The sequence below is a fragment of the Anolis carolinensis genome, chromosome 3, assembly GCF_035594765.1.
Source record: "Anolis carolinensis isolate JA03-04 chromosome 3, rAnoCar3.1.pri, whole genome shotgun sequence".
In the NCBI taxonomy this organism is placed as follows: domain Eukaryota; kingdom Metazoa; phylum Chordata; class Lepidosauria; order Squamata; family Dactyloidae; genus Anolis; species Anolis carolinensis.
Genome location: NC_085843.1, coordinates 187979382 through 188051470, shown reverse-complemented (window position 1 = coordinate 188051470; position 72089 = coordinate 187979382). Strand labels below are relative to the sequence as shown.

The following is a 72089-nucleotide window of genomic DNA, read 5'->3' as shown; positions in this document are numbered from 1 at the left end:
ATTGATCTACTCACATTTGCATGTTTTTGAACTGCTAGGTTGGCAGAAGCTGGAGCTAACAGCGGGCGCTCACTCCCCTCTCCGGGTTTGAACCTGGGACCTTTCGGTCTGCAAGTTCAGCAGCTCAGCGCTTTAACACACTGAGCCACCAGAGGCTCCATATATTTGATCTTAGGGGATAGTATACAGCTTTATGTATGTTGTCACAATGCATTTATTCACGTACCTAATTAAATAAGGGTTATTTTTTTCAGCCATCTCCATCATAGTACTGTGAAGAGAAAACATTAATTAATGTGTTTTGGAGGCATTTTAAAAAAATCTAAAATAACTCATCAAAACATCAGAGAGTGCGTGCTTTGAGTAAAAAAGGGATGCTTTCTGAATGTTTCGGTTCTCCCCCATCTTTGCTAGTGCTGTATTAGCTTCTCTAGAAGCCAGTTTGTCTCCAGGTCCAGTTCAAGTTTGTAGCTTTGGCCTTTAAAGGCATAAATAGGACCAGGGAGTATAAAGCTTCTTAAGACTTTATTGAAGTAAAGCCCACAATAGAAATCAAATAAATATATAGTTTCCACAACCTCTTTTAGCTATCCTATACTGAGAGGTTCTGCTGATTAGGGCAAGAGAAAGTGCCTTCGTAGAGTTTCGGTGGTATAAACGTACTTGGTCTCTCAGGGCCCTTCCACACAGACCTGTATCCCAGAATATCAAGGCCGGAAAATCCCACAATATCTGCTTTGAACTGGGTTAGCTGAGTCCACATTGCCATATATTCCAGTTCAAAGCAGATCATGTGGGATTGTATTCAGTTGTGTGGAAAGGGCCTCAGTGGCTTTATTTTAAGAACATTTGTTAAAGCAGGTTTCTTTTAGTTAACCGCCAAGACCTCTTAAAATCAACCCTTTTTTAATCTGCATGTTTACTGTTCTATACCCATCCTTTACTGAAATTAAAATGGTTTCATTTCAGAAGAGTCTTACTGCTCTCCTACAATGATTCCTGGATATGATTTATGAAACATACCACATTCCAGTTTGTGAAAAGTTGTTGTATGCAAATTCATTTGTGGAACATCCTTGTGTCTGCATATCAGAACCAAATAGAATATGGAGATGCGGATTTTGGAAATCATAATGTGAATCACCAAAGTTTCTTCATTCGCTCTAATTTTATACATCTCTCTTTGGTATGCTTTTAGCAGGTTCTAAAACGTTTGGAACAGCAAGGTTTTAGACATGTTGTCTTCACAGATTGCCTGAAAGATGAAAATGTCATGAAGGTACTAACTGCATTTTTATATGAAAATTGTCTCTTGCAACATAGTTTAAATCCAGGTTTCCTGCATATATTTTCTAGGTAGCTGAAACAGTGGGATCTGGTGCACAGTTTTTGTCATAGCTTGTGCTCCCAGATTATGTGCTTTGAACTGGGTTATATGAGTCTCCACTGTGAGATAATCTGGGATAAACAGATAACCTGGGATTAGATCCTGGGATATAGGGGCAATGTAGATCTAGCCTTAAAGACAAGAGTATAATTTCAGCTGTTGTTCCATTGAAACTACTCTTATATCTCCTTGCAGATTGTTCCCATTGTCACAGAACTCATAAGCAACAACCAACGTTATCAGAGGTCTGAGGTTAGTTCTGTTGTATAGTTATTGCTTTTGGTTATGAGGCAGAAGAGACCTATGATGTTAACCATATTTATATTTAGTATGGGGATGATCTCTTTCTATTTGATTCCAGAATGTGGAGAGTTGCATCATGGTCATTGGTGTGCCAAATGTTGGGAAATCGTCAGTCATCAATTCAGTGAGAAGACGGCACCTCAAAAAAGGTTTTTATGCTACTTGATTTATTGGGCCCCTCCACACAGCCATATAACCCAGAATATCAAGGCAGAAAATCTCACAATATCTGCTTTGAACCGGGTTATCTGAGTCCACACTGTCATATATTCCAGTTCAAAGCAGAAAATGTGGGATCTAATTCAGCTGTGTGGAAGGGGCCATAGTCTTTATCACAATCAAAGTTTATAGTAGTATTTGCCTGCACAAAAATAAACCAGATGATATTGAACATGGCAGTTAGGGTATTCTGTCAGTTAACCCACCCATCACTTTATTCATATTCTGCCTGTTTCTAGACAGGGACTCAAATGACATAAAATGACAGAGAATAGAATAAAACGCATACCTTTAAAAAAAACCCATAAAAAATCAAGAATAAACAGAATTAAATAACAATGAAAAGGCAGGACGTTTGGTGCAAAGTCCGTGATGTGTTTCTAAATTCCATACATATAGACATAGTCTCACCCAGGGCTGTAGCCGGTGTGTGTGTGTGTGTTAGGAGTTCAAACCCCCCCCCCCCCCCCCGGAAATCTTTCAGGTAAAAAAAAAAACCTGGTTTACTCATGAATTTTAACTGGTTAACCAAATCCCCAGGAGTGTCCACTGAAGTTTACCTGCCTTGAATGTCCACTGAAGTTTATCGATGGAGCCTGATTTCTAAATGATTTCGTGTTGTGGAACTACTCTTCATGATTTGCTAAAAAAAAGTTTCAACCCCTCCCTCTGGCTATGGCCCTGGTCTCACCGCCATGATTTGCACTGGCCATCAATTCCACACACTTTTGAATTACAGCTGTGTGTAGAGAGGATTATAGCAAGCCTATCTGAGAGGTAAATAAGGTGCGAACCATTGTCAAATCTTCCTTCTACAGGGACAGATGCAACTGGTGCACCAACAAAAGTTATACAAAGCCATATCCATATCCATCTCATTATGTTAATGGAAAACTGGGCATGCATTGCTTTGTACTAGTTATCTTTTAAAGCATGTTTTGTTTAATATTGTTGGAAAAGGCAGGAAGCTTATTTAAAGTTCATTGTCGTTTGCGGAAAACTTATGGGGCTGATTTTTGACCTGAGAGGATAATGTCCAGTAAATGTGTTAAGATTAGCTGGATGGTTATATATTACTGTTTTTTTCCTTTCTCCCCCTCTTTCCACCACAAAGGAAAGGCTTCACTGGTTGGTGGTGCACCAGGTGTTACCCGAGCTGTTCTCACCAAAATCCAGGTAATGTGATGGGCCATGCCCAAAATGTGAGACTATGTTTCTGGAATCCACAATACATTGGTTTTTTTTAACTTCTATTAGTATTCATTCAAAGTTTTTTGTTTTGTTTTCTGCTCTTTTGCCTGTGTCCACACTATATGGAAACATCCTGGACAGTGGAAACATAGGTGGGAATTCTGTGCTCTGTGTGGCATGAAATGGCACACATTGTGGGAGGTGAAGTACTTCAGGTAATATGTGGTGTATATGACACCACAAAGAGAAAGAGGGGGTCTCTCTGCTCACAAAGGCTAGGTCCTAAATTATAATAGAGGTAGTATCAAATGGATCTTGCTTGGAAGATAGTTGCAGTTTGGATGCAGTCATGAGAGAGGGAATCATTGTAGCCACCAAGCCAATCCTCATGAAGAGCAATATGTAAAGGGCCTTCAATGAAGACTTTTGTTGCTAGGCATCTTCATTTAGGAATAGGTAGTCATTTAAGTCCAATTCCAGTCAGTTAATGGTCTTTAGAGGTACAGTATTTTCCTTGGCCATAGCTGTGCCTGTCTTCTTCGAAGTAAAGAGTAGTAAGCACAGTTCAGTGCTGTGAATTCCTGTGCAGACGCAAGAAAAACCATGGACAATAGTGGCTGTCATTTCTGAAAATCAAAGAAATGCTGGGTTGCTGTGAGTTTTCCGGGCTGTATGGCCATGTTCCAGAAGCATTCTCTCCTGACGTTTTGCCCACATCTATGGCAGGCATCCTCAGAGGTTGTGAGGTCGTTTGGAAACTAGGCAAGTGGGGTTTATATATATGTGGAATGTCCAGGATGGGAGAAAAAACTCTTGTCTGTTTGAGGCAAGTGTGAATGTTGCAATTGATCACCTTGATTAGCATTGAACAGCCTTGCAGCTTCAAAGCCTGACTGCTTCCTGCCTGGGGGAATCCAAAGGATTCTTGTGTCTGTTTTTAACCAGGGGTTTACAAGATTTATGAAATGCAATACTTCAGACTATGCTTTCTTAGTTCACACATCTGTGTCCTATTCTTTCTTCAGGATGTTTGTAGTAAATTCCGTATGGTAATTTCATATCTCCACAATAGTCTCAGAGTTTTGCCTCAAAACGGTGTGAGAGAAGGCGGATTGCAGGATGTTTTAGGCCAGAATGTAACCCCTCTGTTCTTTGAATGGATTCAAGGGATGACGTTTTCCATTTTTGATTAATTTTGTAATGGGGTGGGAAATGGACAGATAAGTCTTTAAGGAGTTGTATGTATTTCCACCCTACTCTGTGCACTAGGAGAAAACTACTGTCGTTTTTAGCTGATATTGTATTGGGAAAACCTCTTCCCATAATCTTGTGTGTCAGTTCTAGACATTGTGAGAACTGATTATGAACTCTTTTTGTTTCAGGTATGTGAGCGACCCCTTATATTCCTACTGGATACTCCTGGGGTACTGTCTCCTCAAATTGAGTGTATTGAGACTGGGCTAAAACTGGCACTATGTGGTGAGAAGACTCTGTGCACATACGCTGATGAGGGTGTAATCTTCTTGGGCTGTCCCAAATTACTATTTGGCTCAGTTTTGGTACTATAGATGATTTGCACTGTTTATGATTGTTTTATGGCAAGAGTTCATTGGGGACCTTTTTGACACAGATAAGCCCATCCTGTAGCCACTCTACCAAGTATTAATAATACAATAATTAATCTTCTATTTGTATCCTGCCACCATCTCCCCTAAGGGACTCGGGCGGCTCATGGAAACACTCCAAATGCCATATATAAACAACAATACACAAGTATAAATACAAAGACAAAAGTAAAATCAACAGTGCATATAAAATCCCACTAATAAAATTGTAAGAGTATAAAACTATAAACATTCCTAAAACACAGGAGAACCTGCAGAAGGCCGGCTATCTGGAACTTTGTCAGGAAGGAGGAAATAACTTGATATTTTGCCTGCTCCTAACAGTACGGCTATTTTTTCCACCCAGGAGCAATTAAGGATCATCTAGTAGGAGAGGAAATCATTGCTGATTATCTGCTTTACGCATTGAACTGTCAGAAGCAATTCAGGTGAGATAGCCCTTTGGGTCTGGGTTGGGGCTAGATGTTGTGTTCAAAGTGGGAAATCCCCATTATATTTAAACCTTCTTGCCACCCATTTTTATCCTACTGTGCAGTTATGTAGAACACTATGGACTTCCCAATCCATGTGATAATGTGGAGATGGTACTCAAAAGTATTGCACTGCACCTTGGCAAGACCCAGCGAGTCAAGGTACTGACTGGCACAGGTAAGTTCTTTTCTCTTCCCCTGTAGTCCTGTATAACACTTGGAAATGTATCTATTTCTTTTCCCTTCTCTGTTTCTGCTCTCATTCTGATTGGTTGTGTAAAATGGATACTTTGCTATTCAAGCCTTTACTTTGTCTTGTTTCTTACATCTTCGTATGGAGTGTATGTGTTGTGGAGAGAGATGTAGTGCTTGGTGTTTTTCCCTCTCTTTGAAACCTTAAAAGAGATGGGTGTTAAGAGTAGCTCAGACCCAGTTCTTGATTATTAAGAAATGCAGTCATTCTTTATTATTGTAAATAAATCTTTTGTGATTTTAAGATTGGACTCTATCTTTGCCTGCCTAAGCTCTGAATCCTTTGCAGCCACAACACACAGCACCTCATGCTCTGCTGGCTAATGAGCTGAATGCTCAACTTTTAGTATCCTGTTTATTTTTGGATGCTCTGCTATATTTTAGGGTAATTTTCCCTAACAATTTTCACTCTGTTTGTTGAACTGATCGTGCGCTTTCAAATCATTTCCAACTTACAGTGACCCTAAAGCGAATCTACCACAGGTTTGTTTGTTTCTTGTAAGATTTGTTCAGAGAGGGGTTTGCATTTAACTTCTGAGGCTGAGAAAATATGACTTTCACAAAGTTACCCCGTGGGTATCCATGACTGAGTGGAAATGGGAGGGGTCTACAGCTAGCTTTGGGATGCTGTCAGTCATATAGCGGTGTGGAACATAGTATTGTGGCCAAATCTTTTTTCTTTTTCCCTTGGCAGGAAATGTGGTTATGACATCACCCAATTACAAAGCAGCAGCATGTGAGTTTATCCATTCTTTCCGCAAGGGACTTCTAGGGAAAGTAATGCTTGACCAACTTGAGTAGATTTCTGTATAATGCTGGACTGAATGATAATTTTGGAAGGTTGTGTGTGGAGCAGAAAGCATCACCATGCAGCTGAGCAGGACTACAGGGACTTTGCTTCAATCTAATAAACGTGGACTGTATACAGCTATTGACGATTTTCATCTGCTGTTTGCAAACAGTTTCTGTAGGATCCTGAGGATCAGTAGTCAATAGCAAAGAACATTTGTAACTTCCATCACTAGTTTCTGAAGTATTACTTCAAGCCACCTTAGAAATGTGGCTAAGAAATACTTCCCATAAATAAAATAAATAAGAAACACTAATTCTTCCTTTTTTGCCTTTTTCTGTATGCCACGCTATGTGATTGGCTGTATATTGTACCATGGTGATACATTGCAAGAACAAAACAGCTTGGTGCATTCAGGAGCAGCACCTTTTTGAAGTGCAATGACATCATGAAAGTGGCAGTGGGCCCAAGGAGGGTGCATTGCCTGGCCAGTTTTAGACATACTGGGACTCAAAGCCCATGCAGGGTTGGAAGATCAGTTAGGGGATGGTCTACTCCAGGACGTTGATGGATTGGATGGATTCCTGATGGCTCATCTCTGGAATGGGGAAATGGCCAGTCTACAGATGGTGGTGGAAAACTTGAGCATGAGATTAGAGCAGGCATGGGCAAACTTTGCCCTCCAGGTGTTTGGACTTCACCTCCCACAATTCCTAATAGCCAGTAGGCTGCTAGGAATTGTGAAGTTGAAGTCCAAACACCTGGAGGGCCGAAATTTGCCCATGCCTGGATTAGAGTATAATTGAAAGCTTACGCTGTGGCAATGAGGGAAGCAAAAAAAAAATTTTTGCTGCCACTATTGCATCTGTAAAGAACTGTCTGGCGGAGCTGTTCCAAGTGCTCAGAGGACTATTACAAACCTGCCCTCAAGGGAAAAATGCTGACCATTCAACAGTCTACTGTGAAGAATTTACACTGCACTTTGCAGATAAATTCGCTCAGATTCACTCAGTCTTGGATGCTGTTTTACTGTTCCAGTGGATACAACTCTAGTTCCTGCTTGTACAGTGTTGATGGATACTTTTCAATTTCTTCAGCCTGAGGATGTGGACAGTATTTTTGGAGAGGTGAGAGCTACCATGTGTGTTATGGACTCTCGCACTTCCTATCTCATTAAACAAGGCAGAAGTGGACTAACAGAGTTGGTGAGAGATCAATGCCTATTTACACCAGGGCAGGATCCCAGCATTGACTGAAGGAGGCTGTGACAAGACCTTTTCTAAAAAAAAATCCTTCCCTGGATCCTACTATACTTGACAACTATTAACCAGTCTCCAATCTCCCATTTCTGGGCAAGGTACTGGAAATTGTGGTGACCTATCTACTCCAGAAAGTTTCTGGATGAAGCAGATTTATTTTTAGATCCATTTCGATCTGGTTTCAGGTCTGGTTATATGACAGACAGCTTTAGTCACCTTGCTAATACCCTTGCCCTAGCAACACAAGCAAAAGACTTTGAAACTGTTGAAAACCAACTTACTAATTCCCTGAAAGATCTCTCCAGCTACTACAAAGATAACCACCTGAAGCCTAACCCATCTACGTAATTGTGAAGCCAACAGGAAATTTAGAGAAAAAGTAGTATATAAATTATCATTAGTAGTATTTAACTTAATATGCCAGGCAAAAAATGCACTCAGCCTTTTCTCTGAAATATGGTAAGCTTTATCTGATGCATGGTACATGGTATACAACTCTGGTAAAATAAAGTTGCTACTGTTAATAATCCAGAGTACCAACATGAGATCTATTATTACAATCTTTTCTTTGTGCACCCCTAGTGTTGAGAGTAAATTATGCAAATGTACATTAATACTTTGAGTCTCATAGTCTACATCAAATTGTGTTGTTTGGAAATCTAGGGTTCCACAAAAGCATTGTAGGAGTTCCACAAAAAAATCTTTAAAATCCTTAACAATTTTTTAAGTCACTGCCAGAGTAAGATCTTAGTGAAATTCAACGTACCACTGCTTTAAAAACAAAATTTGAATCTGTGCCACTGAATGAATATTGGATAGGACCGATGGATACAGCCGTCAGTATTTGGAAAGGTTATCTTGAGCAATGCTTCCTTCATGTCCACTTACCAATACGAATCAGGCTTTTTAGTTTCTGCTTACCCAAAAACAAATATAGAAATAAGATGGATGCTGCCCCAGATTTAAGTATTCAGCTGTCGAACATAAAGCCTAATTTCAAAACTATTTTAAGTACAAAATTTATACCATTTCATTCATCACTTTAAGTGTGATTCCAGTATTTTCCTGTACCAAAATAAATGTTTGTAGTTATATCTAATATTTTCTTGTTCCAAAATAAATGTTTGCAGTTCTATTTAAAATGTTTTGCCTTTATTTCCAAACATACTACATTATTATACAAAACACTCAGGCAATAGGAGTAGATGAGAGAAGGAAGAACTTTTATGGATTCACAATGCTTAGGGACAAAGTTAAGAGTTTCATTGGGTAGGGGGTGTCTTCTGAAGGATTTCACGGCTGAAAAAGTTCAAGAACCACTGGTCTACATTATTGCAAACTTTTTGATTTACTTACTTGCTGTTAAAATACCTATGATTTCAAAACTGATATGTACTGTTTTTTAAATATATATATATATACATATATCACATCACAGTTACAAGAAAGCAACATTGTAAAAGTATCACAAAACAATTTTCTAAGTTCTGTCTAGGAGAGATGGTAAGTTTGTAAATAGGCGACTCATACAAAAACAGCTTAAGTGGAAGCCCCCTTCAATGAAGCATCACTGCTATGGCACACAAGAAATACACTGCATCTTGAGCTCTTATAGAATGAAGTTACATACATATTGAAGGTTTACTCAGTGCAAAAATTACAACCAAAAGGATAGAATCAAGCAAAATTCAAATGTTTAAAGGTGTATTATTAGCGTCAAGAATACATTTGCACTTTTCTAAATCCTATTTCACTCTTGATTCCATTCCCACAATAACACTGTTTTACATACCTGAAGTTTGTATGTTGTATATAATATATGTAAGGAAGTGGATTGCAATCAGTGAAAGGTTGTGCTAAAATGTGCTAGTCCTAAAGGTGTCACAATTTTTTTCTAAAATCATGTTAAATGTGGTCCCAAGTGTTGGAAGTGTATTTGAGACAGCATATCATTATTTTTGAAAATAACTGTTAAACGACTAAAAATAGGAAAATTAGCGAGAAGACTGCCTTGGTGTAAGAGTTGGCAGTGATTGCTGAGCACTGGCAGTTGTAATGGAGACCAGAGGACTTTGATCAAAGGCAGGTCAGTGTTGGGCAGCTGCCCTTGCCTTCTGCTCAGGCACAAGTGGCTCTGCTGCAGCTTGCATTGGCCCCTAAGGCTGGGCTTTAAGGCTTCAACTCTAACCATGCTTTTATAGAAATTTAAACTTTAAACTATTTAATTTGGTTTAAGAGTGCAAAATGGAATGATTTAATTACTAAGTTAAAACCTGGTTTCATTTACCAGTTTAATATGAAACGGTGCGTGCAACATAGCTAGCAAAGGTAGTTTGTGTGTATATTTACAGTGCACATCCAGAGCATGGAGAATGTAACTTTGTTTGGTTTACAGCTCCAAGAATCTGCCCAAGCAGCCTATCATATTGTTGAAATGCTATTCTTTTACAGGCTCCTGGTTATGTCACATACATGTGTAGCTGCCTTCTGTAATAAATCTTATCACTGATTTGTTTTGCTCAGTAGTATAATGCTGCTGTTTCTGGTCAGCAATGGAGAATAACTGGCCCTCCAAATGCTGTTTCACTGTATATGGTATGCACCAAATGTTCCTCATGTCTACTCTTAGGCCTCAATCAAAAATATTTTTCTGCATCTTCTAAATGGGATCCCTTCAGTAGAAACTATTGACAGGTGATCTATCGTTGAGCTTTGGCTTTTCCATATATGGCTGCATGAGATTAGCAGGAATATGCATTATACTAGTTCTGTGAACCCACTACAATATTAATATAGGGCTAATAGAATAGCTTCAGAAATAGGATAAGCAAAAAAATATATACCATGAAATACAAACAAGTCACTTTCAGTTCCTGGAAATAGGGAAAAGGTGAATCCAGTATAAGGGATCACATGCACTTCCTATTCACATTACTGTACACTACAATCAAAATAACTTATTTTGTTTACTTCCTTTTTCTTACAACTGTATCTCAAAGTCTAGGTTTTCTCACTCAAATTGGCTTTGCAACTCAAGTCTCTCTTTTGCAAGCAATACTAAATTTCTCATCAAAGAAAACTCTTGGGTTGAAGTGCCATGGGACTAGGAGCTGGAACGAAGTTGCAATCAGACATCAATTCATATAATGTTTGGCAATAGCTGATCCTTCCCTTCTCTTCACAGTGAAGCACCATACCTTTATTACCACAGCATAATATTGTGATGTAAATTTTGACAATGACAGGAATAAGCTTTAATTTAAACGCTTTCGCAGCTAGACTTGGCTAGACTTGGCAGATAAAACTGCTAATATGGCTTCCCATGTTGTTCTGAGCAAATCCTTGTCATGCACAGAGGTGGAGGCACCAGAGGTGAGCTGGGCTTTAATGTCCTTATATCTGACAGCATCCAGATAAAAACAACATTCAGAAACCTTAATAGGACACTTGACAGTTAGTAGTTCACTTAACTCACAAAACAGTTCCAGAATTCCTTGTAAGTACAGTCACGGGCTACAATCAAGTCCAACTTAGGGAAAGGGGCAACTTGGAGCAGTTCTACAAGAAAAGCAAACACCAGGGCAGTGATTTAAGAAACATACCCTTAAAGGCAAGTTGCTTTCTTAGAGAGAAAAGAAACTAGCAACACAAAGCAGACAAGTAAACAGAAAGACAGGTTGCCAGGACTGAGCATCTGATGTCCATGCCCAGTAACTGCCGTCAACCGTGCCATTGCCAGATGATGCATCTGGATTTTCTAGACCGTTTTCTCCACCTGGTCTGATTCTGCCAGAGGCCATAGCTGCTGATGCTCCTGCAGCTGCTCCCCCTGCTGCTGCAGCGGCCACCCACAATGCTGATCGAGATGAGCTGTAGCGAGATGAAGACTTTGACCGTCGTGTAGTGCCCCGAGCACTACCCCGTGCTGCTCCTCGTGCTCCACCACGTCCTCCTTTGCAATGAATATCTTCAAAGAAAATGGCAGCCAGTAAAATAAGAGTCCAGCAGACAGCAGTACTCCATTTCTTCATCACAGCAAAGTAGAACAGGTCTGCAATGAAATGGGAAGAGACATATCAGTACCATGTGAAAAAATATATCCATGTTTGCATCCATGTCTTTTGCAAAGAAATTGTGGTGATCCTGCCTTGGGATCTCTTAAAGACACAGAATCACCATGCCTTCTAATCTAGATTAATCTAATCTGATGATCAAACTGCATTTTGTACTTATTTTTTCTATACACATGATAGCACTATGGTGGGTGCTAGATAAGGAAAGTCAAACAGTATGGCAGCCCATCTCCTAAAAACATGACCATATGGGATGTAGTAGCTCTCCAGATTACTACAACTTCTTCAGTTCTAGCCAGCACAACCAATGGTGAGGGATGATGAGAGCTGAAGAGTCACATTTCTCATTTCCCTATACAAGATATAACGAGGAGGAGGATTGGAGGAGCAGAACAGATTGCTTATCTATAACTAGTTCTTCAAGTGGTCATCTGTACACAATAGGTTCTAGAGCTCTCCAGCTTAGCTGAACATCCCTGCTCCCTGAGACCATGGCAGCTTTATTGAAGTCTCAAAGGGAAAAATTTCTTAGGAGTGCTGCAGAAGCATCCACCAGTCTTGTGGAATGTGCCCTCAAAGTGTCAGGGGTTGGTCATTTAGCTAATTGCTAAATTGCCTCAATAACCCATTTGTAGAGTTTTTGAGAGGAGACTTGGAGACCTTTCTTGGGGGCTCCATAAGATGAACGGCGGTCTATTGGATTTGTGGAATGTTGTCAGGACACATGTATGGCCAGTGAATGTAGGGATTGTTCCAGTTGGGTAGACAGGATTGGATAGAAGGTTGGTAGTATAATGTCTTAGGTTCAGATGGAACTGGAATAAAACCTTCAGTAGAAAGGTCTTGTTGAAGGATAACCCTGTATTTTTGAAAGATCAAGAATGGCATGTCAGAGCAAAAGGCTGCCAGTTTACTTGAACAGCTTACAAACATCATGGTCACAAATGTCACCTGCAAACCTTAGCTGTCTCGAAAATAAGTCCAACTTGAAGACATAATAACTTTATTCAAAAATACAGTACAGGTTACTACAGGATATTATTGTCAGAGCTGTAGATTGCTCCTAGAATGTACCATTTATAGCAGGGATCCTCACATATTTTTAAACAGAGTTCCAGCTCACTGTTGGGAGGCTGACTATAGTCTGAAAAAAAACATGAACTAATATGTGCATGTTGCACATATCTTATTTGTAGTGCAAAAAACATGAAAGAACAATGCATTATTTAAAATGAAGAACAATTTTAATTAACATAAAACTTACCAGTATTTCAATGGGAAGGATGGGCCTGCTTTTTGCTGATGAGATTGTCAAATTAATTAGGATTGTTGTTGTTGTGCACCTTCAAGCCATTTCAGATTTAAGGAAACCCTAAGTTTAGGTTGGGGGCTAGGTAAATTACCTTGAAGGGCCACATCTGGTTCATGGGCCTTATTTTTGGGACACGATTTATAGGCTAGGCATTCAGATATTTGGCGTGCATACAAGTCATTGGTTAAAGGATATGCTCTTTTACCCTTTTTGCAGTTCATTATTCATAGGTCAATTAATTGAAGTACTACACCATCCCTCTACATTCTTAATTCACACGAGTGTGATAAGCTGTACCCTATCTCTCTCCTCTTTGTCGGAGTTCAGAACCTTCTTGATAGCAGCTTTTGCAAGAGGTTAGTAATATCTTCAAGGTAGGGTCAGGAGGGAGAAGTATATCAGATTACACTAACAGATGGAATACTTGAGAACTGTATAGTGTAATCCAGGTGCATAATGGTAAAGATACTGGAGTTCTATATCCAGAACTGATTACACTGCTGCATATTGTTATAAGACAAAATAACCCTTTTAAAACCATCTGTTTTAAGGCAAATGGCTATACATTTAGTTATACAGTAGAGTCTCACTTATCCAACACTCTCTTATCCAACGTTCTGGATTATCCAACGCATTTTTGTAGTCAATGTTTTCAATATATCATGACATTTTGGTGCTAAATTCGTAAATACAGTAATTACAACATAACATTACTGCACATTGAACTACCTACTTTTTCCGTCAAATTTGTTGTATAACATGATGTTTTGGTGCTTAATCTGTAAAATCATAACCTAATTTGATGTTTAATAGGCTTTTCCTTAATCCCTCCTTATTATCCAAGATATTCGCTTATCCAAGCTTCTGCCAGCCCGTTTACATTGGATAAGCGAGACTCTACTGTATATGGCAAGCCTCCATGACAAAACTGAAGGTGTCATTGTGACCAAAGTAGTCCTATTGTTAACCATTTCTGCTACCTCTCCACAAAAGTCACAATCGACACTGAGATACAAAACTGTCTGAACTCTGCAAGTGCAGCATTTTTTTAAAAAATGAAACAGTGTTAGGATTGGGACATTCGTAAAGATACCAAGATGATTATTTATAAAGCTATTGTCCTCCCAACCCTGTTATATGCATGTGAAACGTGGACTGTCTACAAAGGTCACACACAACTTCTGGAATGAACCCATCAGCTTTGCCTTCGAAAAATCCTGCAAATCTCCTGGAAAGACAGGTGGACAGCATTCTGGAAGAAGCAGAGACCACCAGCACTGAAGCGATGATCCTCCACCATCAACTTTGCTGGAGGTCAGCTGTTACCAACAGTGCTATGGAATTCTAAGAGGCACAAATAGAGGGTGAAAGGGAGAAACATGTCAAGAGAAAGGCATGCAAGCCAACCCTTGTTGGGATCACCTTTCATCTGGAAATCAATGTCTTCACTGCAAAAGAACACGTGGATCAATAACAAGTCTCTGCAGTCACCTATGGACCCACTGCCAAGACTCTACACTTGGAAAGCAATCCTACTCAGCCACGAGTGATAGCCTATTATGATGCTGATTGCTTTTAATACAGGTATACCCCAGTTAACGAAGTAGATATATTCCTGGATATTACTTCTTTCACAGAAAATCTAGTATTATAAAGCACAAATAACATGCAATATGTTTCTGCAAACACTTTATCTAAAACAATATGAACATATGAAATCAAACCATCTTATATAAGTCTTATACAAGATACACAAGAAAAAACTTTGAACCTTTTGTCTAGCCAGTCTTACTTCTCATAGTGATATCTATTTAGGTGGTCAGACTTATAGTTTTAGCTTTTAAAAATATATATTTGCAGTGGCTGGTAAAACAGGCTAATTACTTTCCCCCTTTCCTCTCTGGGGTATTTACACATGCTCATTAAAGAATTCTTCAAGCAACCCGTTAACCCATTTATAGAGGCATATTACAGCTTCAACAGACTACTACAGAAAGATAGGCTACAGCTATGATAATTTAAGATCTTCAGGGGAGGCCCTGCTCTCGGTCCCGCCAGCCTCACAGGTGCAGCTGGCGAGGAAGAGACACAGGGCTTTCTCAGTGGTGGCTCCTTGGCTGTGGAACTCCCTCCCTAGTGACATCCGGCAGGCTCCATCCCTTTTGAGTTTTAGAAAGAAAGTGAAGACCTGGCTATGCGAGCAAGCGTTCAAAGAATAAGTTTCGTTGGCTTCGACTCAGTCTGGACTAAGGTTTATGTACAAGGTTTTGTGGATGAATGGCTCAAGTATTTTGTATTATTTTAAATCTGTTTTTAATTGCTTATGTTTTATTCTTTTGTATTGTTGTATATTGGCAACGAATTCTGCCAGTTTTGTAAGCCGCCCTGAGTCCCTTCGGGTGAGAAGGGTGGGATAGAAATGATGGAAATAAATAAAATAAATAAATGATAGGCTACAGAAAAATCCCATTCTTTTACAGCAAAAACTTTTATTGCATTGCTTAATGCCAGAGCCCAACATTGAATACCTGTATTTCTCCAACCCTTCAGCATCCTTTGAATGTGGATGCTGCTATAAAACTTCCACCTAGACCAGTGGTTCTCAATCTGTGGGTCCCCAGATGTTTTGGCCTTCAACTTCCAGAAATCCTAACAACTGGTAAACTGGCTGGGATTTCTGGGAGTTGTAGGCCAAAACACCTGGGGACCCACAGGTTGAGAACCACTGACCTAGACAGAGGTCAAGGGGAAAAAAGACGGCACAGACATGAAAAGATTTTGTTAAAATGAGCTTCCTTGTTAGAAGATTTTTTAAAGTAATGCCAGTGTGTACATGTGCTTTTAAGTAGTGTCTCTACTTATAGCGACCCCATGAACTCCACAGGATTTTATTAGGTATTCCTTCCTCTGATCTACAGCACCTGCCATTCCATAGTGGTCTTCCATGCAAGTACCAACCAAGGGGATAGGAGGAGAGAACAGAGTGACAGGCAGGCAGAGGGGCCAGTGTAGGAAGGGCTTTTCTCTGCCATTTGGCTCATTTGCCAAAGAAACGTCCTTGATGAGGACAACAATCTCCTGCAGGATGTGGTTGAGTTCCAATAGGCTGTGCCTAATTAATTTTCAAGATGTAATTACCATGCAACTCAGTTCTGGATTTTTTTTTTACTCAATGGCTCTACTACAGCAGCCATAACAGTTTGGAATACTAGATTTTAAAAAAAATCAAATTATTACCAATCACAGGAAAGAAGGCTATAGTCAATATTTCCTCTCTATTTTAACAATAAAAATAGCCCCTTTCATCTGTTCAGTCCTTGCACTGTTGTTATTCCATCTATTATAAGCCAATAATAACACTAGGCAACACACATTTTGGTGCCTCAAATGTTAAAACTTGTTTCTGGGTATATCTAAACTGCCGATTCCAAAACTGGCACGGATTTATACCCCATGAGCTCTAGTTTTTGAGATACAAAATATGTGCTATGGATTCACCCACAGAAAGTCATGACAACCGTATCTAAGAAACTAGAGCTGACGTGGTCTTACCAATGCAATTGTCTGAATCAGCGCCCCAAAGAACCCTAGAAACAGTCCTAAAAACCAAGAACCAAGAAAATCATTACAGGCAGTCCCAAAGTTACGAACAAAATAGGTTTGTTCTTAAGCTGAATTTATATGTAAGTTGGAACAGCGCAGGGAAGGGCTACCACTCCTGTGGTGTTTGTCTGGCTGCCTGTGACCCTGTTCAGGAGATTTCACCTCACTTTCTGTCTCTGTGAAAATTAGATTTTGAAAGATTTGGCTCCTTGTGAAAAGCTTCAGTGAGACACCTTTTCCCTATGATAACTTTTTCAAAGATGAATTTCCCTTCCTAGTGGTAGATTTCTCTCACTTCCTGTTGTCTCCCCCTTAATCTCAATTATGAATTGTAACCGTCAGATGTTTGAAACTCAGGGATTTTATCTATGTATTACTTTTCAAAGTTGAATTGAATTAGAGTAACAATGTGTAGTATGACATTCTCTCGAAAGATTACTGACTCCACAATCGGCATCGGTTTCCCCTATTATATCTAGTTTTTGAGTTACAGAACATATGACATATACTGTTGCCACATATTTGCTAGTAGAAAGTCATGACAACCATATCAAAGGCCCCTTCCACACAGCTGTATAAAATCCACATTGAACTGGATTATATGGTAGTGTGGAGTCAGATAACCCAGTTCAAATCAGATATTGTGGATTGCACCTTGTTGATGGGAAGCTACCCACCGGCATGGAAATCATCTATTGAACAGATAGAAAGCAGACTGAAAGCCAAAACCAAGGTCACAACATCTGTTATAGAACCCCAATATCCTGATAATAATGTAATCTGTGCTCATTCAGAAGACCTACAAGCCACTCCAAATGCCTTTGCAGAAGCATATGAAAAGCCTGGCCTCTCACTGAACACCGAGAAACCAAAGTGCTCTTTCAGCAGGCACCAGCCAATCCTTCTACGATGCCAGAAGTGCAGCATAATGGTGTAACATTAGAAAATGTTGACCATTTCCGCTACCTTGGCAGCCACCTCTCCACAAAAGTCAACACTGACATTAAAATACAACACTGTCTGAGCTCTGCGAGTGAAGTATTTTTCCAAATAAAGCAGAGAGTGTTTGAAGATCGGGACATTCATAGGGAGACCAAGATGCTTGTCTATAAAGCTACCTCCCAAACCTGTTATACGCCTGTGAAACGTGGACCATTTACAAACGTTACTTTCAACTTCTGGAACAATTCCATCAGCCTTGCCTTTGAAAAATCCTGCAAATCTCTTGGGAAGACGGGTAGACAAATGTCTGTGTTGGAAAAAGCAAAGATCACCAGAATTGAAGCGATGCTTCTCCAACATCAACTTTGATGAACTGGCCACATTGTCCAAAGCACCATCTCCCAAAACAGTTACAATACTCTCAACTCAAGAATGGAAAATGGATGTTGGTGGGCAGGAAAAGAGATTTAAAGATGGGCTTGAAGCCAACCTTAACAACTGTGGCATAGACACTGAGAACTGGAAAGCTCTGGCCCTTGAGCATTCTAACTGGAGATCAGCTGTTACGAACAGTGCTGTGGAATTTGAAGAACCACGAAAGGAGGGCGAAAGGGAGAAATGCGCCAAGAGGAAGACACATCAAGCCAACCTTGTCGGGACCACCTTCCACCTGGAAACTGATGAAAGAACATACAGATTTAGAATAGGTCTCTACAGTCAGCTACGGACCCATCGCCAAGATCCTACGCTTGGAAGGCAATCACACTCAAACACAAGTGATAGCCTATGATGATGATGATGACTATGGGTTATTTGTCTTGATATATGGTTGAGTTTGTTTTTTTTGTGTGTGTCAGAAGCGACTTGAGAAACTGCAAGTGGCTTCTGGTGTGAGAGAATTGGCTGTCTGCAAGGGTGTTGCCCAAGGGAAACCCGGATGTTTGATGGTTTACCATCCTGTGGAAGGCTTCTCTCATGTCCTCACATGGGGAGCTAGAGCTGACAGATGGGAGTCCACCCCGCTCCCTAGATTGGAACTGCGGATCTTTTGGTCAGCAGTCCTCCATGCACAAGGGTTTAGCCCAGACTTGGGCAAACTTTGGCCCTCCAGGTGTTTTGGACTTCAACTCAGTCAGGCTGTTAGGAATTGTGGGAGTTGGAGCCCAAAACACCTGGAGGGCTTGGGAAGTTTCCCCAAGCCTAGTTTAACTCATACGCCTATATGGAAGGACTATAAGCAACTAGAGCTGAGGTGATCTATCCAATCAAATTTTCTGAATCAGCGCCCCAAATAACCCTAAAAACAGGCTTAAAAACCAACAACACATACACACACACACACAAAAACACTGCTTAACATCACAGACAGCTCTCACAACGTGACACTGAATAGTACTGCTGTGTTTACAGGATCATAGGCCCTTTCACACAGCCATATAACCCAGGGCCCTTCTACACAGTCAAGAATATCAAGAATATCAAGGTAGAAAATCCCACAATATCTGTTTTGAGGAGCCTCCGGTGGCGCAGTGTGTTAAAGCACTGAGCTGAACTTGCAGACCGAAAGGTCCCAGGTTCAAATCCGGGGAGCGGAGTAAGCACCCACTGTTAGCTCCAGCTTCTGCCAACCTAGCAGTTCGAAAACATGCAAATGTGAGTAGATCAATAGGTACCGCTCCGGCGGGAAGGTAACGACGTTCCATGCAGTCATGACAGCCACATGACCTTGGAGATGTCTACGGACAATGCCGGCTCTTCGGCTTAGAAAAGGAGATGAGCATCAACCCTCAGAGTCGGACACAACTGGACTTAACGTCAGGGGAAACCTTTACCTTTACCTTATCTGCTTTGAACTGGGTTATCTGAGTCCACACTGCCATATATTCCAGTTCAAAGCAGAAAATGAGGGACTTTATTCAGCTGTGTGGATATCAAGGCAGAAAATCCCACAATATTTGCTTTGAAGTGGGTTATCTGAGGCCCCTTCCATACAGCTGAATAAAACCTCACATTATCTGTTTGAACAGGAATATATGACAGTGTGGACTCAGACAACCCACTTCTGAGCAGACATTGTGGGTAGTTTTTTTTGGGTTTTTTTGCCTTGATATTCTCGGTTATAGGGCTGTGTGGAAGGGCCCTCTGTCCACTGCCATATATTCCATTTCAAAGCAGATAATGTGGGGTTTCATTCAGCTGTGTGGAAGGGGCCATAGACCCCATGGAAGCTATTACTATTCTCATCATGGTTGCCTCCGCCTCACGCAAAAGACATCTCTGGCCCATTCCTTTCAAGAGAACTGCGTTTTGTACTAAGGGGAACCAGATTGGGGGCATCAATTGCAGAGCGAAGGAGAGCAGTGACCCAATAATCAGCAGCCTCAAGGAATGGAATTGGGAGAAGGGGAAGGGAGAGGGGGTCGGGGCGCGAGGGCTGCGCCATCCCTCACGTGCCGCCCAAAGCAGGCGCGCGTGCCGTGTTGCCATGGCTACCCCTCAGCCTCGGCCTCAGGTGCGCCCAGCAGGACCAAGCCCCCGCCTGTCTCTCTCCCCCCCTCAAGGGACGCACCTGCGAGCGGCGCTTCAGGGCCGGGACCCGAATGGAGGAGCCTGGTCGCTGCTCAGGAAGGGAGGAGGCGCCGGCGCGTGAGGTGGGCCGCGCAGCCGATGGCTCCTCTGGAGATGATGAGAAGACGCCCCCGCGCGCGCTTCCCGCCGCCCCTCCTTTCCCTTACCCCGGTGGCTCCTCCTCGCGGCCTCGAAGGGAAAGGACCCGGAGCCCCTCCGCGATTCCAGGCGAGGCTGGGCACGTGCGACCGCGCGCGCGACAACAGGAAGGAGGTGGGCATGAGGGAAGAACATGCGGGAGAGCCCAAGGAGCGGATGTTGCCCAGTGACATCACACCATCCAGAAGACTCCCTCACATTGAGTTAGAGACAACTAGTGAAAGGAGGGGGGGGGGGGGGAGAGCGGGTGGACTTTCATAGGGTTCTGTCTTTAAAGAAGACAAGAATTTACTCACTCCCATCACACCAGGTTGCCTCCTCCAGCTTCTAACTCAACCATCTGTTTAATTCCCATCACATAGGCAGGACATGACTCCTCCCATTTCAAGGGTCTGGAGCCCCTGGTGACGTAGTGGATTAAAGCCCTGTGACTTGAAGGTTGGGTTGCTGACCTGAAGGCTGCCAGGTTCGAATCCCATCCGGGGAGAGAGCGGATGAGCTCCCTCTATCAGCTCCAGCTCCTTGCGGGGACATGAGAGAAGCCTCCAACAAGGATGGTAAGGTAAAGGTAAAGGTTTCCCCTGACGTCAAGTCCAGTCATGTCTGACTCGGGGGGTTGGTGCTCATCTCCATTTCTAAACCGAAGAGCTGGCGTTGTCCATAGACACCTCCAAGGTCATGTGGCCAGCATGACTGCATGGAGCGCCGTTACCTTCCCGCCGGAGCGGTACCTATTGATCTACTCACATTGGGATGTTTTCGAACTGCTAGGTTGGCAGAAGCTGGAGCTAACAGCGGCCGCTCACTCCGCTCCTGGGATTTGAACCTGCGACCTTTTGGTTTGCAAGTTCAGCAGCTCAGTGCTTTAACACACTTCGCCACTGGGGTTCCTAACAAGGATGGTAAAAACATCAAAACATCCGGCCGTCCCCTGGGCAACGTCCTCACAGATGGCCAATTCTCTCACACCAGAAGCGACTTGCAGTTTCTCAAGTTGCTCCTGACACACACACACACACACAAAATTCAATGTGCCAGCACACTTTTGAAAACAGGCACTTCAAATGCACTGCAGACTTATCCAGAGAAGTCAGCCATAGCAGAACACTTGATGGACCAACCTGGACACAGAATATTATTGGAGAACACAGAAATGCTGGACCACTCTCACAACCACCATGTCAGAAGCCATTGAAATCCATAAGCATTTGGACAATTTCAACAGAAAGGAGGAAACCATGAAATTGAACAAAATATGATGTGTCCAAGTTGGTTCAAGTGCTCTGCGTTGACAGACTTTTCTGGTTGAATTCGTCTGCAATGCCTTTCATGTTCCTTGATTCATGTTTGGGCAATGCTGTGTTTGGTGGTCCCTATGTAGACTTGTCCACAGCTGGATGGTATACGGTAGACTCCTGCAGAGGTGAGAGGATCCTCTCGTCTTTCGCTGAACGTAGCATTCATTGGATTTTCTTAGTGGGTCTGTAGATAGTTTGTAAGTTGTGTTTCTTCATCAGCCTCCCTGTGGTGTCAGTGGTTCCCTTGATGTATAGTAAGAACACTTTTCCTCTGGGTGGATCTTTGTCTATACTCTCAGCATATTATTTGAGAACACAGAAATGCTGGACCACTCTAACAATGACCATGTCAGACTACACAGAGAAGCCACTGAAATCCACAAGCATGTGGACAATTTCAACAGAAAAGAGGAAACCATGAAAAGGAACAAAATCTGGCTACCAGTATTTTAAAAACTCTAAAATCAGGACAGTAAATAGAGAACAGCCCTCAGAAAACAGGGGAATTCCAGACATAAAACAATCAGGGCCAGCTAACTCCTCCCAACAAAGGATTCCCTCAGGCAAGAAGCAGCCAGGTTTTGAATCTGCAAAGCTATTAAATGCTAATCAATTACAACATTCACACTTGCCTCAAAGAGACAAGAGTTCTTTCTCCCAACCTGGACTTTCCACAGACATATTAACCCCACTTGCCTAGTTTCCAACAGACCTCACACTTCTGAGGATGCCTGCCATAGATGTGGGTGAACCGTTAGGAGAGAATGCTTCTGGAACATGGCCATACAACTTGAAAAACTCACAGCAACCCAGTGATTCCAGCCATGAAAGCCTACATGTTAATCAACATGTTTTTGGTTCAATGAGACTCCAATTGTCCAACAATTGTTGGTTTATTTGCCCTGCAAAACAGCCATCAGTGTGTCTAGCAATCACTTACCAGACCCCGCCAGTGGAGATGTATCACATGAGTGCAGGTATATAAGCCAAAAGAAACATCTTCAAAATTGAGTGCTTATGGGGATCTAGGGTGTATTCTAAATACAGACTGAGTTTTAGGATTTCTTTCAAGTTCTATCATCTTACAACTCATGGAAGGATCTTGGGGTTCTCAGAGAATAAGAAATCCCTAAATAGTTTCTAGAAGTGTGGTCTGATGTATTATTGATTCTGGGGCAAACTTCCAGTTTGAAATATGTTTTTTCAATACTCAAAATTGGAGGAAGGTCCAGATTTTATTTAAACTATTTCCTATAATTTAAGGAAATACTGGGAAATATGCTGAAAAAAGAGGGGAAAGTCTGATTGTCATGCAGTGAAGTACAGATTTCTCTTAAAAGATAAAAATTCTCCTCACAGTTAACCTCAGAAATAGCTCTCAAATCCAGAGTGGAATGAAGTCTGTCTTGATCATAGTGCAGCAGGACAGAAAACCACCACTTAGGATGGTTAAGGTGATTGACATTTCTAAGAAGCCCTGTCTTGGAAGTCCATAAGGATTGTATTTCTATACTTCAGGGGAAAAGTATAATTTTTACCATCTAAACTCAGAAGAGAAATAATACTTGATGTATATTATTTTGCTCTCAGAGAGTATTTTGAGACAACACCTGTTGTGAATATGTCATGTGTCTGGGGACAATTTTTTTTATCCACCTGAACCATATGTTCTTTTATATATCAGAAGGTCCAAAAAAGTAAGGCCTGAATCCCCTTCTAGCCTACTAACTACTACAAGAAAAGAGCCAATGAGCCAATCATTATTTTTATTTTATTAAAGTATTTCTTTTATATACAATTATAACTCACCCTGTTTTGGGTAAAGTCAGACATTATCACGTATAAAAATTAACACATTTAAAAACAGCATAGTATATAACAAAAATATCCCCATTATGTATAAAGGACAGTGATTACCAATCATTACCTGAAGAGTTAAAGAAAATGCATGTTCATGAAATCTACAATAAAGTATTTAGGAAAATGCTTGTCTTTTCCATTTTTCCTTGAAGGAATTTATTTGCTTGTTATAATGCATAACTTATTTTTGGTAGAATTTATTATATTTCATTGTATGCCCTATAACAGGGATGGCACATTTCTTAGTGTAAGGAGCAAGACCAGTCACTCCAAGACAGGCTTTCCGAGTCTTGTGAATGTTCCTGTTTAGTTAGAGAGCAAATAGTGTATTTTGGTTGAACAGAAGAAAGCAATCAGGACCTTACAAAGTGGCATACAATTTTATTAATCTTAAAACGGGTGCAAAACTCTGATATTAGGAGGCTGGATTTAGTGAAATGTAAAAAAATAATTTTAGTAGCTGTATTTTCTTTATACATATTGCAGTCCAAACTGTAAGATGCTCAGACAGTGGCAGATGGTCAATTCAGAATGGAACGATTGCACACATGGCACTAAGATGCATTTTTGATGTATTGTTTGCATATGCAACTAATTTAGCCAGCTCCAATCAAGACTCTATAAAAAAAGACAGGAAAACAATCAATTATGCTCCTTGCTTTGCTATGAAACAGTAAGTATAGAAATAAGAAATAATGAAGTACAGAATAATACATTCTAAGCTATCCCTGATTTTACTTAAACATAACGGCTACCTATTATTTTTTTCAATGCTAGTAACTCTGGGGTAATCTGAAATAGTGCTAAAGTGGTGTTTCCTAAACCACTGCTGGTTTGTGAGCCATTAGTTCCTAGTCCCTAGCAAATTTCCAGGAAAGAAAGAAAAAACAGTTGCAGCCAAAGGAAACAAGTGGTAGAATTTCTGGTACACTGAGGAAAATAAATTACCAGTCTTCCACATCAGATAACTTGAGCTGCACTGATCTAAAATATCTGTTACCCCCCCCCCCCCCCGACAAGAGATTTAAAGCTTTTGCATACAATTATATAGACAAAACAAAAATCTACCTCTGTTGCAAGAATACCCTTTGAACTTCAAACTTTTAAGCAGTTAAAGAATTTTCCACATATCTATTCCACTCAGACACACTCTCAAGCCTTCACCATTTGCTCTACTATAGTATTTTCTCTCTCTACCAACATGATGACCTAATTTTCCTGAGCTCCCTTTTTTTAACCTGGAATTTTCTTTTAGTCAGGAGCCAGACAATCTATATACAGTAGAGTCTCACTTATCCAAGCTAAACGGGCCGGCAGAAGCTTGGATAAGCGAATATCTTGGATAATAAGGAGGGATTAAGTAAAAGCCTATTAAACATCAAAATAGGTTATGATTTTACAAATTAAGCACCAAAACATCATGTTATACAACAAATTTGACAGAAAAAGTAGTTCAATACGCAGTAATGTTATGTTGTAATTACTGTATTTACGAATTTAGCACCAAAATATCATGATATATTGAAAACACTGACTACAAAAATGGCTTGGATAATCCAGAGGCTTGTTTAAGTGGGGCTTGGATAAGTGAGACTCTACTGTATATTTGTTTAGAAAGTAAGTTTTAATGGGACTGGTAAACTATTCAGTCATATAACTTGAGTACTGTCTGTTTGCCTTGTTTTACTGAATTAGTCTCAGAGGAATATGTGAGAGATGCAATGCATTTTCTCTGCTAAAGGAGACTGCTTCTTAATTGAATGAGTCATCATACCCTGGGAAACTATCCAGCACTACCATGGCCTTGAAGTGCAATATCCACAGTAATATTGTGATTTGGTGTCCAGAAATTCTGAATTGTGATTTCACAAGTGTCTATGATGTGCAACTCAGAAACAGATACAAAGGTTTCTCAAGTGTGAACACAGAATTCCAAACTAACTTCTTTCAAAATAAGCAAGTTATCATGTCATCTCGCACTCCACTCCCAGTGAAAGTGAGACTTCATGGCATTGGTGCCAAGCAGACTTACCTTCAAGCTGCTACTCTGACCATGTGTTGCTTCTTGTATAACAGTGCTAAAGCTGTGAAGGTAGCTTAGATTTTCTTCTATTAAATGTGCAAAAGGTACCCTGTCAAGAATAAGCATAGAATGCTAGCTTTAATTTCCAAAAACCTTAAGAATATAATCACTAAATAATAACATTAGAATTGCTTTATAATTAGTATATGGATCTGAACATGATCATCTGATACTGTTGATGGGTGTTTATTGATTATCTGGTGAATATGAACAGAATTATATCCATAATTTCCTGTTTATATTATTCACAAAGCCATACTACAGCATATATATATTTTTAAGGGATGGTTTACAAGACAGTATTGTGTGTTGTAAAAGTATTGGTGGGGTGGTTGTGGCTGTGTGGGCACCCACCCATCCTTTCAATCTATGTTTAAGCCACCTTCAGATACAAATCAATTGAAATATGGAAGCTTATAGTCAAATATAGCACTATATTAAGTGTATGAGTCCATATTCATCTGGCCATCACAGGTTATCCTAGCCTTTTCAAGTACATTTACTAAGAATAAATTCCCTTAAGCTTACAGATTTCTAGAGGTTTCCATAGAAGAAAGAGGCTGAAGAACATTTCCTGATGGCGTCTGTGACAGGCAGGCTGGCACTGAAGATGTAACTTCTCCATTGGAACTAACAGGAGATTTAGCAGAACTCTGTGTCTATAAAAAACAAAACAAAACTCAGATACAAACAATTTCATCTATCAATTACTGAGTTTAACCAAAGTTCTGATGTAACAGTAATCAGAATGCCACAGTGTGAAAATCCACAGAAGCAACATTTAAATGTTGTGATACAATACGATAATATAATAGTAACGTAGTATCACAATGCTAAGATAGGCCTAGTAGTTGGGGCAGCTTTGAGCAATGCAACATATAAGGAAAGTGCAAACAGATGCTTTCAAGTAACCACACAATGTAATTTGCAATGTTGCACCTAAAGTATACAATTATTATGGTTATTTTCATTTATATCATTTTTTCCGTAAGATTCAAAGCGACTGACATAAATTAGGTTTCAATTTTATTCACTTCAATGTAGTAGTTCTAGATATATACATTAATATTTTTTATGTGTAGTAGAAACTAAACATTCTGATATACAGTTTCCCCTACACATACAAAAAATCTCTTTTATTTCTTCTGAAACTACAGAACACTTACGCAAGCGATTTTCAGCAGATGCCAGATTTCTTTTTGCCTTTTTCCTTGCATCTGCATCACTGAGTTGTCAGCCTCCTTGATGTTATTTAGGGCAACTTCAATCTTTGGAAGCAAATCAATGATCTTCTGTTTACAATCCAATAACTTGCTGTGTCAAAAAAGAAAAAGTGCTTTATAAGGCTGAGCATCAATTTTCCTCCATCTTCACAAGGTGGTACATGTGCACATGCATGCCCCCTTGAAGTTTGTACACAAGGTGCATTTTATGTGCGCATACACCCTGGTTTGAAGCTTTGGAAGCAATCCTGTCAGTGAACAGCCAAGGTATTTTAGCATATACAGGCAGAAGATCAAAATTGCAGATTTCACATGTGCTGTTGAAAACTATGGGGCAACTGAAATATCCACAACATTTAATACAAACAATAGAAAATACAGACCTTCTCTACAATTATTGTTTTCTAAGGCACCAGAGTGCTACCTCCTACCAGTAAGACTCAGCTCATCTTTGTTCCTTCACCCTGCTCAGGATTTTCATTATATGCTCTCCTCAGGTTCTGCTTTTCTCCATAATCATTTTTCCTCCTTTTCTACAGATCTGTCTGTATGCATCATTCCCCGAAATCTATCTACAAATTTTCTGCTACTTCATCATCTTTTCTTTCATATTGCTATTCTGTATCCTCCACACAGCTCAGCTACATAAAAGGCAGTTCCTCTTTCTCTAAAAACATACATGCAGCATTATGAGAAATGCTTTGTTGTCCAAATTAGCCCACAAAATTTCTCTCACAGACCCATTTATCAACAATCAGTTGTTAACAATTTCTTCCTTTGCACTTAAAGAGCTGATTACAACTTAATCATACGATGGCAATCTTGCTGATAATCAGGTTGAATTTCAGAAGACAGGGACAGCAACCTATTTAAGTGAAACAATAAATGAAAAAGTAGTTTTTGCCTTATTAACACTGGAGGTTCGATGGAATATGGGCTCCCTTTCTATGTGACATCCAGAAATTCACTAGGATAGGGCAGGAATATGGAGGAGAGGAGGTGACTGGCCCAAAGAAAAGGAAGAATCCTTTATCCCAAACTGGGCACCTTGGAGTCTTACTCTACATTAAATTTTTTCCTACACAAGCATTCCATTGCTGTCTTGAGGGGTTTCGATCAGGATAAAGAGATCTTTCATATTTTAAAGATGATTATTTTGCATTGTTAAGAATACACAAACATTTAAACTTGTTTTATGTATTAAAAAAGAATACACAAACATTTTTCTCACACAAATATCAAATTTTCAAAAAGCATATTTGAAAAACTGTAAACAGAGTTTGGGTTACTCTAAAGAGATAAGAAATAGCAAGTAAGATGTATTCAGTGTTTTATTTTTTGAAGTTGTATATGAATTACTCCAATATTAAAGGGCTGAGCTAAATATCTGCCAATGAAACAACCCAGCATACAAAACAGGTACATCTTAAAGCTCTTCATTTACCTGGAACTTATTACAGACATTCATAAATCTACCTAACCCAATAATGATATGAAATCAAGGTGTTTGTATTTACAGAAAGAAAATGTACCTAAGGTGTCTGAAGAGTTCCTTGAGTACCCAGTCCTGACTCTGAACTGTCTGGACAATGATCTTCACCATCTCTGTGCTGTCACTGTAAGAATGATCTGAAAAGTAAATGAATATTATAATCAGAACACTGCTCCTCTTAAAGCAAATTGGCAGTCAGGTTAACTATATGTAGCTTAATTTTTAAAACACTGAAATAAACACTTGGAACAGAATGCAAATCAAAACTTGTGATTGATTAATATAGTTGTAATATGCTCACTCCTAGATGTTCCTGGAACTAATCTGGCTGCCATGTTTTGAACTAATTGGAGTTTCTGAGCTTGGTAACTCAATGTACAGAACATAGCAGAAGTTCAACCTTAAGGTTACAATATCATTGTAGTAATAATAATAATAATAATAATAATAATAATAATAATAATAATAATAAAAACTTTATTTATACCCCGCCACCATCTCCCCGTGGGGACTCGGGGCGGCTCACAATGTTACAAAAGTAACAGCACAAATACACCAGCAATATACACAGTTTAAAACACAAGAAGATAATAAAACAGAAGTTAAAACAAAGGTTTATACAGCAGTAATAATATCAAACAACCACCAATGTCATTCAGTCAACTTAAAAGGTGGTGGTGGTGGTGGTGGTGGTGGGGGGACTATAGCAGTAATATCAGATAAAATCATTAGATTAAAATATCCCGATGAGAGGAACTTAATAGCATTCAGAATAGAATTATAGTGAGGCTGGTCATCCGATGGCTGTCTCTCCAAAGGCCAGCCCAAACATCCAGGTTTTCAATTGTTTCTTAAAGGATGGTAGGGAGGGTGCCAACCTAATCTCCCTGGGGAGGGAGTTCCAGAGCCTAGGGGCCACAGCCGAGAAGGCCCTCTCTCTTGTCCCCACCAGACGTATCTGTGAGGAAGGCGGAAGTGAGAGGAGGGCCTCCCCGGAAGATCTCAGAGAGCGCGTGGGTTCATAGGGGACGACACGGTCACGAAGATAGGCAGGTCCCGAACCGTTTAGAGCTTTATAGGTAATAACCTGCATCTTGAATTGGGCCCGGAATATTATCGGCAGCCAGTGAAGCTGCTTAAACAGGGGGGTTGACCGCTCCCTGTAAGCAGCTCCAGTTAGTAACCTGGCTGCCGACCGTTGTACCAACTGTAATTGTAACACGCCTACTACACAAAAAATGGACTCCAGAATTCCCGTTCTTGCAATAAAAGAAAACAAAAAATGTCACAGATTCAAAATGTTTAGTCTGTGTTCAGTGACAGGTAGCCATATAAGTTAGAAATGCAAGAATATTAATAAAAACATAACGTTCACATGATTCTGTTGCTACTTATACTAATTTCTTCAACTAAACCAGGTATATATCAATTTGCCTCATGTATAGTCCATTCAAAAACTCCCAATTTAACACTCACATTGTTTTTGATTGTAGAAAGATTAAAGTAGAGTATTCCATACCTGGGGGTCTTCGTTTTAATTGTTTGTAGAGTTCTATAGCTCTTTGTTCTCTGCAAAGAGATTACAAAATTGAAAACACATTTTACCATTTCCTTTTTTTTCCCCACCAGAGCGAGAGCGAGCATTATGTAGTGGTTTGGGTGTTGAGACAAGGAATCTAGAAACCAGGGTTCATATTTTCATTCAGCCATGGAAGCCCACTGAGTAACCTTGGGCACGGCACACACATTCATCCTCAGAGAAAACCAATGGTAAATCTCCTTTAAATTAATCTTAACAAGGAAAATCTACAATAAAAGTATCCCTAAGATCACCATAAGTTAGAAATAACTCAAAAGGCACAAAATAACAATTGGCAGATGCAAAAATTATGATAGACAGATTTGTTTTAGTTAAACTAAGAGTACAAAGGTTTCTGAGATTTAAATTAAAAGGATATCTTGATCTTATAGACTATAAAGGTAGCTAGTTCTAAGCAAGGTTGGTCCTCTATATTTCCGAGATCGACTTTTGCATATTAGATTATTCACATATTTGATCAAAATGTTCTCTCTAGGAATCTCTAGGTCTTCCAGTGCATATCAATGGTCGATTTCCATTGGAGTAATGCTGAACACCTCTTTAGGAATCTCTAGCACATTTTTGTGGTCAACCTCCAGAATAAGTAGACCATACAGTTGCAGGGACCTACAGACTCCTAGACAGGAGTTCTCTCAGAGAAAAACTGAACACAGTTTCCACTTTCACAGGCACCCTCTACCTCTAACCCTAGCAAATGTGGAGGGCTAACTGTAGTTCCATTGTACCTCAAGCATATCAAATTTATATCATTACAAAGAGACAACTTGTCCTATTTTCATATGCCAACCTGGAATCTTGGTTGTTCAAATGTTGCCACTCAGGATTTTCATTATTTCACCTTCTGAAATAGGACTTGGAAGATCACACCCTACTTCCCAGTTTTATAACAAAATTCTATTATTTTATTTTTTATTTACCCTATTTATACCCCACCTTTCTCTATCCCGAAGGGGACTCAAGGCGGCTTACATATGGCAATTATTCAATGCCTTAAACATTAAGGTTAAAATAAATGTGATATGCTTGAGGTACAATAGAATTAAAATTAATACATATTAAACATTTAACAATTACATTCAAAATTAAAATCACATCATCCAGAAATCATCTAAGGCCGTTCCGTAGCCATTGCACATATTCCAAATCTATTATTGCACTGTGCTATTCTCTGAAAGCATGATCCCAGAGCAAGGTTTTTACTTTCCTTCTGAAGGCTAGGAGGGAGGGGGCTGAATCTAATGTCACTAGAGAGGGAATTCCATAGCTGAGGGGCCACCACAGAGAAGGCCCTGTCTCTCGTCCCCACCAGTCATGCCTGCAAAGGAGGAGGAACAGAGAGCAGGGCTTCCTCAGACGATCTTAATCTACAAAGTGGTTCATAGGGGAAGATATGTTCAGACAGGTAAGCTGAGCTGGAACGGTTTAAGACTTTATAGGCTAAAGCCAGCGCTTTGAATTGTGTTCGGTAGCAGACTGGCAGCCAGTTGAGCTGGCACAATAGGAGAGTTGTGTGCTCCCTGTACGCTGCTCCGGTGAGCAACCTGGCTGCTGCTCATTGGACTATTTGAAGCTTCTGAACAGTCTTCAAAGGCAATCCCAGGTACAGCGCATTGCAGTAATATATAGAATCATAGAATCATAGAATAGTAGAGTTGGAAGAGACCTCATGGGCCATCTAGTCCAACCCCCCGCTAAGAAGCAGGAAATCGCATTCAAAGCACCCCCGACAGATGGCCATCCAGCCTCTGCTTAAAAGCTTCCAAAGAAGGAGCCTCCACCACAGTCCGGGGGAGAGAGTTCCACTGCCGAACAGCTCTCACAGTGAGGAAGTTCTTCCTGATGTTCAGGTGGAATCTCCTTTCCTGTAGTTTGAAGCCATTGTTCAGGATGTAACAAGAGCATGGACCACCGTGGCCAAGTCAAACTTCCCAATGTCCTATAAGACATATGTGAGACACTTTGCCTTTCCAATAACTAGACCTACATTTCCTTTTAAAAAATAAAAATACAGATATGAAGTATGACAGCATACACACAGAATTATCAAGCCCTTTACCCACAGTAACTTCCTTTATGTGGGAAATAATAATGATTCCAAAAACAGTCTTCAATGTATTGCAATTGGCCATGAAGCTCTGGGTAGGAAGATTTGAAAGTGGAATAAACTACCCTGAAATGTGTCAAAGCTCTCCTTCTGATGATGTTTTGACACAGAACTTAGATGGCCATCTGTCGAGGCTGCTTTACATCTGGATTTCTGCACTGATGGGAAATTAGACTAGCTGATTGTTTGGCTTCCACTGAACTCTATAGTTCTATGAGTCTGTCTGTGATTTTAGTTGGTGAGGGGACTCGCCAAAGTTTCTTACAGATTTCTCTTTTTCAAATAAACAAGAATATGTACATGCTGTTAGAATTTATTACATATATATGCTATCAAATATATCAACTCTTGAGACCAGAAACAAAAAGTACGCTAGTACCAATTGGAGAAGAAATCCACATACAATGAAAGCCTTACACTTTTGATACTGCAAAAGCACCATAAGAGCAGCTTATTTTCTTACAGGTTTTCCATGAGATCACCTTGACGCCGTGCATGTGGACTTCTCTGCAATTCTACAATCTCAGTGTGCAAAGCCATAATTTGTTCATCTAGATAACCAATATCTCCAGCCTGAAAAAGAGAGGGAATCCTATATAACCCAAATGAGAAAGGAATGTGTAATAACATATTATTATAATGATCACCTTGGTGAAAAGAATCATTAGTACTAAGAAAGTGGTACATGTATATTAAAAAGTTTACTGGAAATAGTTTAAGTCTGTTCACTGGGAAATAAGTCCTACTAAGTTGGCTAAGATCTGTGGCACCGACTACTTAAGTCAGTATGGAACCAGCAATGAAGGAAGCAGTTTCTCTCACTTCCTGTTGCCTCACTCTCATTCTTAACTATGAGTCATTTGTAAGTCAGATATTTGTAATTTGGGAACTGCCTGCACTTGGGAGCTCATCAAGTGGCAGTGTTTTTAACCGGCACAACACTGAGCAACACACATTTTGGTGCTTCAAGCGTTAGTACTGTTCCTAGGTATATTTAATCTTCTGAGTCCAAATATGGCAACAGGTTTCCCCTATCAGATCTGGTTTTTTAGATACAGAACATATGCCATATACCAGTTGCCATCCTCTCGTCCACAGAAAATCATGATAGCCGTATCTAAGAAACTTGAGCTGATGTGGTCTATTCAATGTAATTTTCTGAATCAGAATCCCAAATAACCCGAAGAGCAGGTCAGAAAACCAAACACCAAGAACATTTTTTGGGGGGCAATGCAACTGTTGTCTCCCATACCTGTTCACACAGTAAGGCCTTTTCCTCCATCTCTTTCCAGGCTTTCAGCATTTTTTCCGAGGCTTAAACAAATTAATTTAAAAGAGCAGAATGTACTATAAATAAGCAATATTTAGAACACATGGAAGCATTTGAAAACTGAAAACATGCTTTTGGAAAACAAAAATGTTAACAAATTTGGGAGTTGGAGGGGGAAAAAATCCCCATTTTGAAAATCTTGATTCCATCATGGACAACACTTAAGTTATAATCTGCCTTCTAAAGGATTCCCTGCTACCCAAGCCAAAAAGATAACCAAGTTAATGGAGTGGAACTGGTTTAGAAAGAAAGCAAATTGGGCTCATCATTCAGGACCTCCTTTTGAGTAAACATTCGAAGGTTCATATTGTAGATCTTCTCCCAAAATAATTTAGGCTGCATACTGTTGTAAGACAATGAACACAATAAGTCTTGTTGCTGATAAGTATATATAGAAATGTAACCTTTAATTAAAATCTGATTTATTTATATATGGACATTATTTATCCTTCATTCTTAAATTCTGTATTTTAATGAGCAATGGCTATTTCATGCTGCAGACACTCCACATTGGGTCTTTCAGTATAAATTCAACAATGGAAGATAGGGATCTTCTCTGATGCAGTCCTGCTACTATTGATGGATATGCAGTACTTATAGCTGTGTTTTGTAGCACCACTGTAACAGATGTGCACATAATGCAAGTTTTGTAAATAAAACAACTTTTAGAAATAAAAACTTATTTCATAGATTTTAAAAGGAATCATGGGGATGGGGAATACAGTAATTATGAGTAGGAATGAGTTGCTTAACTGAATTTCATTCAATTCAATTGCAGTGGCACATTTTGCCACTTCCTCACTATAATGAACTCACAGGGATATATATATACATACACATACACACACACAAACACACACAAGAATATCAAATCAACTAGCTGAGCCGCAAACTAGGATGGAAATAGATATACATTAGAAGGACTCCAGGGGACCTACTTTCAGAGACTGGATTGATCAATCTTTTAGCAAGGGATGAGCAAGAATGAATTAATAAGCTATAGTGGCAATTTATTATATATGTCAATAAGGAAGAATCTTTGCATGGTTCCTCTACTAATTATTTGCAGTCTTGCAAAAGTATATTTTCATCCGTCTCTAATTAGATGAGCTGTTTATTCCCCATATTATGTTTCAGAGCAAATTCATGGAGCACTAGAACAAGAAGGTAGTATTTTATGATACTGTTACTTGAAGAATGGTAAATTATAATTCCTATTTTAAGTCAAATGTAAAAATACAAAACATAAAACAGCTGGGGTGAAAGAAGAGGAGAAACAACCGCTCCCCCTGCCCAACAGGGAGAAACTGGAAGAAAACCTGAAATCCTACTTCCATTAAAAATTATTATTTACTGACAGGAAGCTTCCTGTTCATGAAGATTATATATATGTACAGTAGAGTCTCACTTATCCAACATAAACGGGCCGGCAGAACATTGGATAAGCGAAAATGTTGGACAATAAGGAGGGATTAAGGAAAAACCCTCAAATTACGTTATAATTTTACAAATTAAGTATCAATACATGTTTTACAACAAATCGACAGAAAAAGCAGTTCAATACACAGTAACATCATGTAGTAATTACTGTATTTATGAATTTAGCACCAAAATATGGCAATGTATTGAAAATATTGACTACAAAAACACTGACTACTAAAAGGCAGACTGTGTTGGATAATCCAGAACGTTGGATAAGCGAAGGTTGGATAAGCGAGACTCTACTGTATTTACATTTACGTATACATGGTAGCCAGGGGATCACTAGTATTCAGGATTCCCCAGGAGAGAGCCTTTAACGGAGGAAACTGCCCCATTCAACAAATATGCATTTTATTTTGCAGTGTTCTGGGTGATGTTCAATACACCTGGCTATAGTTGTTTTTGTTCATTATTTTATGTTCAGATTGGAAGTGCAACTACGCACAAACATTTTACTTCAGATAATGCACTGGAACAGCTCTTTCAGACTGACCAAAATAAAGTACACTCATTTGCTAAAAGCTGATCTGAACCACAAAACATTGTCTTCTCATAGAGTATTTATCCCAGAAGGGATTTTGTGAAGTTATTTGTTTGACAACAGGGAAACGAGTGATGTTTACATCAACTTATACAAAGTATATAGTAGCACCTATCTATTCAAAATGTCATTGCATGGATCAATGCAGCATCAGAGTAGCATGTTTTGGTTGTCTGCAGTTCAGCTGGCACAAGGAATGGCCCTTCATTGAGAGACATTTCTTTTAGCTCAAACTATTTTGTTTTTAGGCTGGTTATTTTTTTACCATAATGTCATTAAAGTTGTCCTGCAAACAAATAACAGGGTTTTCCCTTCTGTATTTATACTCTTTCCCTATTTTTAAAATTCAAAACTAACTTTTGGCTACTGTAAATTGACAATAAAGGTTAAAATGTTTAAAAAACACAAATATTATTTTGTTAAATTGTTTTGCTTTAAAAGTGATCTGTGCATTTTTTTGTAAATGTAATTCACAGAATTTTTTTGTAAATGTAATTCAATGTAATTTGCCTCAGTTGACAGTGTTCTGCTACTCTTCCCAGAAAAGTGTCAAAGCGTTGCCAGGAGAACTGCTAAGTTTACTTGACATGCAAAAAATAAGATACAGTACTTGATTTTTTGCTTTAAAACTGATCTGTGCATTTTTAAACACTGAAAACAATGCATAAATCTGAATAAACTGTCTTATAATTCCCCAAATACTTACATATTCCATATGTCATCTGATCACTATACCTTTCCAGGTCAAGGTGTATGCTCTGCTGAAAGAACTTCAATTTTGCTCTAAGTTGCTGTGATGCTGATACCATGTTGTTTTTCATTTTTGTTAAATTGGCATTGTACCGAAGAAGACTCAGCCTGGACAATTGAGAGAAACAGATAAGGCATAGTATTTTATGTTGTGTCTACAGAGACATTTCTTATAATTGCAAACTCACTTTGTTCTGTGTCCACATAGAATCACAGTTAGAAGAAAACCACAAGGTCCATCCAGTCCAACCCCCCGGTTATTATTTAAAAGTGTTATATTTAATTATAAATGATTTAAAACAGGTTTTGAAACATGAAGGCTTTCATCGCTGGAATCACTGGGTTGCTGTGAGTTTTCCGGGCTGTATGGCCATGTTCCAGAAGCCTTCTCTCCTGATGTTTCGCCTACATCTATGGCAGGCATCCTCAGAGGTTGTGAGGTATGTTGGAAACTAGGCAAGTCGGGTTTATATATCTATGGAATGTACAGGGTAGGAAAAAGAATTCCCGTCTGTTTGAGGCAGGTGTGAATGTTGCAACTGGCCATCTTGATTAGCAATGAATAGCTTTGCAGCTTCAAGGTCTGGCTGCTTACTGTCTGGGGGAATCTTTTGTGGGGAGGTATGAGCTGGCCCTGATTGTTTCCTGTCTGGAATTCCCCTGTCTTCTGAGTGTTGTTCTTTATTTACTGTCCTAATTTTAGAGTTTTTAAATACTGAGTCAGCTAAAACCTCACAACAAAGGATTCCTCCAGGCAGTAAGCAGTCAGGCCTTAAAGCTGCAAGGATATTAAATGCTAATCAAGGTGGCCAATGGCAACATTTAGTTTGGGTATCTGAATACAGGTAGCCTAGCTGTTGTTGCCTGAAGGCATCCTCTGTTTGGGAGGTGTTAACTGTCACTTGATTGTTTGTTATCTGGAGTTCCCCTGTTTTATAGTAGGGTTCCTTATTTACTGTACTGATTCTAGTATCTTTTAATACGGGTAACCAGATTTTGTTCATTTTCAGTTTTCTCCTTTCTCTTGAAATTGTTTACATGCTTGTGCATTTCAATGGTTCTCTGTGTACTCTGGTTGCCAGAGTGGTCCAGCATTTCTGTGTTCTCAAATAATATTCTGTGTCCAGGTTAGATTATTATAATTATTATAATTATTATATTTATGTATATCCCACTTTATCTTCCCCAAAGAGGACACAAATGTTCTGCTATAGCTGACTTCTCTGGTTGAATTAGTCTGCAGTGCCTTTAATGTTCTTTAATTTGTGTCTGGCTGCTGCATTTGGTGTTCCCTATGTAGACTTGTCTACAGCTGCATGGTGTACAGTAGATCCCTGCAGAGGCTAGAAAATCCCTCTTATCCTTTATTTAGCATAGCATTTGTTAAATTATCTTGGTGGGTCTGTAGATTGTTCGTAGGTTGTGTTTCTTCTTCAGCTTCCCTATGCGGTCAGTGGTTCCCTTGAGGTATGGTAAGAACACTTTTCCTATAGGTGGATCTTTGTCTTTAATCTTGTGACTTGTTCTTGGCCTTGTAGCTCTTCTGATGTCTGCGGTGTAGTATCCATTGTCTTGTAGAGCCCAGTTCAGGTCACCTTGGAGGAGGTGAGGTTCGCAGATCCTGTTTGCACGGTCTACCAGGGCATTAATTGTGTTTCTTTTTTGACCTGAGTGATGTTGGAGTTTTTGTGTAGGTATCTATCTGTGTATGTTGGTTTTCTGTAAACTGTGTGGCCCAATTATTGATCTGGTTTCGGATGACTAGGACAACTAGAAATGGTAGTTTCCCTTTTCCATGGTAAATTGGATGTTTGGGTGGATGTTGTTGATGTGGTCCTAGAACTTGTGTAGTTCTTTTTCTCCATGGCTCCAAATGGTGAAAGTATCATCCATATATCTGAACCATATACTAGGCTTTTTGGTGTTGTTTCTAGGGCTTGTTTTTCAAAGTGCTTCATGTAGAAATTTGCTATGACCAGGCTGAGAGGGTTCCCCATGGCTACTCCATCTTTCTGTTCATAGAATTCATGGTCCCACTGGAAGTAGCTTGTGGTGAGGCAATGGTGAAACAGGGCTGCGATGTCTTCTGGGATATTTTGGTTGATGAGTGCAATGGTGTCTGCTATACGGACCTTGGTGAATAGAGACACAACATCGAAGCTGATCAGTTTGTCATTGGCGATGAATTGAGATTGCTGATTTCTTCTATGAAGAGGGCTGAGTCCTAAATGAAGTGTGTTGTGAGCCCAATATGGGTTTGTAGTTGTGCTGCCAGAAATTTTGTCAAATCACACTCATCGACCAGAATCTCCCAGATGACATCACAGACCTGGATGGCTATATATAGCAGTGGCCTAGATTTTATTTTTACACCATTTTATCCTCAAAGCTGGCATTAAAGATTGCATTTACACGATAAAAAGAAACAGAAATAAAAAACACACATAACTAAAATATACCAGAATTTATGGTTAAAATAATTTTGAATTGCCTATAGAACCCAAACCATTCAAAACATTAATTTAAAAGCAAAGAATCAAAGTAATAACACTATACTAAGCAAAAATGTTCTTCTAAAGCAGTGCATCTCAACCTGTGCATCCCCAGGTGTTTTGGCCTACAACTCCCAGAAATCTCAGCCAGTTTATCACCTGCTAGGATTTCTGGGAGTTGAAGGCCAAAACATCTGGGGACCCATAGGTTGAGAACCACTGCTCTAGATCTTTTTCGTCTGAAGACTGCACAAGGATATTCCCAAATATGTGTGCACAGACATACAAAAAATTCTGAAAAACCTTTGGTTAACCTTTAGATTTGTACATATTTTATACAAACAACATCTTTTTCCAATTTGTAAACAGATGTAAACAGACGACTTACATAGCAGCTCGCTGCCCTTGAAATAGCCGGCTATAGTCCTCTTTAAGCCCAATAACATAATACACAGCTTCAGCCCATATCTTTCGGAGCTGCAATATGGGCAATTGAATTTTGCTATCTTGTACTGTATGAGACAAGAAGGAGATAAACAGTCTTAGATTATGGTTTTGTATTTCCCCTTTTTCGAGAAAATAAAAAAGCCTAACTATTTGAATCAGGATGTGTTTTCAGATTGCTTTTAAAATAATAAAAAGATACATTTTATTTCTTACCCGCCTCTCCCCAGGGCTCAAGGCAGGGTAAATATATAGCTAATATACATGGATAAAAACATAAAAGCATCAAAACATATATATTAAAAACACATTAAAAATACAGAATTTCAGGATATATAAAGTATTTTATTCTTCAAACATTCCTAAAGGATAAAACCTGTTCTATAATGTTCAATTTCCCATTTACATTTGCTTACTGGATGTTACCAATACTTAATGCTTTTGTCTATAATAGCTTAACATAATTTTATGAAAGAAAATTAGATAATACACAGTTTGTTCACAGAGTACTTGTATTTCAATATATATACACATGTATATATGTGTATTCTATACATGGGCAGCCATTGCGGTGTGGGGGTTTAAGTATTAGACAAGGACTCTGGAAGACCAGGTTTCAAATCCCCATTCATTCATTCATAGTAACCTGCACTCTCCCAGTTTCAGAATCACATACTAAAACATCAGTTTTAGAAGAAAGCAAAGGCAAACCCATTCCAAATGAATTTTGCATGCACACCCCGTGATAGGGTCTCAGGGTTGCCATAAATTAGAAACAACTTAATGACACATAAAAATATATGCACACATACATACAATTGATTGAATAGTCTGAGATGTATTGTGATGGACAATTTTGAATCACTATTTGATGCACTTATTTTATAGAGAGCAGCAGCACTCACATAATCCTTTAACTATATCTAGAAGAGCCTGTTGAAGTGAGAGATTGAAACACCATCACCAGGTTATGCTGTGGGGAATGGAGAAATGTCAGTTGGAATTGAGAGATGCCAGGGCAGTGAACATAATCGCTACTGAGTATCCCCTGTTACGGAGTGTAGCTAAAGCAGATACCTGGTTTTCCAGTGAGCTGGCGATGATGAAGTGTGTGAGACAGAGACTAGAGGGACATTGGTGGAAAACTAAAAGCAACTTTAAACAGACATGGGAAAAATATTATTTGCAGGCCAACTCTGCAGCAATGCAGGCAGCAAGGAAACCATTTCTGTGCCACCATTGGATCTGCAAACAACTTCCCAGCGAAGTTGTTTTGAGTGGTCAAAGGACTATTACAAACTGATCCTCAAGGGGAAAATGCTGACTATTCAACAACTCACTGTGAAAATCTGCATGGCACTTTGCAGAAAAAGTCACTCAGATTCACTTCGACTTGATTAATTTTGCTGATAGAGTTCCGGTGGATGTAAATTTGACTCCTGCTTGTCCAATATTGACACTTTTCAATTTATGCAGCCTAAGGATTCTTGGAGAAGTGAGAGCCACCACATGTTCTAGATCAGTGGTTCTCAATCTGTGGGTTCCTCAGATGCTTTGGCCTTCCAACTCCCAGAAATCCTAACAGCTGGTAAACTGGCTGGGATTTCTGGGAAATGTAGAGCAAAACACTTGGGGACCCACAGGTTGAGAACCACTGTTCTAGATCCTTGCCCTTCCTGGCTCAAACAGGTCGAAGGACGACTGGTGGAGTGGGTCAGGGAAGTGATCAAGGCCTCTTTGCAGCAGGGCAGGATCCCAAGCATGCCTGAAAGAGGCTGCGCTAAGATCTTTTTCAAAGAAACCTTTTCTGTACTCTGCTTGAGAACAATAGACCAGTCCCCAAACTTCTGGGCAAAGTACTAGAGCACATGGTGCCTCCCAACTCAAGGGGTTTCTGGGTGAAATTGATTATCTAGATCCATTTCAATATGATTTCTGGCATGGTTATGGGTCAGATACAATTTTGGTCGCCTTGGTGAATGAACTAGGCAGAGAATCGGAGGAGTGTGTCCCTTCTGATTCTCTAAAACCTCTCAGTAGCTTTTGATATCATCGACGACAGTATCCTTCTAGGACGCCTTGCTGAGATGGGACTTGGAAGTACCGTTTTACAGTTGTTCTGCTTCTTCCTGGAATATTGTTTATTCGTTAGAAACAACATTTCATCACTATTACTCTAAAAGGTTACCTCTTTTTTTAACCATGAATCAAGTTTAAACAACATCATACTTACCAATGTAATTTACGCAGTCTGAGAGACTCCTAGAAGCAAAAGGACCTTCATATATGGTTTTGCTTTTATCAAACAGATAAACCATGTAGCTGTCCCAGCCTCGCTGGTAAACAAAAAAAGATATCGAAATGTGATTTCCAAAGCAGTTCCCCAAAAGTACCAGTATATCAGAAATTTATTGCTACATAAATAAATAAGAAAAATTTACATTAACCAAAAGCTTATATAATATGCAACTTATATATTATATAGTTTGCAAAAATATTGGAATCTGGAAGATTTTATTTTATGTATCTCAACAATTTTGGAATTTTCCCAGCAACATGCAGTAGATCACCAAGATGTTCTGGCTTCTGAAATCTCATCATGCAGTTAACCCCTTTCCTTTCTTAGCTCTTTTTGACCTCATCTTCAGTGAATAAGTTCAAAAAGAATGAAGTAGCAGTTATGTAGAGGATGTGGCTGCTAGACCAACCCCAAAGCAAGTCAGTGACTATTGCTATGGTGCCACTTCTGGTCTTTTAAAATACTTGGAAAGGGAAGTGGTCATGGTGGCATCTAGGAGTGGCTACCTCAAGGCAGCCTCAATTTATCCGAGGGTCATATAAAAATCCATAATTTTGGCCCCAAAACCTGATGTTGACTAATGCATGAGTATATACAGTAACTAGTAAAAAAAACCTCAGCTTTAATTCACAGGACAGATCTCCCACTTATTTCAACAAAATAGGAAATCTTACTATGCCATCAATAACACACTGAGAAGCTGGCTTCCGAGGATCCAGACAAATTCCCATTTCAAGGAGAAGGTCTTGGTTGCCTGTGCTTATTCCAGTCTCAGACTCAATACGAGACTGGAGCGAATGGAGACTTTCCTCAGGATGTAATGAAAAAGACAAAATCTTGGCAGAAGTCATATTTAAGATGTGAACTATCTGCAACAAAACATATATAAGGATAAATCAACCATCATTTAGTCAGGCAGCAATTTTTCCTCAAGGGGAAATAATGTCTCTAAAATCGTGTTTGGAAGCTGCCACTATACAATATAAAGATAAATGCACATATATTTGCATAGATTTAAACCACAGCTTTCCAAACTGTGCATCATGACACATTAGTGTGTCAGCTGTAGTGTATAGGTGTGAGCATTAGGAGAAATGACAGAAACCTTTGAAATGTATGTTATTCTCTAACAAATCATATATTTTTAAAAATAAAAGTGTTTTTATGAGATACATTGTGTCCCCATACATTTTATTATTAAAATGTATGTATATATCTTTATCTTATAAAGGGTTGGTTTAACCTCCGTTTTGCTAGTAAAACTGAATTACTATGTCGCAAAATAATGCAAGTCTAAAAAGCATGTCACCAACATGAAATGTTTGGAAAGCTCTGATCAAAACTGTTGGAAGCAATAGCAACCACTGATCTGTTGTTACCCCAACCTGTAAGGAATTTATTTTTAACAACCATTTCTGACATCACCTGAACACTAAGAAATTAAAATGTTTTTAAATATAAGGGGAAAAAACTACGATTGAAGTGTGCCCTGAAGTTATGATTCCTGCCTCCACCATATCCACATAAAATAATCAGCCTTGTTACTGTTGTTGTGCAAATGCATTCACAAAGACAATGAAATTAATCATCTTTCATTCTGAAAAAACTTTTCTTTAGGAACTGAATTGATTTATTTCTCTAAAATCTTATCATGCTCGTGCTTTAATCAATTCAGTTTACTTCCTTATAAAATGCTTGTGCTTTTAAACTACTTTTAAAAATCCAAGCTTATCATATCAGAACTTACCTTTAGGTTCAATAAATGATCAATTAGTTGGAAACACCTGAAGTTTCCAGTTTCTGGGTCTCTACCACCCCCTCGCTGTTGTGGATCCCAGTTTAGCATCAGCTGCAGCCAACTCTCCATGAGTTCTACAATTATACTAGCCCAAAAACAAAATTTAAAAAATATGGAAAAAACATATTTAAAAACAGAATGAGAACTATTTATTTTCTTAAAGATAAGATCAACTACTATTTCAACATATAACATATATTGATAAATGCACAATAAATTTCTATAATGTTAAAGGCAGATTTTATTGTGGTGATGAGTTGTTCATGTAGTCAAGCATGATCTTGAAGATGACTAACAAAGCTGCAGCTTCTTTAATCTATTCCTCACTTGTTCCCTAACAAAATCCTTAACTGCACCAGATTCCTTTCCTGATATTCTCAACACCTTTGTAGAATTAGTGTGGCGTGAATGTGCCAACCGTTCACTTACCAATGGTCTACAGATGGAAATGTTAGATTTTTAAAACTACAACATGTAGAAGCTCTAAACAAACTTGTTCCATAGTGATTGTGCCTGTGGGATTCTGGCAGTTGTAGTCCAAAAAACTTTAACTGTCCATGCTGTAATATATTGGACCAATGGTTCTCAACATGTAGGTCCCCAGATGTGTTGGCCTTCAGTTCCCAGTAATCCTAACGGCTGTTAAACTGGCTGGGATTTCTGGGAGTTGTAGGCCTAAACACCTGGGGACCCACAGGATGAGAACCACCGTATTGGATGGATAAACAGAAAGGATATTCCTTGCTAATTCTCAGCCAGATTTGGCATGCCAACCCAAACAAGCCCGAGGCTGTGGCGCAGACGGGAGAGCAATGAATCACTGACCAGGAGGTCATAAGTTCGAGGCCCGCTCGGAGCTATGTTTGTTGTTTGTCTTTGTCCTATGTTAAAAAGGCATTGAATGTTTGCCTGATGTGTGTAATGTGATCCGCCCTGAGTCCCCTTCGGGGTGAGAAGGGCGAAATATAAATGCTGTAAATAAATAAATTAATTAATTAACAAGTTGCCCTTCCTTCTTCATTTTCATATGTGAAATAAACTGAAATCCATTTTTTTTGCAGAAATAACAACTGGTTCTACACTGAATTTTCATAAAATCAATTGGTAGTTCATGTGTAATTTATCAACTGACATAAGAAAATGAATTCATGTGCCAGCTATTCCATACATCAATTAAGTCCTAGGGGATTTGAGCTTGCAATTCCACCCTTTTTAATGATATCACTTCAAAGCCTCAAAAGCACGTCAGAAGAGATCTTACCCAGTTATTAGCCACAGAGTACTCAAAGTTCAAACCAATACATTACAAAAAAGTGTTTTGTGTGTACATAATTCATTACCAATGACTCCTAGACAGAGACAAAGAAAACCTAGGTATACTCCTACACAGAGCTACTGCAGAATCACGCTCTACCACGTAATCCACCCTGGATACTTAGGTCCTCTGTGGGACATTTACTTCAATCAGCTAGATCCCAACTGGCAACTATCACCAGAAGACCTTTTCATCAGCATGCCCTAGACCAGAGCTTTCCAAACTGTATATCATGACATGCCAGATACAGTGTGTTGGTTTGTTGCCCACACTCAATGACAAACCTCTGACTCTCAGCAATCGGTTTTCATGAGATGTGTTGTGTCCCCATACATTTTGTTATTGCAATTTATGTATGTGTCCTTTTCTCTTATATGCAGTTAAGTTTCACTTCTAGTTTTCTAGTAAAATTAATTACTGTGGTGTGAAATGATACATAACTAAAAAGTGGGTCACCAACATGAAACGTTTGGAAAGTTCTGCCCTAGATTGCTGAGTGGCCCGCCAGAAGAAAAGGTACTAATTTTTTTTTTTTGCAAACATATTTACATAACAGAATTCTAGCAAGTTTGTAAAAGAAGAGAGAGAGAATGTTACCTGCACAGGCTGTTGGGATTTGGCAAGTGAGCACTAAATCTAACTTCCCCAGTCATTTCTTCCCACGCAAAGATGCATTTTGGATCTTTCTTCTTAATTTTGTCATGCCTATAGGAAAAGATTTTTTTATAAACAACTGACAACCTATATCCCAGCAAACCACTGTAGAAAAGGATTTTCTATTTCTAAAAGGATATATGCTGTTTGTCAAACTTTCTCACTGAAATTATCCAAAGAGAAGCTATTACATCATCTTCCTAGGTTGCTACTTTCACTGAAGAACTGCTCCTTAGGTCTGTTCTAGAGCAGTACAATACAAGCATTCAGAAGAGGTAATTTTCTCCCCCTCCTTGGGCAGGAGAAATAAGGCCAGATTTATTACTCAAGACAAGATGAAAATAAAAAGGCCCTTCTTTTGGAATATTTTTTCTGAATTAAAATGAAGATTGATAATGTAGTGCATGGTTGTTTTACATGTGAAGAGCCATGTGCAGCAATGGTGCTTTACAAACAAACAAAATAATGACAATGATAAGAAGAAGATGACGAAGAAGACGAAGAAGAAGAAGAGGTGGAGGAAAAGGGGGGAAGAGGAAAAGAATGAGGCAGAAAATGTAAATAAGAGAAAAGGGAGAATCTTGAGCATCATATAAGAAAGTTATAAAATTAAATAGCAAGTTATAGGGAAAGTGTTATCTCCTGAATAATGTTAAAAAAATGGATGGGTGTTGAGCTAGGCACAGCAGTAAGAAACAGATATCATACTCCCCCAGACGTCTCTTGAGCAACACCCAGAGAATAAAGCAAAACTATACTTTAAAAGGAGCCTCTGGTGGCGCAGCGGATTAAACCACTGAACTGCTGAACTTGCTGACCGAAAGGTTGGCGGTTCAAATCTGGAGAGCAGGATGAGCTCCCGCTGTTAGCCCTAATGTCTGCCAACCTAGGAATTCAAAAACATGCAAATGTGAGTAGATCAATAGGTACCGCTTCAGCAACTACCATGATTGCACTCCATGCAGTCATGCCAGCCACATGACCTTGGAGACGTCTATGGACAATGCTGGTTCTTAGGCTTAGAAATGGAGATGAGCACCACCCTCCAGAATCGGACACAACTAGACTTAATGTCAGGGGAAAACCTTTACCTTTACCTTATACTTGTTGGGAGCAGGGATAAGGTAGCCTGGCTCAGGAGCCTTTAAAGCAGGAGAGGGGGGATCTATCTCCCCTTCATAGATTGTTCCAATGCAAGACCCATCACCATCATAAGCAATTCTAGGCTACATCAATGGGTGTAATCGTCTAGAATGAGGGAAGTCATAGTCCCACTCTATTTTGCTTTGGTCAGACCTCACTTGGAATACTGTGTTTTGTTTTGGGCAACACAATCAAGACATTGATAAGCTGGAACATGTCCAGAGAACAGTGAACAAAATGGTCAAAAGGTGTGAAAGCCAAGCCCCATGAGGGGCGGTTTAGGGGACTGGATATATTTAGTTTGGAGAAAAGAATGCTGAGAGGGGACATGATTGCCATGTTTAAATATTTGAAAGGATGTCATATTGAGGAGGGGGCAAGCTTGTTTTCTGTTGCCACAGAGACTAGAATACAGAGCAATAGATTTCAAACAGCAGAAAAAGAGATTCCAACTAAAGATTAGGTAGAACTCTGATAGTTAGAGATGTTCAACAGTAGAATATGTTGCACTATAGTGATGGAGCAAACGTATCATGATTCTACGAACTGTAAAGGTTTCCCCTGATGTTAAGTCCAGTTGTGTCCGACTCTGGGGGTTGGTATTCATCTCCATTTCTAAGCCAAAGAGCCGGCATTGTCCATAGACACCTCCAAGGTCATGTGGCCGCCATGACTGCATGGAATGCCGTTACCTTCCTGCCGGAGCGGTACCTATTGATCTACTCACATTTGCATGTTTTCGAACTGCTAGGTTGGCAGAAGCTGGAGTTAACAGCGGATGCTCACTCCGCTCCCCGGATTCGAACCTGCGACCTTTCGATCTGCAAGTTCAGCAGCTCAGCACTTTAACACACTGCGCCACAGGAGGCTCCTGCGCCACCGGAGTGCATTTATAGTTCACTAAAATAGCAGTCAGGCAAGCCCATAATTTCATGTATATTATTATGCTCAAGAGACAGATGTGTGAGAGAAAAATTCACACAAAAAAGTCTATTTTCCTTTCTTTTTGAGTTTTTCTGCTTTGCTGTTTTAATGTTTATTGGCAGATTCATTGTGGTAGAGTTGCTAGCTATTGGTTTTGTTCTAAAAAGAGAGCAGGTTCTTGAGTTTTAGATAAAACATTTCATGAAGCAGTTCAGGTATAAAAAGTATAGGTGTGGAGAAGATAAGGCAAGTAATAATCTAATAGCCCATTTAGTTTCAAAAAAATAAATCCTTACCAGGTAAAAGGCTGCTGATTATGTAAAAATGGTCTAAATCCTGTAATGCACTCGAAGACCACAGTGCCAAAGCTCCAGAAGTCTACAGAAGCTGTATAAGGTTTATTATCAAAGAGTTCTGGTGCCTTAAATAAAACAATAATAAAATGCAGTAAGAAGCAGGAAGCTATGGAGAACATGGTAGGTTTTCTTCCACAAATGTGGAGAGAAAACATAGAAATAATCAATAGGAGAATTTCTGCTACAGTACCCTTTAATAATAATCTTTTAAAAACTTACCAAATATTGCAAGGTTCCAACAAAAGATGTACATAAGCTTCCTTGATCCAGGTCCTTGGCATACCCCAGGTCTATTATTTTGTGAATTATCTGGAAATAAAATCAAGAGCACACTATTGTTCCTTTATGCTACTTGGCACTTCTACTACTTCACAGTGTTTTTCACCAATGTCAAGTTAAGATTATCTTTTTTTCTCACTTAAAATTTAATTTGCTTAAAAGTCTATGCCACTTTTCAGGGTTTTTTTTTTTAAACTATTTCATATGGGAAACCTGAAATTATTTTTAAAAGGAACATAGGTAACAAGTGTTTCAGTCTTTACTGGAACAACAACTGAAGTTCTGGAATAGTATTTTTAAAGTGATTTTTACTGTGTAAAGGTGATATACAGAATGTAAAAGAAAATATGGGAAATACCACAAACACACATAATACAAATACATTTGTCTACCATACCCACTCCCCTTCCCACCTTCTGTGAACCACCACCCATGACTTCCGACACCACTCAATGTGAAACTAATATCTCATTAAAATCTACCCTTATCTTTATATTAATAACTTACCTTTGCTGCTATTTTAAAATCTACCTTTGTCTTCCTTTCTAGATATTCAAATGCCAGCCTCCATTTTCTAACTAAGTCTTCATTATTTCCTTGTCTAATGCCATTGAACAGCTTGGCCATTTGGATATAATCTAATAATTTTCCTCTCCAATTCTTTATAAATACAAGTACTTTTTGACATGGCTATTTATAGCTGGAATTGAGATCTGTCCGCAGTGTCTGGACTGGACACAAACATACTAAGAGGAATATGTGTAAGACAGTGATAGTTGACTGTGGATAACTACTTTTGGAAGGAGGTTGTATTGTTTGTATTTATTATTATTATTTATTTACTTCATTTCTACCCCACCTTTTTCAACTCCAGAGGGGACTCAAGGCGGCTTACAAGACCGTCAAAACTTCAATGCCACACAGGTAAACAATAAAACACATCTCATCAAAATATGAAAAATCCAAACATATAAGCAATTAAAGCACATATCAATCAATTAAACAGATTAAACCACATAAAATGTCGAGTCATGATCTCATGTCCAAATCATTTTCCAAAATTCATAGTCCACTATTCAAACTGTTAAAGTCCCATTCCATAGTTTCTTATTCACCAAGCGCCTGCACAAAAAGCCAGGTCTTAAAGTTTTTTTCTAAAAACCAGGAGGGATGAGGCCTGCCTGATGTTTCTGGGGAGGGCGTTCCACGGCCGAGGGGCCACCACTGAGAAGGCCTTGTCTCTCATCCCAACCAATCGCGCTTGCGAAGAGGTTGGGACAGAGAGCAGGGCTTCCCCAGCCGATCTTAAAGCTGTTATAGGCTCATAGAGGGAGATGCGTTTGGACAGGAAAGTTGGACCAGAACCGTATAGGGTTTTATAAACCAAGACCAGCACTTCGAATTAGGCTCGGTAGCAGACTGGCAGCAGTGGAGCTGACATAACAGACGAATAGTATGCTCCTTGTACACCACTCCCATTATAAATTTGGCTGCCGCCCGATTTGTATGTCTTGAAAATCTAAATTCAAAGTCATTTAAAAAAGAGATCCTATTCAAATGTACCCAAGCTGCTGAGGAATATGCATTACAAACACCAAGGCAAAGTCAATCTTACATGTGTCCCACTCCCAGTGGATTGTAGGAAGTAACAATATTTAATGCATTTTGGGATAATATCCAAGAAAATTACATTACACACTGCAAGGAAACACCATGAAGAATTTGCTGGTGGTTCCTAGATCCTGAGCAGCCCTCCCTACTTCAAGTTCTGTTCATATAACTCCCAAAAGTGTTGTAACTCAAGAATGTTAATTAAATTGTCCTAACCCCATTTTATAGGAGAAGATTGCCAGAGAAGAACTAAAATAACTGTCCTCAAACACTCAGCAAGATTTTGTTCTCTCTTACACATATGCTAGTTTTTTAAAGTCCTGTCCAGTACAGCAAGACACACAATAAAGTTATGTAAGCTTTCCATATATCAATTTTAGCACATATCTGATGTGGAACCCCAGTAAGAATATCCAATTTAGATTCTAAACACTGCTAGTGATAAATGAAAAAAGTAATAATTAACATTGCTCTATCCAGCCAAAGGAAATCTCAAAGAAAACTTACATATATGCTATTTGAGTTATGCATTATATTTCACTTACCTTCCCACCTTCATCCTGAAGCACTATATTTTCTGGTTTTAGGTCTCTATGTATTATTCTGTTTTCATGTAAGTACTGGATACCAGATCCTGTAAGTCATACATTTTTGCAAAACAACATGTTGAGATGGAAAAATAGATTTAGGAGAAATCTAGATCAAGCTCTTTTTATTATCTACAAAATATCTAAGCAATAGTAGTAGGTAAAGGAGAATGAAATACGGTAAAATTGTAATTGCTCCTGTGCATCTTTTCAGTTCTCTTATAACAGTTGACTTTCTTTGCATTATCAACACTGCCTTAAAAGGACCCCTTTGAGATTACTTTTAAATAAAGCAAAAAAAAAAATTTCGGCGGTTCCCTAATATATCTATAGGACTCAAATTCTTTACTCGTTTATGTTCTCTTTTATATTCTCAGCACTTTTAACTCCAAAACTACAGGACAAACATATTATTTCAATTTCCCTTCAAAACAAAATACCTGACCATTATACATCACATGCAGTTATTGAACAGCTAAGGTGATGAGCAATACCTCAACCCACCTTAGTATTTGTACATTCAAATTTACTTTAGTGTGTAGATCAGTGGTTTCCAACCTGTGGTCCATGGACCACCAGTGGTCCCCAAGAACTAAAAAGTGGTCTGCGGCCTCACCGTTACTACCGTTGGAACAAGAGCAACTGGCCTTGCGAAACCCTCTTATGGTGCCAAGGCACGGGGATGTCAAGAGAGGAAAGGCTGACTACAACGAAAGGCGCAACAAGCCTCCTGACTGCTGTTTCTCCTCCACCTCCCTCCCCTTGAGCGGAACCATTCCATGTAGCACCTGAAAGCAGGAGCACCTTGCTGTCATCATTTTTAGGCCTGTTCCTGGGATTATTTGGGGTGCTGATTCAGAAATTGCATTGGATAGACCACATCAACTCTAGATGATTAAATATGGTTTTCTGTGGATGAGCAGATGGTTACTACTGGATGGCATATGTTCTCTATCAGAAACCAAAGCTGATGTGGTCTATCCAATGAAATTTTCTTAATCAACACCCCAAATACTGATTTATAACCTTTTTGGTACCAATGTTGGAGTGGTCCCTGGTTTAAAAAAAATGTTGGGAACCACTGGTGTAGATGCTGGTTTCTCATCTGCACAACTTAGAAGTACTTCATGAAGTTTTAAAAGGAAATTAGTGCTGGGGAAAACAGAATATTTTGGGTTGGTGAATGGGAGGAAAGCCCTCAAAACGTTTGAATTTATTGTTGAAGGCTTTCAGTGTATTTATAGCACAAAGCAATGTTTGAATTGTTTTGTGCTATAAATACACTGTGCAAATGAAAGGTTTTCAGTTCTGACATTTACTGTGTGCTGTGATCAACTCTGTTTCATGAATAAAACTATCTGAACCTCTCAAGTGTGTGTTTCTAAACTGGCGTTTGCTATTACAGGCTCTCTGAACTGCTCACTGTTCTCAATTGCTGCCATTGGACAGTCAGAAAGGGATGTTCCAATCAAAATTCAAGCTAAGGGCCAGGAACCAGGTTCTGTTCACTTGCAGGAGAAATCCAGGCACAAGACGGCAACTTTCAGCAATTTCTGGATTCCAATGACACCATATTATTGGGTGGCCAAACACAATGGTATCAGACCGATGTGAGGTTAAAAAAAGTTCTTAAGAAAAAAGATCAGGAGGCTGAGATGCAGCAACTTTGAGAGAAGTTGGTTGAGATACAAGGCTTCCTGCAGATCCTTATGCTAGGCAGTGATAGAAGCAACCAGCCACTGGGACACAGCTAGCTATCTCTCTGGTGGCTCAGGACACCCCACTAGTCCATATGGAACAGGGTGTCGGACTTCAGAGCTCTCCATCTAAACCTCATCTGTACAATGATAGATCTGTTGGCCCAATTGGCAACAGTGAAAGTGTTTAAAAAGTTGCAGAAGGCTTGCTTTCGTGTAAGAAAAAGGGAAGGGGACAAATTTAAAATGGCATTTAATGTTTCTATTGCTTCATTTGAGAATCTGATCATTCATTTTGGACTCAAGAGTGTAATGAAAGTACCTATCCATTCTCCTAGAACATTCAGCTAAAACAAGCCCATTCACCTAGAACAAGCCACAGAAATAAAGATAAATAGCCACCTGGCGGGAAGGTATTCTTACCATATATCAAGGAAACTACTGTCCAGATAGGGAAGCTGATGAAGAAACACAACCTACAAACTATCTACAGACCCAACAAGAAAATTCAACAAATGCTACGGTCGGCAAAAGATAAGAGGGATCCTCTAACATCTGAAGCCAACCTCACTGGAAAGCTGGCAAATTTACTCTCCTCTCACAGATAGCTATGGTACATTTTAAATCATTATTAATATGTTAGGCACCTTTTACTCCATTTTACTTTTTGGGCTACATATGTTTTTTGTGTAATTCCGGTATGTTTTTATGCAATTATTAGTATTTTTCTTTTTTCTTTTATCTTATTTCTATTTTCTCTTGTTGATATAAGTTTATTGATGCTTTTTGTATTGTTTTGATTTGTACGCTTTTGTTGACTATGGCATTGAATGTTTGCCTTTTTGTTATATAAACTGCTCTGAGTTCCCTTGGGGAGAGAGGGCGGTCTACAAATAAATTATTATTATTATTATTATTATTATTATTATTATTATTATTATTATTATTATTATGTTGAACCACTGTGAGAGTCTATTCCATACGGTGCAGTTGTGGACAAGTCTACATAAGGACCATCAAACACAGACCCCAAAACATGAATCAAAGAACATGAAAGGCTCTGCAGACTACTTCAGCCAGAGAAATCAGCAATAACAGAATATATGACAAACTAAGCTGGGCACAGAATATTATTTGAAAACACAGAAATGCTGGACCACTCTGACAACTATCATGTCAGACTACACAGAAGCCATTGAAATCCACAAGCACATGGACAATTTCAACAGAAAGGAAGAAACCATGAAAATTAACAAAATCTGACTACCAGTATTGAGAAACACCAGAATCAAGACAGTAATCAATGAACACCACCCAGGCACAGGAAGCACCATGGCAGCAATTAATCAAGGACCAGTGAACACCACCTAGACAAAGGAGGCCTCCATGCAGTAAACACTCCAAAGCAGTGTTTCTCAAACTCTGCTCCTTCTGATACTTTGGACTTCGGCTCCCAGAAATCCGAGCCAGCTGTTAGGAACTGTAGGAGCTGAAATCCTAAACATCTGGAAGCACAGAGTTTGAGAAACACTGCTCCAACTGAACAAAGGTTTGACTACTCCCAGGTAGATGCCCTCACTGCTGACTACTCACATGCTAATGGGTGGATCCCACTCAAACACTTGCAAATCAGGCTTGTTAACTGCACCCTTCACACATGGTTAATAGACATTGGTTCTTTCTCCCACCCTGAACACTCCACAGGTATATATACTCCACTTGCTTTTACCATCATCAGATCCTCTGAAGATGCCAATCACAGATGCAGACGAAACATCAGGAGAAAATGCTATTAGAACACTGCCATACAGGCCAGAAACCACACAACAATTATCCATTTGATCAATTAAGTGTGGTATGATTATTTTTATAAGGGGGTGTTCATTTATTTGGATGATGTTTTCATTTATTCTGAAGATTATAACAAAACAGTCAAAAGTCATAAGATTCTTCTAAAACAAAATAATGTATGCATTCAGAATATACCCAGTCTTTTGAGCATTTAAAATATAAGTTTTGAGGCAAAATAACTGAGAATCTCAGAAAAAAGTTGCAAAAACATGTACCATTCAACATACCAATATCACTAAGAAGGTTAAGTATTTGGCTTTCTTTAAGACCGCAGCAATTTTCAGGCAAGTTCAACAGCTAAAAAGAAAAAAAGAAAGAATATTTCAATTTAAAAAGAGAAATATTGCTAAGTATCCAGTAATTGGTACACTTACTTTATAGGAAGCATGCTTATAACCTAGCAGCTGCTCATGGATGTAATAGATTAATAAAGGAAGATACAAGATGAGCACAGTTTTACTTATCCAAATAATCACCCACAACATCATATTTTAGTAAAAGATGAGAGTGTTCACCTGTTTAATCTATTTAACTTGAAACAGAGTTTTAGTATCAGTGGGCATCATTTGGTGTCATGATCTCCGATAGCCATATCCTTTCCCATTTTAAAATATGTCAAAAAGAGAAAAAAACTCTGAGTGTCATTTTTTGTTTTTAATATAACATTAAACAAATTACTGTTAAACAGAAGTAGAAAGCATACATATTGAAACCAGCCAATCTCACAATAGTCAGAGTCACAGCCAAAGAGCTATTAATTCATCTTTATCTGAGGAACAATTAGCACTATGAATTTCATAGATAAAGCCCTCAAATGGGTTGCTGTGAGTTTTCCGGGCTGTATGGCCATGTACCAGAAGCATTCTCTCCTGACGTTTCACCCACATCTATAGCAGCCATCCTCAGAGGTTTTGAGGTCTGTTTGAAACTAGGCAAGTTGGGTTTATATATCTGTGGAATATTGTCCAGGGTGGGAGAAAGAACTCTTGTCTGTCTGAGGCAAGGGTGAATGTTACAATTGGCCACCTTGATTAGCACTGAATGGCTTTTCAGCTTCAATGCCTGGCTGGGGGAATCATTTGTTGACAGGTGTTACAACCTCTGAGGATTCCTGCCATAGATGTGTGTGAAACGTCAGGAGAGAATGCTTCTGGAACATAGTCATACAGCCCAGAAAACTTACAGCAACCCAGTGATTCCGGCCATGAAAGCCTTCGACAACACAAAGCCCTCAAAGCTGGAACCAGTGGACCTGGTGATTCAACTTCATTTCAGAAGTGTTTAGTGACATTGTTCCCTAGCGAACCCCATAAAAATGTCATTGCGGTCAAGTATAGGTGATACTAACTTCCCTTCATCTAAGAAGAAAAAGCATCTTGCTAGAACTTTCTGGTAAAAACAGGCTCCTTTCATGTAACTGTGGTTTTTCAAGTGCTCGTCTGTGAACTCAAACAAATGGGTTGTCTGTGTCTGCGCAGTGCATCCCTTGGAACATTCTACAGCTATTCAATATTTGTTTTAGTGGTGGCCCTTCTTGTCTTCTCCCAGTTCTCTGGACACTGAAGCAGCAGCAACCAAGGACCCAAGGAGAGGAGGATCCGTTTCCCTATGTGCACTCTGCCTCCCACAAAATGTGTCATATACTCCTTGCAGTACAGTGGAGGATGAAGATTCAAGGCCACATTTCTTTATTCTGTGAAAGGTGAAAGGCAGAAGAGTGAGAAGGGTGAGGAAAACTGGTGGTCACATGAGGAGTTGCAGCCAACCAAGATTGAATGTGGAGGGAGAGGGAAAAGTGGCACAAAACAAACGTATTTTTATATTGACTCTTACTACTGCCATGTTGTGCAGGCCTGCTTAAAATCAGCTTGACCTGATTTTTCTGTTCTTTCTTTGCAGGTGCTTTGGTTAATTGTAAGTTTTTAAGACCTTTAGCCTGCAAAAGATAGTGCAGACAGTTCGTGCCTGGGATGACTTTTCCTCCAAACCAGTAAACACAGGGTGCTGATCTTATTACTATTAGGTTTCAGTGAGATGCAGTGCACAGGTGCAAATGATCATTTGTGTGAGTCACAGAGATCACAAAGAAGTAACAATTGGGATAAGAAGCCAACATTCCCACCTGGGTTTCCCATGGCAAGCCCTGAATCACTAACATGAGCAAATGAATCAAATGTCTCTCAGAGGATTATAAAAATCATCATCGTGTCCTTGAGCATATAGATATTTTTGATTGTCAATCTTCTAAGAATTCAATAGATTGCTGTGATCTCTTCATTTAGGATTGCTATTGTTTTGAGTTTGTTAGCAGCAGGAGAATAATCCAATACAAGTATAAAAGGTGTGTTTGGATGCCATATGGCTTTCACCATGTTTTCTCCTTCACAATTCAGCTATAGTCAAATCATCTATTTGACTAGCAGCCCAATTATGGCTGCAATCCATCTGTATTCAGATATTATTATTATTATTATTATTATTATTATTATTATTATTATTAGTTTCTTGACAAAATTGAAGGAAAAGCTGATAAGGAGAAGACCTGGCTATGGCTCACGAATGGGACCCTGAAGAAGGAGACAGAAGGCCTGATCCTTGCAGCCCAGGACCAAGCCATCAGAACAAATGCAATTAAGGCCAAGATCAAAAAATCAGCTGATGACCCAAAATGCAGATTGTGCAAGGAAGCTGACAAAACCATTGATCATATCCTCAGCTGCTGTAAGAAAATTGCACAGACAGACTACAAACAGAGGCACAACTATGTGGCCCAAATGATTCACTGTAACTTATGCCTCAAGTACCACCTCCCTGCAGTAAAGAACTGGTGGGATCACAAACTTGCAAAGATAATGGAAAATGAACACGCAAAGATACTGTGGGTGTTATGATTGAGCCTCCTGGCTCTGTTACTGGCAGACGTGGGCGTAAGACTCCTCGAGAGTCAGATACTCTCGAGGAGCGAGAAAGAAAGAGACTGCGAGATATCTTTGCAGCACCATCTGACGAAGAGTCTTTTGAGGGGTTTACGGAGAGAATGGAGGAGGGGCTGGTTAGCTCGGAGGAGGATGAGATGGATTGGACTCGGGTGAGGGAGGAATTGGGTGCCACTGGCAATGATGGGATGGAAGATGAATGGGGACCTTCAGGATTAGACCCATGGACAAGCTGGAGGGATGGGACGGGATCCACAGCTGGGGATGCTGTGGGGCGTAGTCAGAGGTGTTCCAGCTCTGATGAGGAAAGTGATGAGGAAACGCCCGGGTTAAGGAGGGCAGCTGATAGTGATGAGGATTTGTAACTGGCATAAAATGAGGCTTGGGAGCAATTGCAAATTGCGTTGGGCAAGGTAATCTGGACGAACGCTTGGGATCTGTGTGGGACGCTTTCCTGAAGACTGGTGTGTTTTCGTGTGCTGATACATAAGTTGTTTTGGAATTTGGGGTCAGACGGCGGGAGGAATTGTGTGGGCTTTTGTTTGTGCAAACTTGTGCTTAATCTCATTAGCTTTGACCTTCCGTCGTCTTCTTGACGGACGCCATCTCCTGCTTTGGATTTCGGACTGAACTGACCACGGCTTGACTTCCCCCTACTCGGACTTGGTGAAACTACAAACGTCTGGCTTGAACTACGGAAAGGAACTGGGTCTACTCTACTGCTTCAATCCTCGGCTGATCTGTGTGTATTGGAAATCTTGCCTGCTGTGTGGAGGAGTGACTCAAGTTACTCAAAGCACAGTGCTGGCAGCAGAGAGGAATCTGCTGCCAATTAATTGCATTCTTTTGAACACTTTGTTCCCCGGCTTCTGTTTTGTTTATCCCCAAGCTGAAGCAAGCTGTTTTGTTTTTACCCGGATTAAACTTCGGTTTAATCCGGTTTATCTTTTGAACGTTTTTCCTTGCCCCTTTTTGCTTTTAAAGGCTAATACTGCCTGGCCCTTGTATTTTACGGGCATTTTGAGTTCTGTTATCCAATAAACTCTGTTATCTTTGATCTTGTGGCGTTCTGTCCTTGACAGATTGCCCAACGCCATAAAAAAGGTTTATTGCAGTAATAAATCCCGTCAGGAAGACGATGGATGAGTTAAGGGCTAAGTTCGATCAATTACAAACGGCCTTTACTGTCAGTCAAACAGCTAATGCTGTTAAAGGACATGTTTTGACTCCTGAACGCTTTGACGGAACCAGGTGCAAGTTGCCAACTTTTTTGGCACAAGTTGAGCTTTATTTTTCCCAGCTCAGTGCTCATGCTTACCCTACAGACACTAGCAAGGTGGCATTTATTTTGAGTTTGTTGACTGGTCCTGCAGGACAATGGGCCACTAATTTAATTTTGGGAAATGACCCAGTCAAGGACAATTTGAATAATTTCAAGAAGTTACTAACTGACACTTTTGGGGACCCTCTCCGCACGGAGAATGCTGGGTGGGCTCTGTATCGGTTGAAACAGGGAAAGGGGACTGTTTTGGATTACTTAAATAAGTTTAATTTGTATCGCCACCAGCTGGACTGGGGGGAAAATGCATTCATGCTTTTGTTTACTGCTGGGTTAAGTGATTATCTCCAGGATGAATTAGCACGCTTGGAGCCGGCTGAGAATTGGGATGCCTTAGTAGCTAAGGTGCTGCGTTTGGACGCCAGGTTCGAGTCCCGTAAACACTCGAAAGCAATGTGTGCGCCACCTATGCATGTAACCAGGGCACCTGTGGTGATGGGGGAAGAGCCTATGGAGCTTGGGGTCTTTAAAAAGCTGTCTACAGAAGAAAAGAACCGCAGGAGGCAGCTGGGGTTGTGTTTGTACTGTGGGAATGCTGGGCATTTTGCCAAAAACTGTAATGTGAAACCTTCCCAGCTTTCGGGAAAAGGCCAGCCCTAGTGCGACGTGAGTCCAACGCATTAGGGCTACTAAAGCAGTCAACTGAGGGGAGGAAGCATGTTTTCGTACCCATTACATTATCTGTTGGGGGAAAGGAACTTGTTTCTACTTTGGCACTGCTGGACTCAGGGGCTACGGTCTCTTACGTGGATATTGAGTTTGCTAGGAAGCATGGCATTCCTAGAGTGCGCAAGGCATGCGACGTGTGGGTGGAAGGAGCGGATGGGAGACTGCTGGAGACTGGGGTGGTTAACCATGAGACCTCAGCAGTAATGTGGGAGGTGCAGGGAGTAACGGGAACGTTTGTGTGGGATATTACAAGCTTGCCCAGATACGATGTGATCCTGGGGATGGATTGGCTAGCTGTAGTAAATCCACAAGTAGATTGGGTGACACGTAAGTTGACCTTAAAGAGGCAGGATTGTTGCACTCTGAACGTTTCTCAATCTGATATGGAGGGAGTGCCTGCTGAGTACGGGGAGTTCTCTGATGTATTTTGTAAAAAAGAAGCGGACAAGTTACCGCCGCACAGGCCGTATGATTGCGCCATTAAGCTAGCGGAAGGTGCGAAATTGCCAGCAGGAAGGCTGTACGCCTTGACTGTACCGGAAAGGCAAGCTTTGCGAGAGTTCCTAGATGAAAATTTAGCCAAGGGGTTTATTCGCCCATCTAGCTCTCCAACTGCGGCACCGGTATTCTTTGTAGCCAAAAAGACTGGGGAACTTAGGTTGGTCTGCGATTATCGGATCCTAAACAAATACACCATTCGGGATAGGTACCCGCTGCCTTTAATCTCGGAACTGTTATCAAGGGTGCAAGGGGCTAAGGTCTTTACCAAGCTTGACCTGCGGGGGGCGTATAACTTAATCCGAATACGGGAAGGTGATGAATGGAAGACGGCATTTAACACGTGCTTCGGATGCCACGAGTTCCGAGTCATGCCTTTCGGACTTTGCAATGCGCCTGCGGTCTTCCAGAGGTTCATGAACGATGTGTTTAGGGACCTAATTGACCAATTTTTAGTGATTTATTTGGATGATATCTTGATTTTTTCTAAGGACGAGAAAGAACATCGTCAACATGTCAAGCAGGTTCTGCACCGTCTGCGGGCTAATGGGCTCTTCGCCAAGGCTTCCAAGTGCGTCTTTCATGTGCCTGAAGTGGAGTTCCTAGGTCATGTAGTGTCAGGTAGGGAACTTAAAATGGACCCACATAAGGTTGACGCCGTCAACTCATGGCAGGAGCTTAAGACTAAGAAGGATGTGCAAAGGTTCTTAGGATTCGCTAATTACTACCGGGAGTTTATTCCGAATTTTGCAAAGCTCACGGTGCCTTTGACGCAGCTCCTGCGTAAGAAACAGCCATTTGTGTGGGGGCGGGAAGCTCACGACGCGTTTTTACAACTAAAGTCTAGCTTTCAATCAGACAACATACTAACACATCCTGATGTTGACAAACCGTTCGTGGTAGAAGCGGACGCTTCTAGCTACGCGTTGGGGGCTGTATTGTCTCAGAAAGATTCCTCAGGGACCTTGCGTCCCTGTGGATTTTACTCGCGGCAACTAACACCATTCGAGCAGAACTATACCATATGGGAGAAGGAGTTGTTGGCGATTAAGGTGGCGTTTGAGGTGTGGCGGCACTGGCTAGAAGGGGCGCGGCACCAAATCGTGGTCAGGTCTGATCACAAGAATTTGGAGCACTTGCAAACAGCAAAAAAGTTAAACCAGCGTCAAATCCGATGGGCTTTGTTTTTCTCCAGGTTTAATTTCAAAGTGCAGTTCGTGGAGGGGAAGGCAAACTTGCGGGCCGACGCCTTGTCCCGCAAGCCGGAGTTTAAGACCAATGAGCAGGTAGTATGTCAGACCATCTTGCCTACTGCCTCTCTATGTGTTGTAGATAATGAGCTCGGGTTACATGACCAGATCCTTGAGGCTCAGAGGGACGATGTGTGGACTCAGGAGCAACTTATGCTGTTATCAGCAGGTAACCGTACAATACTGCCTCATCTACAAGATCAAGACGGAGTATTGGTACGCAGGGGGCAGGTCTATGTACCAGTGGGGGCCCTCAGGTTGGAGGTGATTAGAGCCCACCATGACGAACCCATGGCTGGGCACTTTGGCAGGTTCAAGACCGTGCAGCTTATCACCAGGAGCTACTGGTGGCCAAAGATGCGGCAAGACATTCTGCGCTTTTGTGACAGCTGCGCTGTTTGCCAGCAGAGTAAGACGCCTGTTGGGCGCCCTAGAGGTTTGTTGTCGTCGCTACCTGTTCCTGAGAGGCCATGGCAAATCATTTCCATGGATTTTATTTCGGATTTGCCTAAGTCTGGGGGTTATACTTGTATTTGGGTGGTGGTGGATTTATTTAGCAAACTGGCTCATTTTATTCCTTGTTCAACCATTCCGGCGGCCCCTACGTTGGCCTTACTGTTTACTAAGCACATCTATCGTTTGCACGGAGCTCCCGAGGTGATTATTTCGGATAGGGCTCCGCAATTTGTGTCACGCTTTTGGAAACACTTCCATGAGTGCTTAGGTACTAAGTTAAACGTTTCTTCTGCGTTTCATCCGCAAACGGATGGTCAGTCGGAACGGGTTAATGGGCTCTTAGAGCAATATTTACGTTGTTTTTGTTTAGATCAACCCACTGCTTGGGTGAAGTGGCTACCGGTGGCGGAGTTCGCTTACAACAATGCGGTGCACACGTCTAGTCAGCATACGCCATTTGAGCTAACGTATGGTTTTCACCCACGGGGAGGTGTGGCGCCGTCGACCAATGTGGTCTCTTCTGACCCTGTGTACCGCTCTTCGGAAATGGCTGCGTTGCATGATGTTGCCCGTCGCTTACTGTTGGAAGCTAAGGCAACGCAAAAGACTCAGGCCGATCGCCGCAGGCAGGCAGGGGAGGAGTTGGAAGAAGGGGATTTGGTGTGGTTGTCTTCCAAACATATTAAACAGGCTGGGGGAAAGTTTGCGCCTCGGTATTTGGGTCCCTTTCCTATCGTTAAAAAGATTTCTTCCGTTGCGTTTCGTTTGCGTTTACCGTCTAGTTTAAAGGTCCATCCAGTTTTCCATCGTTCACTGTTAAAATTAGATACCTCCAGTCGTCGTGGTGCTATAGCGGAGGGTATCACTGCCACCTCTCCGCCTTCGGGGGAGGAGGCCTTTGTGAGAGGGGATAGTGTTATGATTGAGCCTCCTGGCTCTGTTACTGGCAGACGTGGGCGTAAGACTCCTCGAGAGTCAGATACTCTCGAGGAGCGAGAAAGAAAGAGACTGCGAGATATCTTTGCAGCACCATCTGACGAAGAGTCTTTTGAGGGGTTTACGGAGAGAATGGAGGAGGGGCTGGTTAGCTCGGAGGAGGATGAGATGGATTGGACTCGGGTGAGGGAGGAATTGGGTGCCACTGGCAATGATGGGATGGAAGATGAATGGGGACCTTCAGGATTAGACCCATGGACAAGCTGGAGGGATGGGACGGGATCCACAGCTGGGGATGCTGTGGGGCGTAGTCAGAGGTGTTCCAGCTCTGATGAGGAAAGTGATGAGGAAACGCCCGGGTTAAGGAGGGCAGCTGATAGTGATGAGGATTTGTAACTGGCATAAAATGAGGCTTGGGAGCAATTGCAAATTGCGTTGGGCAAGGTAATCTGGACGAACGCTTGGGATCTGTGTGGGACGCTTTCCTGAAGACTGGTGTGTTTTCGTGTGCTGATACGTAAGTTGTTTTGGAATTTGGGGTCAGACGGCGGGAGGAATTGTGTGGGCTTTTGTTTGTGCAAACTTGTGCTTAATCTCATTAGCTTTGACCTTCCGTCGTCTTCTTGACGGACGCCATCTCCTGCTTTGGATTTCGGACTGAACTGACCACGGCTTGACTTCCCCCTACTCGGACTTGGTGAAACTACAAACGTCTGGCTTGAACTACGGAAAGGAACTGGGTCTACTCTACTGCTTCAATCCTCGGCTGATCTGTGTGTATTGGAAATCTTGCCTGCTGTGTGGAGGAGTGACTCAAGTTACTCAAAGCACAGTGCTGGCAGCAGAGAGGAATCTGCTGCCAATTAATTGCATTCTTTTGAACACTTTGTTCCCCGGCTTCTGTTTTGTTTATCCCCAAGCTGAAGCAAGCTGTTTTGTTTTTACCCGGATTAAACTCCGGTTTAATCCGGTTTATCTTTTGAACGTTTTTCCTTGCCCCTTTTTGCTTTTAAAGGCTAATACTGCCTGGCCCTTGTATTTTACGGGCATTTTGAGTTCTGTTATCCAATAAACTCTGTTATCTTTGATCTTGTGGCGTTCTGTCCTTGACAGAGGGACTTCCAAATCCAGACTAACAAAGTTCTGGAACACAACACACCAGACCTCACAGTTGTGGAAAAGAAAAAGGTTTGGATTATTGATGTCACCATTCCAGGTGACAGTCGAATTGATGAAAAACAACAGGAAAAACTCAGTCGCTATCAGGACCTTAAGATCGAACTTCAAAGACTCTGGCAGAAACCAGTACAGGTGGTCCCAGTGGTGATCGGCACATTGGGTGCTGTGCCAAAAGATCTCAGCTGGCATTTGGAAACAATAGACATTGACAAAATTACGATCTGCCAACTGCAAAAGGCCACCCTACTGGGATCTGTGTGCATCATCCGAAAATACATCACACAGTCCTAAACGCTTGGGAAGTGTTCGACTTGTGATACGAAATCCAGCATATCTATCTTGTTTGCTGTGTCAAACTATGTCGTTGTGTCAATAATAATAATAATAGCTTTATTTATATCCCGCCACCATCTCCCAAAAGGATCTCGGGGTGGCTTACAAAATAGCACAAAAATGCAACACATAACACATAGGCTACAACAAAATTCACAAAAAATCAATAAACAGCACCAATTAACATAACTAGAAAGATTAACAGAAGCAATTCAAAGTAAAAAAGTAATAAAATACTCAATAAGTAACAAAATGCATGCCATACTCATGTGCCACTTGCAAACAATTGGATTCCCAACATCTTACTAAACAAAGGCGTGTAAACAGAATGCACACATAACCACCTTGATTCTTATATTTGAAAGCTGAATTGGACTTATGTTCCCTAACTAACACTGGTGTGGGGAGGGAAATTGGGAGGGCAAAAGAACCTGCAGTAGGCTATCTACAGCTTGTTGGCTGCATCTCATCTTCTAATGCCTCAGTCTTGAGATTTCCCCCATCCCATCTAATTTGACTATTGTATACTGAAGTCCATCACAAAATTGTTAGGAAAGCTATCTGTACAGAAAGAGTAACACCTCATATTACTTGCACAACAACAAAATCTCAAAGCCAAGTTACTGAACCATAATCCTGTTCCAGTCATGTCATTAAGAGATACGACTTACCTTCCTGAGATCTCCCTTGGAGCAATATTCCATTGCCAAAAGTGGAACATCATTAACAAGGAAATTCATTTCTTCAGGCACATCACAGGCTTTGACAATATTGGGGTGGTTCAGTCTAAAAAAATGAGGAAAATATTGCATTTTCATAAAATGCTTAATCTATGCACATGAATTTCCTTCTGTATAGTAGGAGATTTTACAATACCAGTACAGTAGAGTCTCACTTATCCAACATAAACGGCCCGGCAGAACGTTGGATAAGCAAATATGTTGGATAATAAGGAGGGATTAAGAAAAAGCCTATTAAACATCAAATTAGGTTATGCTTTTACAAATTACGCACTAAAACATCATGTTATACAACAAATTTGACAGAAAACATAGTTCATTACACATTAATGCAATGTAGTAATTACTGTATTTACAAATTTAGCACCAAAATATCACGATGTTTTGAAAACATTGACTACAAAAAATGTGTTGGATAATCCAGAACGTTGGATAAGTGAGACTCTACTGTATTTTGAAATAGGAATAATTTAAATTATACCAAGCTCAACTGCTCTAAGACAATTTTAAAAGGTTTAAATGGGTTGCTGTGAAATTTGAAACATTACTACAAAAATTTCCAAACAAACATTAAAGGTTAAATGTCAAAATATGTCATCAACTGGCTAATCAAAATACACAGACCCTGAGTACTTCAAGAAAACATGGGGTAATGATCTACATAAAAATGACAAATGTTAAATAGAAAACATTAACAAAAAGTTCCAAAAAAATCTGCATCTTCTCTCAGGGGGAACATGTTTCCAAAATAATATATCATTGGTATCTAATCCCAGTGAAAATGAAATACATAAGCAAACATTCATTCAATAAATGCCAGAGGAAATGTGGAGCACTGAGCAAGTATTCCCATCATATGACAGGAGTTTCGGTATTTCTGGGTTTTGGGAAAAATATTTCTAAGAATAAGTTAAAATACAAACCAAGTAGTTCTCATTGACTCAAAATAGGACTTCCCACCATATTTTGTAACAATCGAGAGTCATTAAACCACAAAGACCTGACTAAGGTGAGAATGATGGGAACTGGATTGTGTAGAGTTGTCAGGACCCAGGCTGCAGAGCACCAATAACCTTACACAGAGGCCAGAATCTATCTAATATCTTTAATAAAGAAATATATAAAATCAATAAAAACAAGTGAAGAATATAGTTCAGAAGCAGACCTTTCAGATAAGGTCAAATATAGTCCAGAAATGTATTGTCCAATATAAGATATTAGAGTTCAAAGTTTTAATCCACTTGACCGAAACACACACTTTGACAAGCAATAGTGTGGGGAAATAACAGAGTCTTTAAAGTCCAATGAAGCTTGACAACAAGGCTGGAATAAACTTGATTCTCGACTAGATCCTTGACTGGAGGCAAGATGAACATGAAGCATGAAACATAGTCCGTGGTAAAAACATGAGACAAGGCAAGGCTTGAAACTTGATCCGGGAAGCAAGGAACTGGGATTACGAAGTCCACACACGATCTCTCTCCTCAAGCTGATCAATTGACTCCGCAAAGTATCCCTGGCGCCAAGCACCTATATGGGTCTCGTTTTCCCGCCAACAGAACTCTTTCCCTAGAGAACGAGAAGCGAAACCCAACTCTGTCCAGATGCATGACTCCTTAGAAGTTCCCAAGGGAAGCAGACCTAATCAGCCATTTGTTTGGCAGCGATTCTCAGGCTTCTGCGATTAGCCTCTCTGACTCCCCTATCTTTAGAATAATTTTCCCTCCGAGAGAATGGGGGGGAGTTCTGTCCAAGGCCTGTTTGGCTGGATTCTTGTGGGCAAATATCAACATCCTGCAGGTGAAGAGGCTCCGGCTCTGGCTGAACCGGCGAAAATCCCATGTTTTCCTCTTCGTCTGCCACAAAAGTACTAGGAACAGGACTACAAGGCCCATGAGTCATCACAAGAGTTCGCTCTTTACATAACTGTCCTTTTTCACCCAATGTTTCTTTACCAGCTGATTCTTATGACAGAAGTTATGAGTTGAGTAATGGTTCTCAAAAGGATTTAGGAATGTATAGTATTTTGTTAATATACCTTGTATATTATTCTACTTCAGTACATACATGTATTGTTTTTAAATAAACACACAGATCTAAATCTTATTGTTTGTGCTGATTAGTTGATTCACTGAATTAATGAGATTTACCAATGCAGTGACTCTTTAGTCAATGAGTCTCATAATTAGCATTATCACCACCACCATCAGCATCTAGTTGGGACTAATAAAAAGGTATGCCAGACACATATACATAAATAGAAAAAATATTTTGGAAAAACAAAATGAGAACTTACTTTTTCATAATCTGGATTTCATGGCACCACCGATCTTTGTTTTTCACACTTAGTTCCAGGCGACAAGACTTGATTGCTAACTTTGTACCTAAATCCTGTCATGCAGAGGAGAGAATTAAAACATAACCACACTGGTGACTGCATATTCTACACCAAGCAGGGACTATTTAAGGTATATCCGAGGGCATGTCAGAACCATATTTAAAGGAAATCCCAGCTCTTCTCTATTTCAGGCTCATCTTATTCAGACTTTTGCGCATCCACACAACAGCAATCCTGATTGGGAGTGGAATACTCTGGATCAGTGTCATCATGGTCCAGCTCCTGGGCCAGCCCAGTAACTGCATGGTGTCCACATAGCCTAGCAGCACCGGAGCCAGTTCAGTTTTGCCAAACTTATCTTGTCCCCATCATTCTGGACTCTGCAGTATTCACAGGGGACGAAAATGGTGGTGTTCGTTGCTTAATGTCTGCAATGACAACAGCCAGAGCTACAAATTAACATGAGAGGGGGAGAGCAATTGGGTGGTGCGGCTTCTGGGTTCCCATTAGCCGGAATGACCTTTCCCTTTTTGTCCCCCTCTTCTCTGATCGCTTTGTCACTCCAACTAGTGTCATTCCAGGCTCCAAGCAACAAATGAACCTGGTGAGCACTGAAGAGACAAGAATAATGGGGCAAAGTAAGTGCCATTCCCTGTCACTGGGCTGCCTGCACCTGAGGAGAGCAAGACGGCAGCAAAAACAGCTGCAGCCTCTTCCCAGATAGAAAGCAACACAAATGTTTACATTTCAATATATTGTCGAAGGTTTTCACAGCCAGAATCACTGGGGTGATGTGTGGTTTCTGGGCTGTATGGCTGTGTTCGAGCAGCATTTTCTTGGTCACACCTACATCTCAAGCTTACTTGGTGGGAACAAGAGAGCGGGCCTTCTCAGGCCCTTTCCACACAGCTGGAAAAAAATCCTGCATTATCTGCTTTGAACTAGAATATATGGCAGTGTGGACTCATAACCCAATTCAAAGCAGATATTGTGGGATTTTCTGCCTTGATATTCTGGGTTATATGGCTGTGTGGAAGGGCCGTGGGTGGCTGCCCCTCGACTCTGGAATTCCCTTCTTCCCAGGGAATCCAGAACAGCCTCCTCCCTGCTGTCCTTCTGATGGTAAGCTAAAACCTTTTTATTCAGGCAAGCTTTGAAGATGAAGATGTTTAAGATCTAGTCAGTGGCAGCTGTGGCTTTTAACTTTAAATATGTTTTTAATGGATTTTAACTGTGAATTTTTAGTACTGTTTGTGTTTAATTCTGGTTTAATGTTTGTATATTTGAAATTGTATACTAATGTTTTTATGTCATGCTGTTTTGAGTCCCCTTTGGGGGGAAGATAATAATAATAATAATAATAATAATAATAATAATAATAATAATAAGATTGCACAGACAGACTACAAGCAGAGGCATAACACCGTTGCTCAGATGATCAATTGGAACTTGTGCCACAAATACCATCTGCCTGCGACCAAGAACTGGTGGGATAACAAGCCGGAAAAAGTTATAAAGAATGAACATGTCAAGCTACTCTGGGACTTTTGAATTTAGACAGACAGAGTTTTAGAGCACAATACTCCTGACCTCATGATCATGTTAAAAAACAAAGTATGGATTGTCGATATTGCAATCCCAGGGGACAGCAGGATTGAAGAAAAACAACTGGAAAAGCTGACACGATATGAGGATTTAAAGATCGAATTGCAAAGACTCTGGCACAAGCCTGTCAAGGTGGTCCCAGTGGTGATCGGCACACTGGGTGCAGTGCCTAAAGGCCTTGGCCTGCACTTAAACACAATAGGCGCTGACAAAATTACCACCTGCCAGCTGCAGAAGGCCACCTTACTGGGATCTGCACGCATTATTCGCCGATACATCACACAGTCCTAAACACTTGGAAAGTGTCCGACGTGTGATCCAATACAACAGCCAGCAGTGTCTGCTGTGGACTCATCTTGTTGTGTTTTAAATAATAATAATAATTTATTTCTAACCCGCCCTCTCACCCTGAAGGGAGTCACATACAAAAGGAAAATATTAGATGTTGTATACAATCATAAAAACAGAAGAAAATATACATAAAATGATAAAATACATATCACAATTAAAAGCACATATAAAATAAGCTTTATGGGAGAGATGGCGTTTGGGCCTCCTAAAGTGAAATCACCAAGTACTGTTCAAATGGAATCTAGAGATATAACATATAGGTATGAAATGGCCCTACAGTGTGTTATCCCTTATTAAGAAAGCAGGCAGAAGGGGGCCGGGTTCCCCCCCCCCCCAAATATTCATCTGCTCCTCCATAGGCTAGATAAAGTGAGGTATAAATAAATGTAATAATAATAATTTTCTCCTGACGTTTCACCTGCATCTGTGGTTTCCATCTTCAGAGGCTCCACAGATACAGGTGAAACATCAGGAGAAAATGCTGCTAGAATACGGCCATACAGTCTGTTGACACTTTGCTAAAATGCAGCTTTCTTGCTGCAGTTCAAGTCTGGCACAGAGATGATTCACCCCACCCCTTTGGGATAAAGTGTCATAGGTTGCCAGTTTTCTTCAGAAATCTTGAGTTGATAAATAAGGGGATAACATAGTAAGAATCCTACTAAATCAGAGGAGTATCTACTAAAGCTACCCACTGGGCACAGTGAGCTCATGGTGTCAAAAGTGCAAAAACAATGAAGCCAGATTCTGCCAGGGTAGCAGCCCTGTCCACAGCTTCATCAACCCAGACCCCACCAGCATTTTGCTTCTCCTGCTTCCCTTTTGCCATTAGTGCACCGCCTTCCCAAACACACCTGCTGCTTGTTGAAAGCTTTCATGGCCGGAATCACTGGGATGCCGTGGGTTTTCTGGGCTGTATGGTCATGTTCCAGAAGCATCCTTTCCTGGCGTTTCGTCCGCATTTATGGCAGGCATCCTCAGAGGATATGAGATCTGTTGGAAAGTGGGGTTTATATATATGTGGAATGTCCAGGGTGGGAGAAAGAACTCTTGTCTGCTTGAGGCAGGTGTGAATGTTGCAATTGGCCACTTTGATTATCACTGAATATCTTTTCAGGTCTGGCTGCTTCCTGCCTGTTGGTGTTAGCTGGCCCTGATTGTTTCCTGTCTGGAATTCCCCTGTCTTCTGAGTGTTGTTCTTTATTTACTGTCCTGAGTTTAGAGGTTTTTTTAATACTGGTAGCCAGATTTTGTTCATTTTCATGGTTTCCTCCTTTCTGTTGAAATTGTCCACATGCTTGAGGACACCAAATTATCCACATTTATACTATTTGAGAAAAGAAATGCTGGACCACTCTGACAGCCACCAATGTCAGACTATACAGATAAGCTACTGAAATCCACAAGCATGAGGACAATTTCAAGTGAAAGGAGGAAACCATGGAAATGAACAAAATCTGGCAACCAGCATTTTAAAAAACTCTAAAATCAGGGCAGTAAATAAGGAACATCACTCAGAAAACAGAATTCCAGAAAGGAAATAATCAAGGCCAGTTAACACCTCCCAACAAAGGATTCCCCCAGGGAGGAAGCAGCCAGACCTTGAAGCTGCAAGGCTATTCAATGCTATTATTTATTTATTTATTTATTTATTTCCTGCCAGGAGCGACTTGAGAAACTGCAAGTCGCTTCTGGAGTGAGAGAATTGGCCATCTGCAAGGACGTTGCCCAGGGGACGGACGGATGTTTTCTGATGTTTTACCATCCTTGTGGGAGGCTTCTCTCATGTCCCCGCATGGAGCTGGAGCTGATAGAGGGAGCTCATCTGCATTCTCCCCGGGTGGGATTCGAACCTGGCAGCCTTCAGGTCAGCAACCCAACCTTCAAGTCACAAGGTTTTTATCCCCTAGACCAGGGGTCCCCAAACTTTTTAAACTGGGGGCCAGTTCACGATCCTTCGGACCGTTGGAGGGCCGGACTATAGTTGGCCACTGAGCAATAATAATAATAATAACAACAATAAAAAAGAGATAAAAGAGACCCTTTGGGCCATTGAGTCCATTCCCCTTCTGTCTTTGTGCACCAAAAGCACAAGCAAAGCACCCCTGACAGATGGCCACCCAGCCTCAATGTCAATAATAATAATAATAAAAAAGAGGGTTGGAAGAGATCCCTTGGGCCATTGAGTCCAACCCCCTTCTGCCTTTGGGCACCAAAAGCACAAGCAAAGCACCCCTGACAGATGGCCACCCAGCCTCAATGTCAATAATAATAATAATAATAATAAAGAGGGTTGGAAGAGATCCCTTGGGCCATTGAGTCCAACCCCCTTCTGCCTTTGGGCACCAAAAGCACAAGCAAAGCACCCCTGACAGATGGCCACCCAGCCTCAATGTCAATAATAATAATAATAATAATAATAATAATAAAGAGGGTTGGAAGAGATCCCTTGGGTCATTTAGCCCAACCCCCTTCTGCCCTTGTACCGTGGGGGCCGGATAGATGGCTTCGATGGGCCGCATCCGGCCCCCGGGTCTTAGTTTGGGGACCCCTGCCCTAGACCATCGGAGGCTCCTATTTAATGCTAATCAAAGTGGCAAAATGCAACATTCACACCTGCCTCAGGAAGACAAGAGTTCTTTCTCCCACCCTGGAGCTTCCACAGATATATAAACCCCACTTACCTAGTTTCCAACAGACCTCACAACCTCTGAGGGTGCCTGCCATAGATGCAGGCGAAACGTCAGGAGAGAATGCTTCTGGAACGTGGCCATAGAGCCCGGAAAACTCACAGCAACACCTGCTGCTCCTGTTTCGCCCATCCTTTCTCTACTTCCTCCCCTCTCCCCCCTCCCCCCGACCAAACCCACGGCCTTGCTTCGTGCTAGTTACATCAAGCGAGGAACAGGACCCTCAAGGTAGTCAAACGCTGAGGAGCCTTCGTCCTGAAGTGAACAAACACCACCCGACGGCGAAAGCCCCGCCAACTTGGCCACCCACCCGGTGCTGGTAGAGGGAGACGTTTCCGAAGCCGCCGGTGCCGAGCCGCTCCCGCACCTCCCAGGGCTCGCAGGGCGCCACCCCCGGAGGGCCCCCGCGCCCCGGCCCCGCCGCCAGACCCTCCATCCGCCCGCCTGGGCCAGCCGCGGACACCCGGGGAAGCCAGCTCTCGCAAGACCTGGGACGGGAGCGGAAGTGGCCTCAGGGCGTGGGCTCCTCCCCTTCCGGGAGCTCTGTGCAGAGGGAGGAAGGTAGAAAGGCCTTGCGCAATCACTATTAGTCTTCCTGAGGCTAGAGCAGGGGTCCCCAAACTAAGGCCCGGGGGCCGGATGCGGCCCTCCAACGTCATTTACCTGGCCCCCGCCCTCAGTTTTATAATATAATATTTTTATATCAGTTTTAATAATATAATATATTGTATATACATATAATATTGATAATAATCTTATGTTATACAATATAATACTAATAGTAATACCATATAATAATATTAATTATATGTTATATATTACATATTATAGAATAGTATAGTGGTATAGTTCAATATAGTAATATATAATGCTAATATTGTGTTATGCTAATAATATAATATATTGTATGTACATACAGCTGCTCTGAGTCCCCTTCGGGGTGAGAAGGGCGGGATATAAATGTAGTAAATAAATGCAGTAAATAATTAATTAATTTTAGACTTAGGCTCGGCCAAAATCTGACATGACTTGAAGGCACACAACAACAACAACAACAATCCTAATTAACTTGACTATCTCATTGGCCAGTAGCAGGCCCACACTTTCCATTGAAATCCTAATAGGTTTATGTTGTTTAAAATTGTTTTCATTTTTAAATATTGTATTGTTCTTTTGTTGTTGTTGTTGTTGCACTACAAATAAGACATGTGCAGTATGCATAGGGATTTGTTTGTATTTTTTTTCAAATGATAATTCGGCCCCTCAACAGTCTGAAGGATTGTGGACCGGCCCTCTGGATAAAAAGTTTGGGGACCCCTGGGCTAGAGGGTAGGTGGCGATGAGTGGAGAATATACAGCAGCGCCCAAGATAGGAACTGTTTCCTAAACCCTAACCCATACCT

General features: G+C 40.5%; 3 protein-coding genes across 8 annotated transcripts in view; 1 reads left to right on the top strand and 2 right to left on the bottom strand.

Moving 5' to 3' along the window:
- Window positions 1-6553, top strand: part of mtg1 (mitochondrial ribosome associated GTPase 1) — a 10768-nt gene extending 4215 nt beyond the window's left edge. For 2 of the 4 annotated variants that reach the window (XM_062975954.1, XM_062975956.1), the window contains 8 exons: window positions 1202-1279; window positions 1583-1639; window positions 1749-1839; window positions 3024-3085; window positions 4483-4579; window positions 5072-5153; window positions 5261-5373; window positions 6142-6553. In XM_062975954.1, coding sequence (XP_062832024.1) covers window positions 1202-1279; window positions 1583-1639; window positions 1749-1839; window positions 3024-3085; window positions 4483-4579; window positions 5072-5153; window positions 5261-5373; window positions 6142-6248 — 687 coding nt within the window. In that variant the 3' untranslated portion in view covers window positions 6249-6553. Of the gene's footprint in view, window positions 1-1198; window positions 1280-1582; window positions 1640-1748; window positions 1840-3023; window positions 3086-4482; window positions 4580-5071; window positions 5154-5260; window positions 5374-6141 lie in introns of all 4 variants that reach the window. The other 2 variants (XM_062975953.1, XM_062975955.1) reach the window with 1 other exon arrangement.
- A 2073-nt stretch (window positions 6554-8626) lies between these two features.
- sprn (shadow of prion protein) lies at window positions 8627-20327 on the bottom strand. Of its 2 annotated transcripts, none has more exons than XR_507123.2 (2): window positions 19996-20155; window positions 8627-11547 (listed from the first exon to the last, which is right to left on the bottom strand). XR_507123.2 is itself a non-coding variant. In XM_008117757.2 (2 exons), exons 1-2 carry the CDS (start codon window positions 20286-20288, stop codon window positions 11120-11122), a joined length of 555 nt encoding a protein of 184 aa, XP_008115964.1. In that variant the 5' UTR covers window positions 20289-20327; the 3' UTR covers window positions 8627-11119. The 2 variants fall into 2 exon arrangements, 1 of the variants encoding a protein (XP_008115964.1); XM_008117757.2 differs by lacking the exon at window positions 19996-20155 and adding an exon at window positions 20162-20327.
- A 2881-nt stretch (window positions 20328-23208) lies between these two features.
- chuk (component of inhibitor of nuclear factor kappa B kinase complex) lies at window positions 23209-71197 on the bottom strand. Of its 2 annotated transcripts, none has more exons than XM_008117758.3 (21): window positions 70997-71197; window positions 65999-66093; window positions 63634-63748; window positions 53594-53663; window positions 49777-49865; window positions 47561-47650; window positions 47282-47406; window positions 44862-44969; window positions 42899-43034; window positions 41826-42020; window positions 41086-41188; window positions 38797-38920; window positions 35873-36024; window positions 33066-33127; window positions 32277-32386; window positions 29629-29678; window positions 28150-28246; window positions 26561-26708; window positions 25923-26053; window positions 25344-25443; window positions 23209-23929 (listed from the first exon to the last, which is right to left on the bottom strand). In XM_008117758.3, exons 1-21 carry the CDS (start codon window positions 71120-71122, stop codon window positions 23903-23905), a joined length of 2253 nt encoding a protein of 750 aa, XP_008115965.2. In that variant the 5' UTR covers window positions 71123-71197; the 3' UTR covers window positions 23209-23902. The 2 variants fall into 2 exon arrangements, with proteins under 2 accessions (XP_008115965.2, XP_062832022.1); XM_062975952.1 differs by lacking the exon at window positions 70997-71197 and adding an exon at window positions 68851-68973.
- Between the last annotated feature and the right edge of the window lie 892 nt (window positions 71198-72089).

What these genes read in the sequence shown, in the direction of transcription:
- sprn (XM_008117757.2), bottom strand. Translation starts at nt 20,288, where the DNA reads ATGTTCTTCCCTCATGCCCACCTCCTTCCTGTTGTCGCGCGCGCGGTC. An exon ending in CGCGAGGAGGAGCCACCGGG is followed by an intron (nt 11,548 to 20,161) that starts GTAAGGGAAAGG and finishes ATTTCATTGCAG; the next exon opens with ACCTGTTCTACTTTGCTGTG.
- chuk (XM_008117758.3), bottom strand. Translation starts at nt 71,122, where the DNA reads ATGGAGGGTCTGGCGGCGGGGCCGGGGCGCGGGGGCCCTCCGGGGGTG. An exon ending in GAACTCTTCAGACACCTTAG is followed by an intron (nt 26,709 to 28,149) that starts GTACATTTTCTT and finishes TTTTTGACACAG; the next exon opens with CAAGTTATTGGATTGTAAAC. An exon ending in ATCTGCTGAAAATCGCTTGC is followed by an intron (nt 26,054 to 26,560) that starts GTAAGTGTTCTG and finishes TGTTTTTTATAG; the next exon opens with ACACAGAGTTCTGCTAAATC.